The sequence below is a fragment of the Leuciscus leuciscus genome, assembly GCF_965113295.1.
Source record: "Leuciscus leuciscus genome assembly, chromosome: 2".
Lineage (NCBI taxonomy): Eukaryota > Metazoa > Chordata > Actinopteri > Cypriniformes > Leuciscidae > Leuciscus > Leuciscus leuciscus.
Window position 1 is genome coordinate 42,570,893 of NC_138726.1, and position 72,089 is coordinate 42,642,981.

At 40.2% G+C, this 72,089-nt stretch overlaps 2 protein-coding genes across 2 annotated transcripts; both read left to right on the top strand.

Moving 5' to 3' along the window:
• Positions 1-5,246: 5,246 nt before the first annotated feature.
• Positions 5,247-12,032, top strand: rerglb (RERG/RAS-like b). The gene is made up of 5 exons (XM_082151032.1): positions 5,247-5,432; positions 6,347-6,403; positions 7,653-7,726; positions 8,208-8,356; positions 9,245-12,032. Exons 1-5 carry the CDS (start codon positions 5,381-5,383, stop codon positions 9,522-9,524), a joined length of 612 nt encoding a protein of 203 aa, XP_082007158.1. The 5' UTR covers positions 5,247-5,380; the 3' UTR covers positions 9,525-12,032.
• Positions 12,033-15,313: 3,281 nt separating this feature from the next.
• Positions 15,314-31,287, top strand: stk33 (serine/threonine kinase 33). Its single transcript, XM_082150263.1, has 13 exons — positions 15,314-15,435; positions 23,898-24,014; positions 24,800-24,913; positions 25,025-25,129; positions 25,291-25,429; positions 26,417-26,502; positions 27,274-27,361; positions 27,637-27,712; positions 27,816-27,925; positions 28,002-28,087; positions 28,245-28,502; positions 29,296-29,394; positions 29,695-31,287. The coding sequence occupies exons 2-13, from the start codon at positions 23,898-23,900 to the stop codon at positions 29,905-29,907; spliced, it is 1,491 nt and encodes a 496-aa protein (XP_082006389.1). The 5' UTR covers positions 15,314-15,435; the 3' UTR covers positions 29,908-31,287.
• Positions 31,288-72,089: the final 40,802 nt, after the last annotated feature.

Sequence of the window (72,089 nt, forward strand, 5' to 3'; positions counted from 1 at the left end):
CTGCCTGCCAGAAGTAAGCTCATTTTATCACAAATTACTCATGCAAGTAATTACTTTTCCAAAAACAACAGTAACTTCTAGCTTTGATTGAAATAAACAAAATAAGAGATTAAAACTACATCTGGAGATTTTCTAAATAATTTAAATACCTTTGTCAACAGAACCTTTCTTACGGCACCATTTACAATGGAAGGAAATGGACATTTAGACACACAACCTTTAAACACTAAAGACCCTAAAGGTACACAAGGCTTTGTACAAAAGTATATTTATTATAAAATAGATTTTCCAAAATGTATTACTGGTTTTTATAAGAGTTGGATGGGTTTAAAAGACTCAAATATGTCTGAAACATTAGACAGCATAAAATAGCCCTATTTTGTTCCCTACAATTCTGTTTGAAGTAAATGGTCCATTTAGGCACTCGAACAGCCCTGACACACTTATGACTCATCCTGGCAAGTGGTACATAAACCCTAGGCCTTATTTGCAAAATGGTCTGTTTTAACAACAATATTTTAATTCAATTTTACTTGCAGGGAACTGATTAAAACATCATGTTAAATTTTAAAACATTACTTGAGAAAATATAGCTCTAAATGCATGCGAGTCACAGAACTGCAGTGTTGGTGTTGGCCTGAGCGGAGTGTGTGACTCATTGATGTTCTTCGTGTGAGCATGTGAACACTGTAATAAGTATGTGAGGGCTTTTACCCGTAGAGCAGAGACTCACTAGAACTCCCTGAGATTCTTGAGGCTGTATTGTTGCATGTGGAGTTCTGACAGATTAATAAAGTCTGGCCATCCAGCACAGAGGCCATAAGCCAAGAAGAGGGCCCTGGATAATTTCATTACAAGTGAAAAACATTCAGATGACATCTCTGCCGGCCACGCTAAATCAATATGAGGGTTTTCCACTTTGTGTTTTGTATGTGAAAGCAAAATGCATATGCCTTCTGCACCAAGGTAAGAGGACACAGTTTTTGTTCAATATTTGTAAGAGAAAGATTCTGTACATAACTTACTGCTTTCTTAAGACAGCCGTAATCCAATTTCTAGTCATTTTCTGTAGCGATATCATCACATAACACAGAATAATTTAACATGAATAGGGGGGTCATATAACGGGGCAATGTTTTTTGTTTGTTTGTTTTTTACATAAAAATCAATCAGTAACTGCACACAGATTTGAACACATTTACAATGCAGAACATATTTTATATATTATATTATGTTTTGTTAAATTCTGAATTAAAATCAGCATTTTCAAATAAATATTCTTCAAGGTTTTACTTTTATCCCTCTGCTGTCCACCTCATTAACTTGAATTATTATAATATCTGACACTTCATTATAAATACAAACCTATAAAAAATGCTCAAGCTTTACCAATTTTTTTTTTTTTTAATAATGTCTAAAATATATACCTGAACGCCTACTGAAGAAAAAAACTGTAGAAAAACTGACTTTAGGACCCAGGTGAACAGTTAATTTGCTCCATATAGAGCTATTAGTCCATCTAGTGTCAAGAGTCATGAAATATCATGTTATATTATTTTCTTTTTTACACAAGGGGTCAGCAGAGACACCCAATGTGAGACTTTTTGAGCTGTTTTAACAAGTTTTTACATGTAATGGAGAGTTATTTTGTTTTTCAATTAAATTCAGTTCAATTCACGTTTATTTGTATAGCGCTTTTCACAATACACATCAGTTCAAAGCAGCTTTACAGAAAGTGCACAAGTCCATATTACAATTTAGAGTGTTCTGTCTAAGTTAAGCATTTCAGAAATGTACATACACAAAGTCACAGTTAGATAAAATATTTTTTTATTTAAACAATGTAATAATTTGATGCAGAAACAATGACCTTATTGAAGTAATGAATACTTGTTTGTTAACAAACGATTATGACATTTAGAAAATATAGTATTGGTGCATATTTAAGTGAAAGGATGTGAAGAATGTGCTTAAATTATATTATTAAATTAATTATTGATCAAATCTAGTAATTTAGAGGTATATTAAATAATAAAAAAGAACAAAATATCTTTAAAAATGCATTAAAAATAGAAGAAAAAATAGAAAAATGAAATGATATAAGCTTTCTTAAAAAAAAGTATAATTATAAGTATATTTTTTATTATACTTTTATTATACTTATTTATTATACAAATATAGTAAATATTTGTTACAGGTTCAGGAGGAGAGGATGAGGGTTAAATAAAATAAAAAGTTTCTAAAAATAAACTGTTATTTTTTTATGCTAATTAAGCATCAATAATTCTGAGAATTGCATGGAAGACTTTACAATGTGTCATGTTTGGCATAAATTCTAAATGCAGGTGAAAATTGTGTTTCTTGCTGTAATCACTCAGGCCCTCATATTGGACAGTCTTCCTCCAACACTTCCTTAAAGAGATATTAAGTGATGAGCCATCTAAGAGTGATCATCTTTCTTCAGAGAAATCAGTTTTTTTTTTCTTCCCTTAACAAATTGAGTTTCCCTGAAAAGGTACTGTAATTCTTAACCCCAGCAGACACTTCCTGGCTCATCTTAACTGACAGCTTCCTGATGACACTTAAATCAGATCAGTGCCTGGTCTGGGTCTCGGAGAATTCCCCCAATACCTGCAGGATTACACCCCTGATTGCCTTCTTAAAGATGGGGGATAAGAGCAGAGCCCCCACAAGGCCGCACTAAACACAGACATGATGCAATAACTCTACTGGCAGCTTTTAAATCCCCCTTTCCTCTTCTTCTCATGAGATACAGCTGGCCTCATTTCCCCCCCTTCAGCATAGAGTACTCATTTATAATGACTCTTAAAGGAGGTCATGATTTCTTGTAGTTTAATGGGCATTTTTTGCCCACTCTTTTGTGAGTGCCTTTGGAAATACTTTGATTGTGATTAGACATGCAACTGCATTTGAAACATGTAGATAAATATAATCCATACAGTACGAGCAAGTAAATAAATGGCATGTTTCATAACATGTTGCTGTCTAAATAGAACCAATATTTAGGGTTTCACAAAAGAGAAAAGCCATATTAATATAGCCATATTACAGATGCGTCCTTTTAGAGCAATATTGTGTGGTTTGATGGAGCTTTATAATGTCAAGTCTTTATTATGTTTGATTCACATCTACATGCTGCTTGGCCAGTTTAAAGCATGTCTTTTATATATAAGTGATGTATAGCGTTCTGCTGTTTCATAATCATAATAGGCATTCTTCTGTTTCATAAATATGTTTGTTGATAAGGTATTTGCATGCTTTTTTAACTTGAGTGATATTCCGTTTTTAAGCTTCACTGATTCCGCACAAAATTAGTTAGCTGTATTTTCATGAAATTCCACTCTATCTAAAGTGAAATACTCAGTGTTGAAATGGACTAAACCTGACATGTGCCACATATTTGTGGTGCCAGGCACATGTTGAGCTTTTGTATTTCTAAAGTGTCTCTGAGTCCTCAGATGACAAAAAATCAAATGAAACATAACAGAATAATAATGGGACACCGCGGTGAACTCAGCTGAAGAATGAAAAGACTGAGACAGAAAAAAAGGTCTGCGGGAAAAAAGACTCCCTGACCAGTGTAGCAGCCCATGAAATTGAAGTTTGGATGGCTGAACGTCATTCAATTTTTGGAACTGGAAAAAAGAAGAAAAGAGGGAAAATTGATTGCTGCTCTCCACTTTAAAAAGAATTGATCCCTGCAATCAAAATATGGCTGACATTCTTGGCCGACGTATATGTCGGCATTAGTACTAGTACTATGTTGTAAAGGCTAACATGTTCACCCAGATAATTGATAGATAGCGTATTTGGTGCAAGACAGCTTTACCAACCACTTTAAATACCTGACCCAAAACTTCAATTTCAGTATAAGACTGTATAGGCTATTTACTGTATATACTTCACATGGGGACTTGCTTGAGAGAGCTCATACAAGCAACCAGAATGGGAATGTTCCGGAGTCTCGGCATGATATGATTCCTGATGATATTCCACTATTCTGTCAAACAAAAACGTATTATTCTAAGAAAGAAATAATTGATGACGGGCCGTTGAATTATTGAGAAATAATGCACACCGAAGTGGTAATGTGGAAGGTTACTCCTCGGGCGAGCATTATTATTCCACTTATACCACGGTTACCACACCGCAAAACATTGTTCAGATGTTTTATTTCAAGACATTCGTCAGGTTTTCGTCCATAAAACCCTCTTGTATGGAGAAATAGAAAAAGAGAGAGAGAGAGAGAGAGAGAGAGAGAGAGAGAGAGAGAGAGAGAGAGAGAGAGAGAGACATTAGTCTGCATGGCTTTCGCAACAGTGGTTGGCAGTAGCTTCTCTACTAATACCAAAGCTGTAAGTTTAACTGGTTCAACTGGTGACGTTACTTTGTGGGTTTTGGTTCAATTGCTGTTGTAATGTATGCTGTAAGGACCTTCAAAATAACCGATATATTTTGGTGAAGTGATATGGAACTGTAATGCAGTCAAGACCTGCCTGGAACTGTGTGTTTCTTGAAAAATAAGTGTTTCTTTGTCAACGGTTGTCAGCCAATCATATTCAAGCATTCAAAAGCCTGTGGTGATCTTTAAGATAAATTCTATTCAATTTTATTCTACAATACCCTCTGTGGTGGGTATTTTGCACAGACTCTTTCTGCAGGTTACATTGATACGCCATTAAGTGGCGACAATACTTTATTATTATTTTTATGTCTTTATTAGCCTTGAATAAAATCAGTTAAATTTGAACTGATTCACTCAAAACACAGATTCAGAAACGAAACAACATTATGTTGCTCTGAGAAGAGCAACAGTTACTGTGGCTTTGTTTGTGGCTATTTTCATTGACAGAGAAAACAGAAAATAGTGCCAGTTACCTTTGCATCTCTGAACAAAATGATTTAACAAAGATTCAAAAACCCTCTCATAAAGACAATTACTTGTCGCCACCTACTGGTGCTAGAGACTCAGTGAAAGAGTCACAAAATAATTCCCATCAGCCTCTCTGGACTGTGAGCAATATTTTTTAATATTGCTTAAATCTAAATCAGTTTCTAATAAAAATCAGATCACAGATCACTTTGGTTTAAATTCACTCTCCACTTAGCTGAACAACGTTTAAATATCAAAGGGATGGTGAATTGACCTTGTGGCAGCTCGGCACTCTGTGTAGTGGGAGGGGAGACAGAATTGAGGAACGTCTGCGAGTGTAACAGAAAAAGAGCAAGAGAGATAGAGAGAGTGAGGGAACGTAGCACCACTTTACTGAGCAGAGTAAATAGTAAGGAGTTGTGGCTGGGACTATCCAACCACTTGGACACAAAGAAGCACAGCCAACACAGGGTACCGTCTACAAAAATGAATGACATCAAACTGGCCCTGCTGGGCAGTGAGGGAGCAGGTAAATCTGGTAAGTGCTCATCTTATATTTTATATAGTCCATACATTTTATATGCATACGTGTCTTTCAGATGAACTAAAACTTTACAGCATCTCTTTTTACCCATGTGCCTGTTGCATGGTCCTCACATTTTGAGTTGGAAATCATCCATGTGTGAGCGGTGTTTTAGAGTGTGTCTCACAACGCAATTATTTCTGCCCTCTGCAAACACTGGAAGGACTTTGTATATTGGAACAGATCATAGTGAGATCATCGTTAACTTATAAAAGTCATCTGAGAGGGAAATTAAAATAAAAGGTTGTAAGATGCAAGTAATTGCTGAAATTGGCGAAAGATTTTTTTTTTTTTTCACTCTGAGGCATAAGAACATTTAGCCCTTCAGGCTGCATACCTGTACTAATGACTATTAAGTAGTTGGGAAACGATGATGCTACGTCCCCTGAGACCAAAACTAGTTTAGTGGGGGTCATGAGGGAACTTTAATCAGGGTTTGGATCCAAATGACCAGGGTGAAGGCAGAACAGAACAACAAGGAAGGTCTGTTGCAGATTTGAGGTTTGGTGAGGAATAAGTGTTAAAATCTGACTAAAGGATTGAAAGCAGCTTTCACGAAGCTGCCGCAGAGTGTGTATTTATGCATGGAAACTCAAGCCCTGACTTCAATGACTCAATGAGCCAGCATAGCTTCATGGCTCAAATATTTAATATAGACCAGGTAGTGTGCTCATGGAGAAAATGTAACGGTTTTTCCTGTGCCAAATATGCTCCAGCGTTCACTGTAGAGTTGGCCAAGTCTTTGATGAGGGGCTGGACTTTGACCTTGTGCCCTATTTCAAGCTGTCACACGAGTAATTTACATCACAGCTCTGGATGATCAATCTCAATGACTAGCTAATCAATCTTCCCCTCTCTCTTGTCCTCAGCGGTTTTAGTGAGATTTTTGACCAAGCGGTTCATAGGAGAATATGCGTCAAATGCCAGTAAGTACAGTCTCACATGCATATTTAATAATGCAGCCAGAACTTTACTCATGTTTTCATGGGGTTTATCTGCCTATTATTAAATGTTATAATTCACATACGTAAAGCTTTTTGTTCATTTAATACATGAACAATATAACTGTGAGCTTGCAAGAGGACTTCCATTATAAACAGCTGGAAGAAGAACAGAGGTTGATCACATTTTTACATTATTACATTTACCAAAAAATAAAATAATAATAATAAAAAAAATTATTGAAAGCTTATTGCATACTAAAAATTTTCTCTTCAAAAGAGAGAAAGCTCTAAGACTACATTGTAAAATAATTTTACAGAATTATACTGTAAAAAAAGAGATATAGTAAAAAGCTTTTAACTGCTTGATTTTGTTACCTTATCATATATGGAGAAAAACTGTAAATGGTTTAGCATCACATTATATGTATGTATTATTTATGGTTTTTGCAAGTAAAAACTATGAATTACCATATTCTGAAAAACAGTAGATTCACAGAAGCCCCATAAGACACATCAAAAATTATATTTTATTTAAATATTTTTGTTTAATCTTATTTTTGTTATGAGTACTGTGCACATTAGGGTGTTTATGTTACATTTGGTGTCATTTAGTTCATGTTTATTGCATTTTTAAGAGTCACACCCTGATGGTGTTGCTTATGTCTTTGTGTGTATATGACCATATGTGCTGTCTACAAACATGTTTATGGACAGACAACTTAAAACTAACTGAAGAAAGTTCTACAGGGTTAGTTAAAAAAAAAAATCTGTAATTATTTACTCATGTTGTTCCAAACCTGTGTGTCACGGAATGGTGGCTGTAGAAAGTATGCAACGAATGACAATAACTTTAATAACAAACTCGGGAGTAACATTCACATTCAGCGACATGAAGCCAAGTAAATAATAACATAATTTTGAATTAATGTTTCCCATTATTTACTTTAATTGTAAAAGGCCCTGTGCACACGCAATGCTGGTGTGTTTTCCTATTGTCCAATTCCCAAAAGTCTAATCCATCCAATCATGCCAAGAATTCCCAAAGCTCCCAATAATCACTCACCTCTGATCCAACTACATGTGCATCACATCACATGCACTCAGTCTCTACTTTTATTCCCTTGAATTTTATATGAGCATCTAACGGTCCACCTTTATTTCAGGGCTCAGATTTGATAATGCACACGTTTGTTGTAATACCAAGGATTTTGCCCAAAATTGTTTGTTGCAGACTCCTTATACCATAAAAGGTTCTCCATTGATGGAAGACAGTTGAACTTGGAAGTCTTTGATCCGTGCTCGCAGGTTTGTGTTTATACATTCATAACGTCTACCCTGAGCTCATGGCTAGCATTCATACAAACACTGCCATAGGGCAACATGCTCAGATATACCTGCTTCTTATGGGAAATGCATGTTGTGTTCTGCTGGGATTTATGATATTTCCCTGAAGCAGAGTATACAGTGCGGAGCCTTTGAAAACTGAGCCTCACAGCTTACAGCTGCTGCATCTGGGAACTTTTACTTCGGCAGTTATTGTTTTACTTTGATTTCCAAAACCAAAGTCCTGAGATGGGCACCTTTCTACCCTGTAACTAAATGCTTGTGCTATAAACAGCCAACATTAGCAGTCAGTCACTGCATCTAAAACAAAAACTTCTGGTAGAGAACTAGTCAACTGTAAACAAATGAAATTACATAGTCCGCTTTTCCATTTTGTCAGAGGGGACTTTAGATGAGCATGTTTTTTTGACTGGACCTCTGTGTGCCCCCCATCCCCTGGCAGAGTGGAGAAAGCAGATGTATCATGGAGGAACCGGTGGATTGGGCTGATGGCTTTGTGGTGGTGTACACCATCAGCGACCGTACGTCCTTCCTAAATGCCAAAAACATCCTGGCGCAGATCAAAGAAAGTCGTCGAGAAACCTGTAAAGGGTGAGTCAGTGTCTCTCCAGTGACTTTTTGACCTTTGTCTGATGCTGACTGGAATAGGAGGATGGAGCTTTAATGAATTAACGAGGACCATTTGCCGAATAGCGAGTAGAGGCTTCCTGCTTAGATCTGTGCACATCTGTAAAGGACAGACTGGGTCACATTATGACTAGACCACAGCGATTATACAATAACTCATAAAAAGCTGTCCATGTTGATGATATTTCCAATGGTTTTGATAACTGCAGTATGACCAGCAGGCCAAAGCTTTCCATTTTAGTCCATCACATTTATAGAGAAATTTAAAAGTCTGCTTGGTTTAGGTTTCACTGGCTATTTTTCATTTGAAAGTCCTTTGAAACAATAGGAAGTGAGCATGAGACTAGGCATCTGGAGCCCATTAGAACTCTGAAATGGGCAATGAGATCACTCATGGGTGGGTTTAGTTCCTCAAAATTTGTTTAAAAGTATTTACACTTCAAAACATGGCAACAAGTGGTTGTACTTGTACTGAGGTTTTAGCTTTGCAGCAAGTTTCCAACCCATTTCTTCATTGTTTGAGCTCACACATTGTGACCATTTGATATTTTATTTATAATTGTTCCACTTGCTATGCTGCCACATGAGGAAAAATGTCTAGGCTATGCCAATGCCATTTTTCCAGTTAGGACACACACTGTGAGAAATGAAACTCAGTGTGTGAACATGTTTAGAGTCAGTATGGATAGTATTATTTAATGCCACATGTATTGTAGCATTATAAGATTGTAGCAATTATAAATGTATCCCCAACCAATATTCAATTTACTTACAGTAATACATCATATGGCCATGTTTTCTTCATAAAGCGAATTTCTCTTGAAAGAAAATCATCTGATTTAATTTCAATAGAGACGTTCCCATCTGCCTGGTGGGTAACAAGCAGGACCTATGCCACAGCCGTCAAGTGAGTGAGGAGGAGGGCCGCTCCCTGGCCCAGGAGAACAAATGCCACTTCCAGGAGGTGTCTGCGGCTGAGAACTACCTGGATATCTCCAACCTCTTCACCAAACTCATCCGGCATGTGATGGAACAGCTTAAGCATAGAGGTGACCGCAGACGGTACAGTGGCTCCAAGTCCATGGCCAAGCTCATCAACAATGTCTTTGGCAAGAGGAGAAAGTCTGTTTGAGTGCAGAACATAAAAGAGCCCAGAAAAGAGCATTGCCTTGAATCAGCAACAGAGACGTGTCCTTGTTAAGCACAGTTTTCTTGAAAATGTACATAGAAGTATGCTCTGATAAGTAGTGTAATTCAAATACCACTATGAGAGATCCAGTGCAGCCAAGAACATCATATAGAACAGTGGTTCTCAACCTTTTTGACCCATTGTCACAAAAATATTTGATGGCCCCAAGACTTTTCCAGTTGTTCATGATTGACTAAATAAATACAACGTTCTCGTATTTCGAGATAACATCGCTATCTATACGACACTGATTGGCTGATTGGTTCCTGCTGTATCAGTGGCCAATAAGCTTGCGTGCTCAACCTTCAAATACTTGGGTAGCATATGCCTTAGCAGTGCAGCACGCTTTCAGAAACCCTCCAACTTCCCCAGCTCCACCTGTATAGATCTGCTATGGTATATTCATGTGCACCATATTGTACAGCAGCAGCATGTCTTACTCAAAGCAGCGTGTCATGTCTGTATTTGCAGTAGCAAGTCCCGTACTTGCTCTGCAGAGGCAATCACAGCAGCAGGGTAGCAGATCAGCCAAGACCAAACATACCAACATTGCCATATACCCATTACAATGCCAAACACTCAGAGAGTTGTCATGACAGAAAACATTTTTTTAAATATATTTTACTCCTATTTCAACCCAATAATGGTTTTTTAGAACTTGGCAGAAATTGCCCGTGGAGTTTTAAGATTTTAATAATTGAAAACATCAAATATCCTCAAGACCATTGGCATCCTGGTTGTTCAAAGTTGTTGAGGGCTGAACTAAAATAAGAAATATCTAGATTTTTTGTTGTTGTTGCTTAATCGCTAATCTTGGGGCCCCTTTGTTGAGAACTAACTGTTTTGTTTTTTCTTTAGTAGAAAGAAAAATCTTAGCCCTATGTTTCCATGTTGTTTTATTTTACTCTTATCAGTCTCGGAAGAGTCGAAACACTCAAAGCAACTTTAAAATTCAGATTGTTTGTGACACATGTATACCTCTTGATAATTATTTTCAATATCGTTGAGAGGGATGGGAAATGTTTGCAACTTCGTAAAGCTTTTGCTTTTCAAAGATAGCACACATTCTTTCCCTCGCTCTTTGAAAATGTTTTGATGGCATGATATCGAGTTTGTGTCAAGGAATGCACAACAAAGTCAGAGTAAATTTCATATATAGATGCTGTGATGAGGTGTAAAATTGCAGGTAAATTACCTTTCTAAATAAAACCTAGGCAGAGGAATGAAAATAAAACTCTCCTGCATTCCTTCCATAGAATTCTCAAGGCCTTTTGAGTAAAAAAATACAAAATAAAAAAAATAACAAGACTGCCTTTGTACAATAAAATTGCAAGAAATGGCTTGTTGTCCCTTAGGAATGACCTGTGTAAAAACACAATCCTCTTATAGGGTTAATAACAAAAAACCACTGCACTTCTTTTTGTCAGTAGTACTAATCACTTTGTTTAAAAGTTAACAGTCTAGAGTGGGAGAAATATGGGAACCTCTAAACTAACAACTCCTCTAAAGTATTTGGCCTGAGGTGTGTTGCCTTAAAAAAGGCCAAAATCAGTCTTGAATTTCTAGGGCTGTCCCATTCAAAATTGTTCCAGTGCACTGAAATGTTTGCTCAGTAAAAATTCTCAGAATGCATAAAACGCGTAGGCTATACCCTGCATATACCCGGTGTTTTCATGAATCTCAAGTCATCATGGCACTGTACTTTTAACAGTAACAAATAACAATGATGATAAACAGCACAAATCATACTAGAAGTGCATTGGTCCTGGAATGTAATACAGTGATGTTGTTGATAAATACCAGTGACATTTATGTGCGACACAGTTTTCGATCAGTGCCCCAATGTTTAGGGCTCAAGGCTCTTGCTAGTGCCTGAATTTGTGTTCACGATATACTGACTTCACAACACAGAAGTAGGGAAGTAGAGACTATAAAGAGACACAGCAATAGAAGCCATGCGAGACTTATCTACAAAAAAAAGAAAAAAAGACATCTCAGAAATATCGATCAATCAAGAACTCTCTTGTTCAAGGCTGCTTATCAGATGAAGGAAGTATTAAACTGAGGTTACTGCTGCTAAAGTTACAAATACTATTCTGATTATACTTTTCAGTTTATTGTTTAGGTACCAGTAGTTTTATGTGAAGTTCAATAATTTGTGTGATTAGTTTAAGCAGGCTGTGTTTGTCTATTTTTGTCATTTTGAAGAGCAGCTTTATAATGAAGAACTCCACTTCAGTACAAGACTTTCCCTACAGCTATGGCAAAAGTGGAATGTGTACCTTGATTTTTTTTTAAACATTGTAATATGTTCAGTAACCAACTAATAAAATGGTTTCTTTTTAAATTAGTGTTTTTTACTATTACTATCATTCTTTTATAATTAATCTTTTGTTTGCTTGTACACTGTCATAACCTGATATTTTTGCAATAAATATATTTTTATCCCAAGTGTTATAATTTATTTCACGTCTAAATTGATAATTTTTTACTTAAAATAATTTTTTTAATTTTTTTGTGGAACTTTTGTTTTGATTGCTGTTAGTTAATTGGCAATGTAGCATTTTTTTCTTACTCTGTCTCTTGGTTTAAATACCTTGGCCTACCCGTTGTTTCTACAGCACTCAGTTTTTTTCTGTTTAATATTACCAGTTGTTTTCTAACCATACTGACCTACACCTACTAAAATGTACATACTATGTAAATAGAAATGATGTGGCGGTAACTCAAGAGCTATGAAACTTAAAAAAAATTAATATATATGTTGTAACTTTAAAAAGCATTTCTTCAGAAGAGTAGGCCACTGCCACACTTTCAGAAAAAATAACCGGAATGACCCAGCAGTAACCTACTGTATGTAGTGCCTTGTAAAACTTGTTCATGTCATAATAAAAAGGAAGATGGGGAGAGAGACACACCATGTGTGCCACTGTCAAATGAAACAAAATTTCATGACCCTTACAGGATCTAATAATCCACTAGATGGAGACAAACACCTATTACTTCCTAACTAAGTTCAAAATGGACACAATTAAACCAAAAGTGAAAACTAAAAGAGAAACACATTTTGTGACTAATTAAAGTCAGCTTATTTTGACTGATGGAAGTTTTAGTTTAATTTGCATTCAGAAATAGTAGACTACTTTAAATATTCGCACACAATTTTGAAATATCACATTTCATTAAAAGCTAATTAAAGAATGTCCTGCAGTTCATTTCAAAGAATGGTCAAGTGAAACAGTTGGAATCGGTTCGTGATTCAGTTGGGAATCATTCTGATAGTTCACTGAAGCACTGAATCGTTTGGAGTGTTTTCTCACTATTGTAGAACCAGTGACATGCAGAGAGTTCCTCAGGGGCAGGGGCTCAAATGTAAAAAAGGGTAATATATATATATATATATATATATATATGAGAGAGAGAGAAAAAAGCTCTCTATATACATAAAAAAATAAAAATAAAAATAATAATAATAATAATTATATATATATATATATATATATATATATATATATATATATATATATATATATATGCTTTGCATCACAGAAATAAATTATATAAAAAATATATTAAAATAGAAAACCATTATTTTAAATTGTAATAATTGTTTTCTGTATTTTTGATCAAATAAATGCAGGCTTGATGCGCATAAGGGATTTCTTTAAAAAATTATAATAATTGTAATGTGTGTGCACATTTTTTTACCAGTAGAACTGTACTATTATACTATTGCTGCAAAATTATCAAAAATGTTAAAATAATAAAGTCACCATTTCGCGTGTTGTTGTCAGCCTACACTTCCAATAATAGGCCTGTAGGCCTGGGCTTCATTTAACAAACTATGATAGTTTAATCAAATGGTAAACGGTGTATCAATATAGACCAAATACAAGTGACTTGAATACTATACTTACCATTAATGCTACTTTTGGTGCTGGTTTTGTGCAGTGCTTTGTAGTCAGTTAACATCCATTAGTTCAACGACGCAGATTCAGATCACTTCATAAATGTAAATTCGTCTGTCCATGTATTTTTCAAACGATTTATTTATAAATGACCGGAAAATGTACCGCTCCACTTCACATTGTCCAATGAAATTTGAACTTGTTGTGCCAGATGAGGAGTGGTGACATGACAAACAAAATTCATTGAATTATGTAATATTTAAAAAATATGTGATATGTGGATTTCTAATTGAATCGACATATAACCTTTTATTATTTAAAAAAGAAAAAAAGAAAGAAAGAAAGAAAAAAAGAAAAAAAGAAAAAAAAGAGAGGGTTTTCACCGACGTCACGTTCTGGGCGGTAACCCGGATGCGCGGCCATGATGGAGGCACTCGGTGGTGTAACAACTGAACGGAGTACAATCAGAGTACAATGTACAAACTCCGGAGTATTGTGCACTTTGGATACTTTAAGTGAATGTAGCCATGTCTAAACAACAGAAAAGCTCATCAAAACCATAGACTATAAAAAATAGATCAAAACGCATCCAAGATGCAAAGGCATATAGTTGTGTGCGCCAGAAATATACTATTTTGGGGGGAATATTGCCAATTGATTTGTTGATGTGCAAAGATTGTGATGGGTATTGTACCATTGATAAGATTGGACTTGTCTGTCCAAGCAATAGTTGTTTTTACTATTTAACGTTACTATTAAAAATATTATTATCATTATACTAGAAAATATGTTATGAGCCGCTGCAATCAACATTTCACAATACCTGACAAGAAATGTGCCGAACAAATCCGGATGTTGTCCAGATTTTTTCCTCGTAGATCTTGGTTGAGCTTTGCCAACCACAAGCGCCTCCTTTCCTCTGATAACTTCTGGCATTCCTCTCCCTGGTTTTTAATAACTTTTGGAAGTCGATAATATTCCAAATGTTTTTCTCGGTCTGTCCTATTGAAACAGGGCAATAATTAACCATTTTCCTTGACGACGTTCAGGATATACTTCAGTGTCTGTGCTTTGTTGTGATGCGGAGTGCCTCCAATATGGCGACTTCCGGTCTGATGACGCGTCGTGAAAATCTTCTGTACTCACTGAAAGAACCATATTTGGCTCGAGAGCATCGGTTCCCGATCAGACTGTGGGATACTTACGTTTACACTAGAGCATTTTAATTTTAAAACACATAACTTTTGCTACGGTTATGCCTGTCGTCCACACACTACTCCGGAGTTTTAGACCCTCGAAAACGGAGACTTCGACCCCGTCAGTTAAGACCAAAGCAAGACCTATGAGCAAGACACACTACTTGACGCAAGTGACGCAACCCATAGCAACGCCTTATAGCAACGACACCTCAGACTGACAGATACGTAAAAATAAAGGTGAATTTAGGCTAGGCTACTTTAGTTTTGTACACATTGTCATGTTAATTATAATCAAATGCATTTTGTTTTATTGACCACAATATTATCATTGATATTTGTTTGAGAAGGGCACTTTTGATTAATTTTGAAATACTATAGGGCAGGGGCTCGAGCACTCTCGTGATATAGGCCGATATAAAATCAAAGATTCATACCATATTGTGCACCATTAGCTACTGGTAAAGAGCTAGAATCAACCTGGGTCTGGTTCGTGACATGACAATAGTAACCTACTTAGGGTTCATGTTTTCAGTTTTTGAATTGGTTCTTTACATACAGGAACTGCAGCGTGCAGGTGTCTCGTTCTCGTGATGTCCCTCGCACCACACCGTAGTTCTCCCTCCCTCTCGAGGGAGGAAAGTTTTGACAACCGCAAGTGTTAAATTCTCTTGCATCAAGGTTTTCGATGACCTGCAAGAGGCATAACAAATGAAAAGGCCATCGCAAACACAACAATCTATATGAAAGGTAAGTGTGTATTTACAAAAAGCGTGTTGTGTTAATGTCTCGTAAACTTTCATTGAAAGAGGAAGCGCGAGCTGGCCTGCCAAGCGCTCTATGTTGCTATGGCAACGTGGTCCGGAGCAGCAGACAGTGTAATATTCATCTCACTAATGTGCTCTTAAATAACTCTAACTCGACCATTTCTCGCAGAAAATACAATGAAGATGTTCATGTAGTCGTAATGCAAGTAGAACCATAATGTTTAAAGCCTTATATGTTATTAATCCTATTTTGCACCTCAATACGACTAAAACAACTTTTGAATTTTGCTTGGCTAACAACCGTCCATTACAGTTGAGAAAAAAGAAGATCCCATAAAACAGAAAGGAATTATTTTGTTCTGATAAAAAAGACACAAAGAGAACTAAGCAGTTGTAGGCCTATTTATAAACTGAAGAACCTGATTTTCGTATGCTCAGGATATAAGTTAGTCACCTATAACCACTCAATAGCCAAGCATAGTTGGTGTTTTGAAACATAAGGGAGCAATAAAACATCTATTATTATGCAGGTTCTATGCCAGATAATTATATTTAGCTGGAACAGGTCACAGGGAGTTAATTGCTACTTGCACGAGATTTAAATAATTATTGGCTTTAAGCTACTGAATATTGGTTGCCTTGGTTGTGCCAGGTCTCGTTTTGGCCTACAAAATAGGCTTTGTGCTTTAACAAGTCTGTTTCGGAGTGGGTTATAAACCAATATGCAGTGTAGTATAATTTTATCATTCTATGAGAAACATGGTCAAATTCTTGAGATAAAAAGTGTTGTTTTTTTTGTGTGGAAAAGATAAAATTATTGTTATGAGTCTGACATAGGTTAATGGCTGGGGCCGAAACCAGAAAAATGCTGCCAGTAGGCTATATGGAGGTAGGAAGGCATAAGGCACTCCTGAATCCATTGTTTGCATCACATCCTGTATACTAAGATGTAACAAATTTCTTTTCAAGCACATACACAAAATACTGTGTATCATGGCTGAGAAGCAAGAACCACAATATTTCAGAACTGGTCAATCATATTTCTAGGGTTAAGGCCCCAATATAGGCTACTCACGGCGAAGTGCTTTTTTTCGTTCTTAGTTTTGGGATAAAACGAAGTTCGAAATACACAAGTTACTGTTATCAAACATCTGACGATGCCCACACTGCTGAGAGCAGCGTTTAGATGAATATTTAAATATGTGCTGCATGCTCTTCTCTCTCAATATTAAAATAAACACACAACAAAATTGAGAAAACGTCAAGCATTTTAATAAAGCATTAGAAAAGCATCTTATCAAAGCAATGTGAATATGTTTGAAGTCACATCACGTTTATTATAATAGCTTAAAGGGTAACTCAGGGGTCCCCAACCATTTTTCATTTGAGAGCTACTTTTTAAAAATGAAAGTGGCCGAGAGCTACTCATGTAATACAATACTTAAATCTCTTAAATAATGTCTCATAACTCTCATATTAACAACTATCCAAACTGTTTTAGACCTAAAATAGTCTTTGTAGACCGAGACAGATGTCACCCTTAAATGTCAGAGAAAAGAACAGAATCAGAGATTAATTATTTTTTTAATAGAAAATTGTACTTTGCATAGTATACTGTAAAAACACATAATTATAGTTGATTTTAGTTGATCATAACGTCAATCAATGGATTGAAGATAATGAAATGACATGAAAATTTCATTTCATGATTATAGTGACCAAAATGAGCACGGTTATCACAGAATCCTGTTTAAAAAGTACTAACACTACACAATGACATCAATTCACCAAGTTTTATGTCGAAAACCAGCAAATAACAAATAAAATTGCTCTTTTTGTTTACATGCACATTAAAATAATAACATTAAAAATGATGGCCAGATTTTAAAGGAGTGTCTTGCAGCATGTTATCTACTAAAATGTACAAGTTTAAATAAAGTTTTGACAAAAAAGGTTTTATAAAAAGATAAATCTCACATATTTCAGCCTTTAAATCAAGTCAAAAAAAGATAAATTACTGACATTTACAATGCACATTAGCTTATCTTTTATTTATAATAGTAAAATTCGGTCCGATTTTCTCGTGGCGTCTGTTGTTGCTATGCAACCATCCACTGCGCTCTCCACAACGACAAAAAAGTTTTAGTAGCTAATGGATTTCCACCACTGAAATACGCTTGCTGTAGCTGATTGGTTTGTTCTTGTCACATGACCTGCTTGCGGCATTCTGAAAAGTTGAGATCTTTTCATCTCGGCTCGCTGCACCTGGAAAAAATTTGTGCGTCGCTTCAATTATGAAATAATGAACGAGCGCGCAAAAGTCGCAATATGTTAACGGCTACCTCCAATCAGGCCACGAGCTACTGGGATTTTTTCACATAGCGGCAAAATATGAATAAAACTACAGAGAGTGCGCGCTATTGACATCAACTCGATAAAACTCATCAGATGCATGTACTTTAGGTCGTCTTGCGACCCTGTGAGTCACTCTCCATTTTAGAGTCTGACAGCAGGTCTCAGGTGCACGCCCCCCGCTCAGCCCCGCCCTCGGTTCGTCCCCTCTATCTCCGCAGGGGTCTGCCCACTTTTCTAGCATCTTTCAAATATTGCCAGTGGGTGGTGTCAGGCTCTGACCAGGGGTACCCTTTAAAACAAAGCAGCTTTACCGTAATAAACATGAAAAACAGTGTGAGTGTTTTGTTTCATCAGAAGTACAACTTCATTTTCTACTATAAAGCAGCTCTCCAGGGTGTTCATGTTTTCACTCACAGACGTCTGATTTCGACCGACTGAACAGGCCAAATCGCATGAAGTTGAACCAGAAAAGATTTTCACGTGAAAGAAGGCAGAGCCTCCTTGCACACATACCTATTACTTAATCACCACAAACCAATGGTAGAACGAAGGGTGTTTGCTTTGTCAAGCTGTTTCGGACTCCCAAAACGAACTTCGTTTCGGCTTGATTTTGTTCGAAATGACGTCACATCAGTTCGTTCTTCTATTTCGATTAAAGTATATCGGGGCCTTTACTTTGATGTATTTTTCCTCTTACTGCCCTGCCCCTTATGTAATAAAAATACATATAGAATATTGCTATTGTAAAGTACTGAAGATTAAACAGTAGCCCATTTCAAACTGAGCACTTTTGGTTTTACACTGAAGTCTCACAATGCATAAAGCGTTTCCCTCAAGTCTCTTGGCTTATGTGCTTCTCTGGCTGATGTTGGTTTGACAGTGCCAGGCGTAACTTGAGTGCCCAGTGGTAGGCACTGCTTGAGTCTGCTCTGTAAGAGGAGACAGTCTTTCTCAGGTGGTTTTAGTTGCTGAGGCTCTCACTGATTTTCCTCCCCAGTAGGCAATGATACTTGGCCTGTAAGAATGAGGTTTCTCCTGACTGTGCACTGTCACATATTGATAGTAAGATCAAGAAGGATTTTCTGTCTGAGGCAGACACTACTTACTGTGCCTTGGCATCAGCAATCTACATATTATACTTTGGCACCTGTATGGTGAGGTCTCTAGCCAATTAAACTGATTCCTGTTAGTTTATAGGCGAACAATGCTTAGTTTTTTTTTACCTCCACCTCCCGGAAGGCGCGTCCTTGCGTCAAACAATCAAGAGGGGTGGGAGGGTGGGCACCCTGGAGGCTAACTAGGAAAGGCATAGGCAGGACAGGATACAGGCAGGTGATACAGGGAGCAAGGGAGGTCCTGGTAGTTCAGGGGGCCACCAGGGCGTCGCTGGTTTAGGAGTCCAGGGCGTCACTGGTTTAGGAGTCCAGGGCGGAACCGGTCGTTCGGGGGACCAGGACGGAACCGGTCGTTAGGGGCTGAGCGTCTCGGAGACAGCATCCGTGGACAGGTACATTCATGCGTGGCGGCGGCCCTCTTAGCTGAAGTTTCTGGTTCGGGCGTGGCGGCCCCGACGGGACGAGACTCTGAAATGGCGGCGGCCTCGACGGGACAAGACTAAGTAATCACAAGTAATATTTCACTGTAAAATAAGAAATTGTGTATTTAAAGAAAAATATTTGTACAGTACAATTGTAAAATTCTATATTCTAATTGTAAAATTCTCTTAATGTCATTTTCAAATGTTGAACCATTTAGCTTTTATTTTGCCGTAAATCCGACGGGAACCATTAAAGCTTCTCTTTTGTGGACAACAGCTGGTTTATAAGTGTGCCTCATTACAAGTTTGGGAAGATGGTTGGTGCATATTGCTTTCCCGCATGTTATAAGCGATATGTCAAGAGTCCCTTTGTGACCAACTTGAGGTAGAACCTAAACAATTGTTTTTGCATACAAGACAGTTATGCATGCTAACCACTGAATGCCATGGTAAAAGCTCACAGGGGTGTGCTTGCTTACTTCCTTAAGCACTGCAACAAAGGCATTGATTGATGAGCCCTTTCTAATGTGGAATGTTGGTGTCTAGCTGAGCTCCTCAGATATTTGCAGTTTGAAGAATTGTTAATGATTGCAACAGGTGAGTCATTCATGCAGATTGGGCTGTGCGTTGTCCTTTTTTTCTCAAGTTCACTTTTGTTTCATTGGAATTCAAAGCTATACTGTTGTTATAATGCAATCCTCTCCTGCAGTGGGTCCCTGTATATACTCGTCATTATCACTGATTAACCCAAAAATGGTGTTGTTGTCAGGAAATTTTATGCTTCTGCTCGAATTGTAGAGAAGCAGTGAATGGTTGAATAACGAGTATAATTAGGACTGAGGCAAAAGCCCTGTGGAGTGCTGATCTTAATTATTTTTATGGATGAGGTTATGTTTTCCATCTTGACCACCTGGGTTCTGCCTGTTAAAAGTCCAGTGCCCTGATAGATTTACACATATCCAAGAGTTTTATCCTGAGAGAATCACTTGTGTATGTTAAACAATATGTTTAACTATGGCAAACATAGTATGTTTGCCATAGTGATAATGGGAATCAGGGGACTTTTCCCTCATGGCTTCTGCTTTATCATGTTTTTTTTTATTTATAAAAAAAAAATCTATTGCAAAAATGTTTATCTTTCACAAAAGGTTAATAACCAGTCAGTAAGGATATTGTTTTTAAGTTTCATAATTGTTAAAACCCTAATACATTATTTTATTTAAAGATGAATAAATGTTCAGTAAGTGAGTCAGATATTGATTCAGTAATGGATCTGATGGATTCAGTCAGTTCATTATGTAAGTGATTCATCAGAATGATTCACACTGGTAACTTGTGAGAGTCTCTCTGAATGATTCTTTAAAAGACCTGGCTCATAAGAATCATTTGTTTGTTAATCACATTACACTGGTAGTACTGTATGCTATGTATTTGCATTCATTTCACAGAGAAATAAACTAAATAGAAATACATGCGTTCTTGCCATTATTTGTACCACACAGTCTTTTAACATCTAACCTCATCACATCATTCAAATCGCGAGCTCAACAACTAAATATAATTACTTTTGTTGTGAGTGGTTGGACTATATCAATTGGCAGTCCATTACAAACCTACACTTCATGTTAAACAAGAAAACATCATGTAGTATGGTGAGGTGAAGCACTCAGGTAAATTATGATTATGAGGTTAAATGACTCCAATAGTGTTATCAGTCTAGACAAGCAAGGCACTATATCACTTGGTAATGTAATTCCAAGCTTCATTAAGACTGTGACGTTTATCATTTTTCATCAAAGGCACCTGTCAATGAATAAATAAGCTGCAGATAAGAAGAGTAAAATCTTTAGTAAAGAGTAGATCAGGAGACCACAGCATCATGCAATATTTGATTTCAGTTTGCTTTGTGTATCTCAGGTAAATTGTAAACCAACAGTCAATGACCTTCAAATAACACAATTGCGATTGAAACTATGGCATCTTTCTAGCATATCTTAAATATATCAATAATATTTCATAAATGCTTTAATAACATACTACAAATGCTTGGCCTCTGCAAATAATCTTCTTTGTCAAGTATTCATGGCAATTTATTAAGAAATATTTAAGGTGTTTCATCTTCTTTTGTTTATTAAAAAAAATTCAAAATGTTTCAAAAACACATACTCCTGGGAATATTGCTTTAATTGGTAATAATTTTTTTTTATTTGCCCTGTTAGTCTTTTGTTATAGAACTATAGAAATCATTAATTTACACTCAAACATTCATTTTTTCACATAGTTTAAAATGTACAGCATAGCATCAATAAAAAAAAAAAAGAAAGAATTCAGATATTAGAAGTAAGAAGAAATTAAGTAAGAAGAGGAGAGAGAGACAGCATGAGGGGAAGGAAGTAGGAAGAAAATTGTATGTGGCAGAGAGAAAAGAGTACTCTATCCAGGCCCTGTATTATCTTTGTGTGTTCAGACATCATACTAGCGTCACATTTAATTTGGGCTCAAGCCAGAGACAGCACCTTCCATAGTCAACAGAAACAATGCACATTTGAGTCCATAAACAATCAGTAAACAAGCACTAGGGCCTAATGGGGTTTTTACTGTTACGGCCAAGAAATGAAAAATTCAAAAGGATCAATTGTGGACATTCTATCTGCCATAATTACTTTCCTTTGCGTGCTTCCAGAAATCTGGGAGGTCTGTGGAATGGTTCTTAGCTGATGTAGGCCTACATTCTGTGAGGCATCAAAAATATGGCTCTCTTAGAATGACTCTGACTCTGTGAGGCTTATTACCCTCTTGCCTATTTTTGTTTGCATGTTTGCATGTGTTTTTCGTTTTGTGCTCATTGAAAATTTGTGTTTGTGTAGATGTTTTGCTTCTGTAGCTGCAAAAACAGAATTCTGTAAGCCTAGCTTTAAAGATGAGAAAACTGGCCTGGCGAGAAATGCATGTACTCTGAGTCTGAAACGGTGTGTATGTTGCTGATGTTATCAGATACAAGGAAAATTCCTATAAAAAAAAATCTTAAATTGCAGAAGGAGTGTTAAATTTATTCTAATTTGTTCTCAGCAAGACCTCAAACCTCAATAAGACAAATCCGTTTCGACAGACTAGAAAAACTGTAATGTTAATCAATATTCAGCGCTAAGTATAAAGAGAGTGCTTTCAATATACTGTTCAGCCCTCTGATCTTAGCGCTTTTGAAATTGGGCTTTTATGTCATTTATGGCTCAATTTTGGCTTTGGCTTACTGTTAACCATGCTGTTGTTTTACCCGAGTGAAATGCAGATGCACCTTTTCATCAATGCCACTCAGTTTTTGAAGTTTAAGAGCTTTTTTTGAAGAGGGGTTCACAATTCCTCTCTACTAACAAAGCACAGGTTCAACAATATTTTGCCATCCACCTCAGAAACAACTCTTTTACACATCCTCTTGTATTTGCAGAAGCCAGCGCTGCAAGAAGTGACAGCTTCTGAGATGTCTCTATGTCCGGATCGTTTTTCCTCATTTCCCAGGCCTGTTCAGAGGGAACCTCATGCTATACTTTGACCTTTAGTACTCTTATCACACAACTCTAATTGAGCTGATAGGAGTGTCCAGAATGTGTCACAACCGTTTTGTTTAGCAGATAGATGGTCAGTAATAGGAGAGACAGTGCTGTTATGAGAGAACCTGTCAGCGGGTCTTGATAATGCCGCTGAGAGAGGAGAGGTTAAAGACACTGTTTCCTCATTAATATTTAATCTCTTGTCTGTGTGGCGGATCCACTTCGCCGCTCCCACTCATCACACCATAATTGCTTTACATTTAATTTGGCTCTGGAGAACATTTTTAAGCTGAGTAAATTGTGCTTAATGTTAGTGTGGAGACTTTAGACACTTTCTTTTAAAGTGACAAGTGAATTTGGAGAGCGACAGGTGAAGTCTAGCTAATAAGGGGTTACAGTTGAGACTTTGAAACTCTGGATTGCATGTACTGTTTGTGATGACAGACACTTACTTCTGAATGAATATTTAAAGAGATATCTTATTTTAAACTTTACAATTCATTGTTTAACATACAAGCTTTTGAACTTGTCACTAATAATTACATACAAGTACATACATGCACAGAAAAGTTTCTCAGGTGTTGATGGATCTGGACTATTCTACTTGAGGAAGCTCTTGCCTTAATTAGCATAATACACAGTTGTCTCCATATAGGCTAAGGGCTTTTAGTACAAGCTCTACTGTACAGACATTTTCTACACACAGAGCTGTACAGACAAGCTCTACTGTACAGACACAGGCTTGACACATTCCATGTTTCTAAGGACACATGTAGTGATTTTTGCGTGTATGGTTTCGTTTTTTTCTAATGTAAATTTAGAATAAATTCATTGATGAATCATGATTCCTGCGTGAAAATATTCACAAATATGGCTGCATGCATGGTTAGTGAATCAGACCCTAGTGTCTCTAATTCTGTGATCTCTTTTTGTGGGAGTTTCCATGTTTGCGATTATGTTGTTGCTCTATATATGCAAATTATTAAAAATTGATTCATCTTTTAGATGACACATACAAATGTGTCTGGAGCTGAAAAGAAAATGGCTTCTCAGTGGGCTCGTACAAACAGTGCGGAGAAGGAGGTGCCCCACACTCGCATTGAGGATGAATCCAGCATACAGGTAGAGCCCTTTTTGATCTAGATCAGGGGTGTTAAACTACAATTAAACACACAATTAAACACACCTGAACCAGCTAATCAAGGTCTTCAGTATGACTAGAAACTTCCAGGCAGGTGTTTTGGAGCTACACTCTGCAAGACAGTGGCCCTCCAGGAACGGAGTTTGACACGTGATCTAGATGCAGTGCATGATTATTTCTAACACACAATCCCAAACAAATTTTTGTTCTTGCTGTGCTGAAGTCAGTTTTTCAGCCATCAGAACTGTGACTTTATATCAGTGGCAAAAGGCCACTTCTGTCTTACACCAGAGCCATGGCCTTGCTCGCCATGGTCTGATCTCCCTCCAATCTGGTAGCGCCCTCATCAGGCCTGGAGGGAAATTACACCTCTTTATGCTGTTGATTGCCCTCGCCCTCTCAGGAGGTTTCCGACTGCTGTCTTTGCCAAATCCGCAGCAGGCAGTGCTCAGCCTTGCATGCGCAGAGATAATGATCAAGTTAATTAGACCTGAGATTGAATGAACTGCGGCAGCAACTTAATCATTTGTAACTTGATTAGAAATACTATATTCTCCCAAACTCCAGAGACTGGCAAACTTGAAAATTAAGTTCCACTTTAAGGATTCAGGTCTCAACTTAATGGAGTATAGAGAAGCTGAAAAACAAACCAACCCTCATTCTGTCCCCATTAGTCAGAGCTGGAGCGTTGTTTACTGTCACTATAGGAGAAGGAGTGTGTATGTAATACTTCACCTAATGTAGCCCTCTTTATTTGGATGCCTAGAAAATCTATTCCTTTGGGAGGAAATTAGGTCAAGGCAACTTTGGCGTTGTTTGCGAAGCCACTCACATTGAGACGCAGAGGAAGTGGGCAATTAAGAGGGTGAACAAAGAGAAGGTAAGTGTTTGGTCATTGTGTTTCACCTGTTGACAGAGGTAATGGATGGAGAGCTGCTTACATGGTTGTCAAGGATGGGTTAAGTGTCCCAAATGCTTTTTATCCATGCAGGCAGGCACTTCTGGTGTGAAACATCTGGAAAGAGAAGTCAGCATCATGAAACAAGTGAAACATGAACATATTATACATCTGGAGGAAGTCTTTGAGACACTAAAGGTAAGAGCGAAAACATGAAACATCTATTTTGTTCTCTTTCCTTTAAAGTTTCGCTCAGCTATGCTGTTGTGAACCACATTATACTACTGTGTATGCAACTGGATTGTTTTTGACAATGCTTTCTAGTCAGAAATGTACATATGTATGTTTGTGTGCTTCAGAGGATGTACCTTGTGACTGAACTTTGTGAAGGAGGCGATCTAAAGGATTTCCTGCAGAAAAAAAAGCACTTCACTGAGGAAGAGACCAGACACATCATCAAAAGCTTGCTTGAAGCTATTGTATATCTGCACAAAAAAGGTGACACTCACAAACCCAGCACATTCCTCCTGACATTCGTCAGCAGACACTTCTCATGAGTTTTCTAAGGAAACTATAAAATGTATTGATGCTTCCTTACCCTGGAAATATATCATTAAAATGTTATTTATTTATTTCAGTGGCATTACCTTTAAAGAAATGCGTTTAAAGAAAATGAAAACCCTAACGTTTGAAAAATTGCTCACATCTGTGTTAAGTCATATGCAACGGCCTGGATTCCTTTGTTCCCCCATATTCGATAATCACTCTGAAGATTGCATCCACATTAAGTTCCTCTGTCATTACGGAGAATCAGGCTTGTTTTAATAATGAGATAATGAACAACTGTCAGACAAAATATCAGCCCATTTTAATTGAGTCTGAGGGGTTTATTAGAAGATGCTTGGTGTTTTTTCTCTTTCTCTCTCCTTCTTGTGAAATCTGCAGTTAGAGGTAATTTAGGACGTTGCTTGGCAATGAGACACCATTACATGGGGCTAATGAGTCATTAACAACGAGCAGGGGAGGAATACTGATTAATAGGTGTGTTTTTCAACAGTCCCCGAGTGCTGGTGTGTCTCACGTCTAGAGGAGCTAATGATGCCACTTGCAATGTGTATATAGGACTGGAGTGTTTTATGAGATTGCAGTATATTAGCCTCACATGCTGATTATAATTTGATTATTTTCACATTTCTATTGAAGTACGTACAGTTAATGTGTGAAGCAGTTATGAAGAATCATGATGCGGATGGAAGTGGGAAGAAGAGGTGGGCCCTATATGCTGGGTTCACATGAGAACTACATTGTGTGACAGAATTAATTGTAATTTAAAAGGGAATGGTGCAAAACATTTCATTTGAATTGGTCATTAAAGCATTTTTAAAACTGTTACTATTCCAGTGTGTTGCATTTTTGCCATACTCATCTTTATGAATAATACAAACCCATTTCTCCCTTGCTCTGTTTCCTCTTTCTCTCTGTCAGACATTGTTCATCGTGACCTCAAACTGGAAAACATTCTTGTGAAGAGTTGTCACCAAGGCAACGATAACGACATGGTCAATATCAAGGTGAGAAAGACGGTAAAAACTTCTGTACAGGTATGTGGTATGACATTCAAACTCGGCGGGACCTCTGGACATTCTCGTCTGTTGTTTAGTTCTCCCACCGTCCTCCTTGCCCAAACCTTTTAACTGCTTTTTAAATACTGTCTCATTACACCAGACCTCCTGCCTAACTCCTTTCATATCACATTCTCAAAGAAAATGAATCACAAGTGGCTTTTCTGAGACAAATTGCCAGCCAGGGCACAGCGTGGAGCAGAATAGAGCGTTGATGGGAGCCGACTGAAGCCGCTACCTGGAGCGGAGGGTTGAATCAGGGCAGCGCTGTGTTATAAATCAGAGTAGAACAGGGGCCTAAAGACAGCGCTGTCCTGGCACTGTATTAAAAGCTTTTATCTGGCAGAAGGTGGTCATCTCTCCTGGATATTAATCCTGCCCGCCCCTGACGCACCAATGAAACGATATACACTCCTCATATATATTATTCATATGGCTCAGGTGCTCATAGTCTGTGTGACTGGCTGCTCTATGGAAGTCCATTTGGGCCGTAAATATTTTAATTGAGATCTAGAAGTGAATGCGAGTGAGATACGGTGATCAATTGCAGCATGTCTGCAGTTCATTACCTTCACTATTCCACTAGATCAGAATCTAGTGATGAAAGGTATCAAGGAAAGAAAGAAACATTTGAGTGTGTTCGTGCTTATGTTAAATAATGTTTCATTTTTGATGGCTAAGATTGTGAGTAACATAAAGTCTTGTCTTCTCTGGTCTCAGGTCACAGATTTTGGTCTTTCTGTGAAGATGGGCGGTGTGGGCAGTGAAAACATGCTAGAGGCCACTTGTGGGACACCTATGTACATGGGTAATTCACACACTCAAATGCATACATTCACATTTTATTTTTAATGATGAGGAATCAGGCTTTAACCTATGATTTTCTAAATTACTATGGGGGTTGGGGTTGGGGGGTTAATAAATTGAATGAAGGGCTGATTAAAATAAGCAGTAAAGAGAAGATGACCTAATTTAAGTGATGTGAAGCTGATAACATTCGAGAAGGAGTAGACGCATCAGATATCACACATTAATCCGGCCTCAAACATCTTTCATTATTAACACACTGACTTGCCCTTTCAGCGCCTGAGGTGGTTAATGGTCACCAATACAGCCAGCAGTGTGACTTGTGGAGCATCGGCGTCATCATGTACATGCTGTAAGAAGATCTCCTCTGTTGTTTTCCTTCTCTTGCACACACACAGACTCACATGCAATCAGGCGCTCTGACTTGCACTTTGTGTGTGTTTTTGTGTTTTCAGGTTGTGTGGAGAGCCTCCATTCATATACAGCCCTAAGGAAAGACTTTCTGAGATGATTATGAAAGAGCTCACTTTCTCTGGCCTTGTGTGGAACACCATTAGTGATGCCGGTTAGAACCGCCTCTGCCGTACCATTATGATTGCAGTTCAGCCAGTGTGGTAACTATTTTATATTCTATCTTACAGCCAAAAATGTAATACGGTGTTTGTTGAAAGTTGACCCAGCTCACCGCATCACAGCCAATGAGCTGCTAGATAACCCTTGGATTTCGGTAAGAGAACTCAATTACTCTTTTCTCCTGTTCAAATGAGGTCATGCATATTATAGATTCAGAAGTCAGCTAATTAGCACTCTTCAATTTGATGGATGACTAAATGTGGAACCTGTCAGAAAGAAAGACCTGAAAGAAAGAAAATCTGTATTCAAAGGGGGACACCTCAACCACGGTTACACAGACAAACGTCTTAGTGATGATGCGTCAGGAGATGATGCGTAAGTTACAGAATGCTCCAGTGGACGAAGAGAGTGTGGCAATAAACGAGGCACTGGACAACTTCTCTCTCACTTCTTCTGAGGACAAAGGGTCAGGGCCGAGAACTTCTGAAGAACTCTCAGTAACCCCAGCACATCCTGATGACATCAAAGACAGCAACAGTAGCAGCAAACCCTCCATCCCAAACAAGAAGGTAAAAAACCAGTGTAAAGCTAATTGTAAAACAGGGTATTGTACTTTATACGTAGTGCATACATATTCTAAAGTGAAGCATTTCTGCATGTTCATGCATTCAAAAATAAAATAAAATAAAATATAATTATTTTGTTTTTTGTGTACCCTAATCATGAAAAGACCAGTCAGGCCAAATTTCCAAGAGCAATCTGGAAGAATCTCAATACCTCATCACAGCAGTCATAGGGATGCAGTTTCTAAAAATAGTAAAGGCTATGACGCAAATAATACTGTGTGTATCACTGCAGCCATTTGGAATATGATCTGTTATTGTTTACTTGTTAAGGACAATACAGTATCTAGTAATAGGATGCCACTTAATGAACTTACAACATCACAGCAATTCATCACATAGTCAACTATATTCATAGTAGGCAATGTCACATTTATTATAAAGCTAGATTAGGAAAGAAGCTAGAGCAGAGGTCAAATGCAGAGAACAACTGCCTTTAGCTATGACAATATTCACAAGAGAACACAGCTTCCTGTATTGCTTAAATACACTGTTTTGCCTGATTTGAGCTAAAGAAAGTTTATGGTGTAATTTTTTCATGGTTACATGTTATTTTATTGCAAACTTGGCAAACAGTTTCATAGAGTCTGGTCTATCCCAATTTAAGTACTGTAGAAGTTGCACTTGCATGATCAGAAATACTAATATAGCTGCCATGTGGACCAACTTGCTTGAAATACTTTAAAGTTCTCTCTTCTGTCCAGTGGTTTTTCATGTGTTGTATATTTCATTCCAATAGCCTCTGAAGAAAAAACTATCAGCCTCATCCTCTAATGGTGTTAAGAAGAGTGTGTCTGGTGCAAAGGCCTGCAACACTCCAAATACATCCACTGCACAGGTCAGTCATTCACTTCACTGAGCTTCCAATTGCTTCGCAGTTGACTTTCTAAAATATTTGTGCTTAGTCAAAGAGGGATATTTTGTCTCTTAAAAGGTATGTGATTGAAATCCTGGCTATTTCATTGATAACCTCCATGGTTGCATTTAAAAAACAAAACAATTTGCCTGTTCTCTAAACGGACACTAGATGGTGCCAAGATAACCCTTCTCCAGCAGCTGTCAGACAGCATGCAGCACTGTCCAGTAGTGTGGTTTGTTGCGCTTTTGTGAGATGAATGAGAGTGTCTTATCTCCGCAGTCCCACACAGGTAACAAACCCCCTGCTCAGCCAAGCACAAAAAGCTACAGCAAGGCCTCCTCCATCTCGGGATCCTGTCTCAAAACATCATTGGTAGAAGCTGCAGCATCCAACCCAAGCAAGCGCGAAAGCTTGTCCCCACGTCCCTCCACCTCTTCTATCCACCATTCCACCAATCCAGCTGTTGGTTTCCGGGCTAAAAAACGCAGCTAGACATCACGGTTTCATCCAGTGCCAAAGATGAGGAATTCCTGGGGGTCACTGCGGCGTGGTAGGCCCGCTGGATACACGAATGACTCTTTAAGCCAAAACAATGAATCAAAAGTAAAACTGTACTTCCTCCAATGTGAATGTGTTTTTAATCTCCTTAGTAGGATGTATGTTATTAGATATTTTGCTTGAGGATGAGCTGCTATGTTTTTTTGCTGCTTTATTTTTTATGGACCTGGAACAGATGAAGTCATCGCTACAAGAGCCCTGCATGGCACGAGATCGATTTGCCTGTTCATGGCATCTAACATAAGATGCATAAGTCATCTTGAAGCACATTGAAATGCTATTAGGGAATAAATTATCTATAGAGAATAAAGGAAGTTTAGGACTGTGAAGAATAAAACAGGGTTTAATAACTTTAGCTCTGTGTTTTGCAATGGTAAATAGGCAATAACAGAGTAATTTATTGCAATATTCAAGCAGAACATAGTATTCACCACTTTTAAAGCAAATGCCACAATAGTAACAGCTATCCTGATGGACTTCAGGTTTTCTGTCGATTCATTTTACGAAGATCTGCTGTTTCCTCCGCAGTTGTGTTGATCACACTGGTCATCATTTGCCAAATCACATCAGGTAGCTGTTGTATATTGTTATCCATTAAAATTAAACTATCCAACAGTAACTATTGTTGCATTTTTATCCTAATTTTCAGTGACTCGCGCACACAATATACATTTTTCCTAGTGGTATTAGATGTGCAGAACGCTTGCATCACAAATAAATAAGTCACTTTAATGTTATAGCCATGTGCTATGACTGTGAGCGGTGGGGCGCCAAGTGGTTAGACACCATGAAGAGAGCAGGATTGGGAGTCAAAGTGCAGGGTCTCTAATCTTGTTGAGAGCAGCAGGGTATACTGTGAGTACTGCAGCACTCCAGCACTGGTCTCTCTGCTGAAGAGAGAATAATCCCCAAGATAGATGCAATATTAAAATAGTCAAGCAGAACTCACTCAGACTGTATTACAATCCTCCTATTTGCATGTGGATGTGTGCGAGTGTGTGTTTGTGTTCATGGGAATTCCAGGGACAAGATTGAAGGTTCCATTCATATAACCCTTTTAAATGCATTATTACTTTGCACTCATTTGTTATGTTTTCAATTTGTCCTTTTATAGTAAAAGACGATGTGATGGACCGCATTAATCAGGGTGCAAAAAGGTATGAAAGGCTTGCCTTATTATGAATAAAGGGCCTTGTTAAGAATGAGGCCTTGACTGCGTTGTTGCTTTTGTAAGGTCAGTACATAATTTATGCATCAATATGTTTATTTTCATTAAAATATTTTTTTATTAAGCACATTCATGAAGTGCCATCCTTGTACTAGAAGATTTAACAGAATGTTGCTATGAAACAAAAATAATGATCTGCTATGACAGCTATGTAAATAACAACAGACGATCAGGTGTGAGATATTACCCGGATAACGAATTCAGTAGTTGATATGAAGATAAATATCTTTTAGGTCTTGAAAATAATATTAAACAATATAACTCATTTGGACAAGCACTGGAACGTTTCAGCGTTTATATCACTCCTCATGTTTGCATACATGGAATTGCAATTCTAATCCTGCTTTTTTTTTTTTTACTTCATTTGGGACAAAATGGCCATATTGTGTTTGAAATATTAGTTATTTAATACTGTTCATAAGTTTGGGGTTGGTAAGATTTTAATGTCTTCTTTTTTTTCTTATGCTGAGGCTGCATTACAATTCAAACTAACTGTTTTCTATTTGAATATATTTTAATATGTAATTTATTCCTGTGATGGCAAAGCTGACTTTTCAGCATCATTACTCCAGTTGTCACATGATCCTTCAGAAATCATTCTGATATGCTGAATTGTTGCTCAAGCTCAGGTGCGCTGCTTAAAATTTTTGTGAAAAAAACCCCAAAACTTACTGACCCCAAACTTTTCAACGTCATTAACTTATTGTTTATAGAACTGTATTAAACCAATATCACACTTGCAATCTAACGGTCTAACTTTGTGTACCTTTGGCCGAACTGCCTTGGTATTCAGTACATAAGAATAATTTTGTTTGTGATGTTGTTTTAAATTAATATCAAGTAACTGATATTTCAGACACAATTTTACCAGCTTAAAAAAAATAAATAAAAAAAAAAGGTCAGAAAGAAGCCAAAGCAGGATCAAATAGTAGCAATTACAAACTGCGTGATGCAAACAGTGAAACAGTCCAATTCCAAATATCACCACTTTTGGCTCGTTCAATCGAAGTGGACCAGAGCTATCGTATAATACGGAAGACTTATATAACTCTGAATGTTGTGAGCGGAGAGATACCGCTGGATGGAGCTGTAGAAAACACGAAGCACTGTCACGCTAGGAACAGAGATGAGTGTTGGATCACAATAGCCCCGTATTGAGTTTCTTGTGTGTCTGGCCATGGTCACTTTTGATAGATTGAGCCATTAAATAATTATAGTGTATGACAGTGTTTATTACCCGTACACAATGAATCATATCCACAACCTGATCCGAGCAAAAGGACAACAACAAGATGGACTTCAGCTAAACTGATCCATTGATGGCAAAAAGGGGGAAGATAACAATGATTTATATGTTTTAAGAAAATCTCAACCCCCTCAAGGCTGGGGAGTGAATTTGCATAAGGTCTGTTTAGAGAACCTCCTGTACGGCTAATGCCTTGTCAGTAGCAGGGATGGGATTTCAACATATGGCCCTCATTTTCTTGTGCCAGACTTTTAATTCATTATATCAGTGAGGGAGAGAGAGAGAGATAGAGAGAGAAATCTTCAAATTGAATTGTGCTGGTGGAATGTGACCTGCAGTAAATTACAGGAGTGCATCTGTAGGCCTCAGGGAGAAAGTGTAAGAGAGCAGAAATTTAGTAGAATAAAAAAAAAAAAACGAGAGAAAAACTTGCTTGGAGTTCGGCTGGAGAAATGGCCCTGATATCTTCACATTCCTCTTTGCCTGTACATCCACACTTCAGTTTGTTGTAAAATTGATTTTTTCTTCTTTTTTGGGGGAAATCTTTATCTCACAAACTTTTCTTCTGAAAAGCTAGTGTGCACGCAGCAGTCAGGGTAGCATGGCAGCTGAGAAAGGGGCGTTTGTTTGGGACAAGCTGTAGAGGCACAGAAAATTAGAAAGGCGGCCAGTTGGAACAAGGTGCTTGCCTTCCTCCTACTCTGCAGTAGTGTAGCCTGACAGATGGGCACCGGGGAGGAGGAGGAGGAGGAGAGGGAGAATTAAAAATTGGTCGCCTCTTTTAGATCCTGGAGTCACAGGCACAGAAGGATGCGGAGATGCGGCCCACTGTGTGACTCCAGGAGTTTGCAGGTGTGCAGGAGATGCTAATGTCACTTGAGGTTGAGGAATAGAGGAAGAAGGGATTGTAAGTGCCCCCCTCCAGTCTCCCACCCACACCGGACCCAGCATCTCCCCGTATAGGGAGTCGCATCTCAATAACCTTAATGGCGCTTCTCTTAATTAAGCAGCTCATCTGCAGAGACCTGATACCTGCAGTCGAGTTCCTCCTAATGCACAGCATCCGCACCATGTCGCCCATGACATTGTAGTAATGAGCTAATGCGGCTACAATGTCACACCAACGTTGCAGGGACGTTATCTGTGGGAGCTCATCTCTCATGCTGATGTCCCTGATCCCCTTCAATGCAAAGCGTTAGGTGCTGACACAACCACAGATGCGTTTCTTAAGAGGAGTAAACATTCCAAACAGATGGCATTTTCAAAGCAAGCTTCATCAATCTTTGTTGACACTATCCCTCTTCTTTTTTTTTTTTTTTTAAAACTGCTCTTATTTGGGATATTTGCAATTATAATTCATAAGCTCATTTGAATATCAAATTAATTAGTGAACACACTAGAGTAAATGCTTTTTTTTTAAGTCCTTGTTAAAAGTGAAAAGTTCTCAACTACGGTCGGATGGCGTGTTAATTTACAGTGATATCTAATCCCACGTCGCCAGACATAAAAGGCATTACTATACATATTTTAATGGGGAGGTGGTTGTTTTCCAAGCAATTTTCTGCTACAGTACATTCTTAATTTATTCATATTTAATTTATTGGTCTCTGCATACCCACTCAGCAAAACTAATCAACAGCATGTAACAGGCCTCTTAAAGATACAGCGCTCCTTGGCAGGCGGAGGAACGCGAGTGGCCCTCGGCTTCGAGAAGGAGCTCTGAACGCTGAGGACACACGCATGAACTCCCCCAAGGAGACTGTTTGATTCCCACAGACAACCTTTTGATAATTGAAAGCGAGAGAGTGAGAGAAAAAAGGAGTGAGAAATGTGGCCAGCCTTGAATCACCTGAAATATTTCAATTTTGCGGGTGCTGACCATCAGCCCCTGCTGCCAGAATGTCATCCACAGAGGACTGCTCGCCTCCCCCCTCCTCTTCCTCATCCCTCGTTCCCTCTCCGCAAACTCCTCTGCCCTTGAATCTGATTCGTTTTTTTTCCCTCTATCACTTGCTGCTTTGGCAATCATTTAACACAGTGTGACTTGAGTTCTTATCACCTGTGTGCACTGTATGCTCCAAATACCTATCGACCCATTGACACAGTGTAAGGAGGGACTTGGGCAACCTTACACATGGAAATGATTTCAATTAATTACCATTTCCCCGGAGAAGGCAGAGAAGAGGAGCGAGCGAGACAAAAGGTCCGAAGAACGGGAACATTCTTGTGCCGTGATGTGCGCCATGTGTAATGAGCGCTGTAAAGGTCATTTGACACGTTTCTGTTGCTATGAATCAATTTCTTTTCGAGTACTTAATTCTTGTTTTGCAGGCATTGTGTGGAGAGGGTGCACTGACCAGAGTTAGGGGGCACTTTGGGCATAATAGCTGAGAGCACCCGCAGGGTTACTGAAGAGGATGGAAAGGGATGCTCAAAAGAAATCAAGCATCAGATCTTCTATCAAATCACTGCTTGTCATCCTTACAGTAATTGGGGCATTTATTAGAGGCCTGTGATAAATCCAGCCCGATTACAAGAGCTACTTCAGCGAAATGCCAAGTCGAAAAGTGTCCTGAGAGGCCATGACCAATCCTTGTGTGGGTGATCAAGTAAGTTATATTTAAGTATGAAACGCTGAGAAAAGACTACCATTGAAAAGTTGAGGGATGTACAGTTTTTTTTTATGCTTTTGAAAGTATTTTCTTATGCTCACCAAGGCTGCATTTATTTGATCAAATTTGATTTTATTTAATATATTTTAAAATGTGCTTTATTCCTGTGATAGCAAAGCTGATTTTTCAGCATCATCACAGTCTTCAGTGTTACATGATCCTTCAGAAATCATTCTAATATGTTGATTTGGTGCTCAAGAATTATTATTTTTTTTTTTTTACATCATTTTGTTTAGTTTTTTTTCAGGGTTCATTCAGTGAAGAATTTGTTTAGACTGATTCAAACTGGTACAGTAACTGAGTTTAAAAGAACCACCTCATTTGTTTGCGAATTGGATTGTTACTTTATACATGCATCCCATGAGGAGCGCTGCCAGTGAAAAGTAGAGCAGGAAGCAGAAATATGTAAGTTATGCCCAACAACAAGCCTATTAATTGAATTTGAAAACGTATACATACACCGGTGACCTGTGTTGTCCAATTTAGAGACAAATGACTCTGAGTTTTTTATTTTTTATTAATTGGTTTTCATTATGGAAACTTGCTTTAGAATACAGGCTCTGCTGTGAATTGTATGTATCAGGTTGGACAATGACAGTAGAATTCATTGTGGCCACTTTGGGACTATTGTGTAAGAAGATTCACTGCCCATTACCCAGAGAGCAGATATTCAGAAAAATCCCACATCCACCTAGTCTGGCTATCACCAGACAAAGCTCAATCTTTTAAGATTGAATAAGTCTGCTCTGTATTTTCTACTGCACAAGAGGCGTGATCAACGGGCATAGTTCAAATGACTCTGTACGCAATTAAATAGTCCTTAAACCAATCAGACCAACGATCCAGGTGACATACTTTGCAGCGAAAACTCCAGGCAGGAAACGTGCCAACAAACGTGTTGGTTTGGAGCATTGATCAGCGGTTTGCAGAAGCAGCAATGGCATCAAGAGATGTTTTGAAAAAACATGAAAGTGAGTGGTATTTACACCCACTCGAGCGATTTGTTTGCTAAACTAAAGAAGTCATTGAGCATCGTCGAGAGGTTAAAAGGAATTGGATTGGATTAAACCCGCCAATAGCGCGCCAGGTGGATAAGCCAGTTTGTGATTGGTCCCCGTAAATTTGTAACGGAAGCAGGATAGAAGAATGTACAGGTTTCCAGCCTGAGCTGCAGGGCGAAATCAAATCGCCGGCAGATCGGTCTGGGTTTACCCAGTCTAACATCCACCTGCACTGACTAAAACCACAGACACACTTTTCCACATGCCAGTAGCAATACAAAGTCATTTATTTCAAAGTCATGTGTGAGGAGATTTTAATGTGCAAAATACTGTTTTTGAGTGTGATATGGTTAAACTACTTCAATGCAGTGCAATAGCATTACATAAATAGGAATATTCATGCTAACAGGTCCATTTCCCACATGGGGAAAATATTGTTGTTTTCTTTGTTTTGTTTTTCCGCTGGGTTGATTATGAGAGTTAAGTGTGACATATTGTAATTGACATACAGCAATGTGTTTTAAAATAAGAACAATAAGCTGTGTGAATATCTAATGTAACTGCGTACCAATCATACCAACATGATGACTGTCAGCCACGTCTGTGTAGATTATCAGCATGTGTACTAGTTGCACCAGGGGGTCTTTCTGTGTTTTACATAGAGGTAAACAGTTCCCCCAAATCAGCTGATGCTGTTTGCGTGCAGTTGCAGTGTTGTTTTAAGTTCTCTGTTGTTTTCAATTTGTCAAATACTCTAGAGCGAAATATATTATAGTAAACCATAGTGAGAAAAATAAAAAACACATTTGTTGCGATCAAAGAAGAGAATATTTAATATGTTTAGGTTTGAAAGTGCAGATAATATTCGAGTTAGATCTTAGGGCTGTTTTAAAACTTTGCAGTAAAACAAAAAGGAACAAAAGGAGTTGACACTTAAAAAGGCTGCAATATTCTTTGAGTAAGCCTGAAGTTATAGCAATACCATACTCCTCCTCATTTCCCATTCTCTTTGAAAGATTTAAACACCCTCACAACAAATCCACCAGTTTGCATTAGCACCAAACTAATCTCTGATCTCTCGCTTTTTTCTCTTCGTTTTGGGGTGGGGGGAATATAGCTCTATTAAATATGGATATAATGTCAAGAAAGATGTAATTGGGTTAGAATTAAGGATGGTGCCTTGTTCAGATTACCCCAGTGAATACACAAGCTGAAAGCAACAGCAACATGCTCATGCTGTTAATTAATTGAAATAAAACAGAAAACACTGAATAAGTGCAAAATGCAACTGTTGGAAGAAACATTAAATCCCCAAAATGAGGGATTAAAGGCAAAAAAATAAATAAATAAATAAATAGTCGGAGATGTCAGGTTCTTTAAGGATACCATATATCGGACTTTAAAAAAAATTCCAGTGTTGACTTTTGATAAATCCAAAACATCACTCATGCTCGGCTACATCTCATAGGTTGTAAACCCTTTTGTACACAAGTTTTATAGTCAAATAAATCCACATTTATTCACTAATGTGTGCCCTGTGACCTGTTGCCAGAAAGATTCTTCATTTCCTCCCCGGATCACACGTGGGATATGGAGCCTAACACCCAGGCCCTTCTCACACCACTCTGGACCTGCTGAGATTGGTCTCTCTCCCCGTTGCATTATTACCCATTATCACTCGGCCAGCCCTGGATAGGGTGACTGATAGAGAGATGACAGAGAAGACCTGAGCAGCAATAACGCATTATTAGCTTTTTCACAGCTACCTGGGCTGGATTTAGACTGGATATCCACAGGTTCTCCGAGGGCAGTCCATTGTCACAACAGCTGCTTTTCCACCACTGGAGTAACGACCACCACACAACAGGCAAAGTGTTTATTTAGAGAATGCTTTATTTGGCTTTTAGTCTGTGACTCAGACCACTGTGGAATTAAAAATAGGGATGTTTTGTGTCCTGCCGTGTACATTAAGCGCTCCCTAAACTCAGACATGCTCTTGTCCGCATTCCATATACAGCAATCCATTATGAAACCTTTCATAATTAGTGTTATATCACAATATGGCCAAAGCAATTCCTCAAGGGACGATGCCTTTGAGGCCTGTCTCCACAACAGTGACATTTCGCTTACATGCACAGTGTCCCTCTTCAATCTTTTTATGTAAAACATTTTTATGCCACTCACCTATGGATGGATGAACTTTGCAGGAATCAATGATATAGATAAGCCATAGATCATACCAGTCAACAAGACTGACATAAAAATGAATTCATTGTATAGGTGAAGTCAACAATTGAATGTAATCATAATGAGGAAAAGTGAGTTATTCCTAATCAATAGCACAATTATGCTAATAGACTCAACTGCAAAGGCTGGGGCTAAATGACCATTTGTGAAATACAGCTTGAGCGACCTTTTTCCTTTTTCTATTACTCAATCCACTTTATAAAGTGAGAAGTCACTGAAAAGTACAGATGGTCCACGCTAGGCCCTATAGACCTCACAGCAGCGCCAACTTTGATTTTTAACGGGAATGAAAGCAAGGCGGTGAGGAAAATACATCTCTTCAGTGGGTTGTACTGTTATTTAATGTATTTTTGGATTGCTCTGCTGAAGAAACACTTCAAAAAAATCTCTCCAAGAAACTTCAGTAGACATAAAACTACAGACAATATGAGCTGTGGAAAATGATAAGTGATCTAGGAGCTTTATACAGCTTTTTACAGCGGTTGCCGTTGAACACATGGTAAGTCTATCCCTCACAGCCTCGCTTTCATTCATGTCATGGCTCTATATAAGGTCTATAGAACACAGAATAAACAGGCCTATATGAGACCATGGATCACAAAACCAGTCACATGTCGCATAGATATCTTTGTGGCAATAGCCAACAATACATTGTATGGGTCAAAATTATCAAATTTTCTATTATGCCAAAAATCATTAGGATATTAAGTAAAGATCACGTTCCATGAAAATATTTAGTAAATTTCCTATGGTAAATATGTAAAAAACATTTATTTTTGTGAGTGAATGCAGCACAATCGCGAACATAAATGAAACAACTTTAAAGGTGATTTTCTCAATGTTTCGATTTTTTTGCACCCTCAGATTCCAGATTTTCAAATAGTTGTATCTCTGCCAAATATGATCCTATACATATCCACCATACATCAATGGAAAGCTTCTTTATTCAGCTTTCAGATGATGTATAAATAAAAATTTCAAAAAATTGACTCATGTGACTGGTTTTGTGGTCCAGGGTCACACATAAATCTTTTTTTTATTTTTTTTTATTCAGAAATATTACTTATAATTACTCCTAATATGAAGGAAACGAAGCCAAATACTGCCAATGCAAAAGTGTGTTTAGTATCAAAAACAGCTGGTTATAATGCTGCATATATGCCAAATTGAAAAGAAACAGTAGCCTATGTGTATATGTGTGTGATTTTGGGGAGGTGGGGATATTGAAACCTCTGCCTCCTCCATTCTTTGAGTCGAACCATATTGGAAAAGGATTGTCTGGTAGAGAATACAATATTTGTACCATAGCTGGAGAGACAATGGCATTTGACTGTGTCCTTTGTGGAAACCCGTGATATTGGCAGGATTGCTGGAGGGTTTAGTTGAGAATTGGAAACTCTAGGATACATTTCAGCCTTTGATTGCATCATTCCATAGCTTAATGACTGAATGTGTTTATGACAACTCTCTTGGATTTATATTTCAGTTTTATTGTCACTCAACAAATATGCAAATATTAAAATAGAGCTAATAAGCCTTAAAATAGAGACTATTTACTTGTTACAGGTAAATATTTTAAGACTCCCCAAGTCAAACCGGCTCCACTGTGTAAATCAGTGCCTCTAGTTTCTATATGCTTTCAAATCATCTTCCTCATAATGACCATAATATTTTTGGACAGGTCATGTAGTCATCTTAGAAGTCAGATTAGTAACTGGTATTCAGTTGTTGTTAGCATCTACGAGAACACTATAGGTATGGAAGATCCTGAAGACACAAGAGGACAAAAGATAACTTAAATAGTAAAAATATTATATTACATATTAATTTATGAATGTAGTGGTAGTGTATTGCCATTCAAAAGTTTGAGGTCTGTAAGATTTTAATGTTCTCAACATTTATCTGATGAAAAACACAGTAACACATACTATTGAGAATTGTTATATTTAATATATTTCAAATTTTAATTTATTTCTTTATAGACAAAACTGAATTTTCAGCATCATTACTCCAGTCTTCAGTGTCACATTATCCTTCAGAAATCATTCTAATATGCTGATTTTGTTTTTCAAGAAACATTGAGTTGTGCTGGTAATAGTTTTTATTTCCAGGATTCTGTAATGAATAGAAAGTTCAAAAGATCAGCACTTATTTGAAATAAAAAATATATTGTAACATTATAAACCACTTTTGATCAGTCAACCTCCAACTTTTGAATGGTAGCCTACACTCTTAAAAATAAAGGTGACGGGAAGAACCAAAAGGGGGGTTTTCACAGCAATGCCATAAAGAACCTTTTTTCGGGACTGCAAAGAACCCTTCTCAAAGGTTCCTTTTATGTTACTATTATAAGTTTAAATATATTTTCGGTCCGTTGCAGTCTAGTTAACATAGGAAGCACAAATCTATTTGTGGCGGTCAGTGTAGATATTGTGGCAGGCCACCACAAATAAATCAATGTATGGGAAACACAAATTTACTCCAACAATGTGAGGTCACATGAGATAGATGGCGAAGAACCTTTTGGTGCTACAAAGAACCTTTTGAGCAATGGAAAGGCCCCTTGGATGTTAAAGTTTCTTCATGTAACCATATACCCCAACAAAGAACCTTTTAAGAAACTTTATTTTTAAGAGTGTAGTGTATATAAAAAACTATATTCTTACCTTTATGAGCTATCTCAAGCACAAGGTATAAACAACAGTGTCAGTTTCATCTCTTTTCAAGGACTTTTAGTTTTGACGAAGCCCACTCTTTCTGCTTTCTTCTGTGCTGTTCTATGAGCATCCACCATTCTGCTTTGATCCTGTAGCCTCAACCTCTTTTGAACTAACTACCCACCACTAAAAAGTGGAAATATTTTCATTCAACACATACATGGCACCTGTGTTTAGAGGCTGAACTCTTGGAAAGCTTGTTGAATAAGGCAAGCTAGTGATAGAAAGAGCATGAAAAGTACACTATTGCTCACCATTTTTTGGTTTCATGAACTTGAAGTGAGAATAAAAATAATCATTTTCAGCTCAGTAACCCTCTCGTAAAAACCATGACATTTTGAATCATTCAGTCTAACCGATTCTTGCAGAAAGATGGCCTTTTATATGTATCAGCAACTGGGGTCAGCCAGTGTAATTTGTGGATGGGCAGAAGAGCAGAAGATGAAGACCGACGGCTGGGTATAAATGGTCTCAATGGAATTGATTTCACTTTTAAGCATGCAGGAAATGACAAAACTTACAGTAAAGCAATTAATGCATCTCATGTGAGCTCATTATCTAGGTGCTCATTAAATCTGTGCATCTTCAGTCACCTCTACCTTCACCTTTTCCTTCTAGTTGCCCATTCTTGAACCTTTCCTCACATTCTGGACCTAAACCCATTTGGAAAGCAGAGAATGAAGACATTTTCCTCAGAAAGGTTGTGCACATTTACAGTCTGCCTTTGATTAAAATCTGAGAGCAGCTCTGCCGTCCATCTCTAACAGACCTCTTCTTTCAGGCGATTTTTTGTTCTTTTTTTTGCCCCTGTCTGAATTACTTTAGTTGATTATGTGTAATTGAGGCAAATCTGAGAAGCAAGGCCAGCTCCTTCTCCTCAGCGCAGGCGAGATGAAAAGGGTCCATCCAGGCACCCAACGTGGGGGGTCAGCTGAAATCAGATCATGGGGCTTTTCTTGCGTCTGGCAGCCGACACTTTTAAATGTTAATGGACAGGGCGAACAAAGCCGAAATGGGTCTGAAAACGCTAATTGTCCCTAATTCATGTAAATAGGTTTTTTAATGGAGGAATTAAGCAATTCAAATACGCAATAGCGGGCAGTCAGGCCTTTCATTTGGTGAGGTGGCACAGGTGTAGTGGATTGAAATTCATCTTTCGCTGAAGGCGAGCTCATTTGTCACTTGGCCGTAACCGCTGACTGTTTGATGGAAAACGAGAGAAAGGACAGAGCGGAGCATCACAGCCGTACAAGACATGTGAGGACACGTGACGGCGCCACAACATGGAGGACGCTCGACAATCTTTTGCTTATGCTTTATAGCTGTATCAGCTGGCTATGCACTGCCAATCTCATACACAAAGGTGCGATACAAGTGAGAGCCATAGAGCTGCGAATTCAATTGGCACCTCTCTCCACATCTGCAACACAAACAGATCTCGCAAACCAGAAGACTTAGTAGATGTGGAAGGGCGAAAAGGGCGCTATATTTCTTCCTTTCTGCGTATATTTCTATATAAACTAGCATTTAAAGTTCAAAAAGAGCAAATTCTCAATCATAGGGAGAGAGAGGATGTCTTATGTCACAGCTCACCTCTAACCTCAAGCTTTCATTAGATAGGATTTCATTAAAAGATAAAGATACCTATTATGAGAAGTGAAAGGTACGTTCACATATATAATCCTCACATGCAGATGCAGCCTTCATTCTCCCAATAGATTGAGATGTCACAAACAAGAGAATGGGAGCAGCTGCTAACTTATTGCTATGATCAATTTAAATAGATGAGCAAGCGCAAGGTCATGTTCCATAGTGCTGTAACAAGGCCAGACAGAGCATTTTGTGACATTGGACTCACGCCATTAAGGGTATGAATCAACAGTGAAACACTCTGTGATAGACTTATTAGACAATATGAGGTAGATATTGAGGCTTTCAGACTGTAAAAACCCAAGGCCTGGCTGAGAGAGCAGGAACCGAGGCCTATTAGTGAACGAGGAAAGAAACACCTTGTTTAAAAGGACAAGTCAGATCGCAAGATTTCAAACACTTTAGTCTGTACTCACCAGGAATGATAATGAAAAAGCTGGGATGGGCCTTTCTGGCTGTCTCAAACAGAATGGCATTGTCTAACTAAAAAAAGGGAGGCAAATCAAAGAGCGGTTCATTTTCGCGCTGACCTTCAGAGCTCCTGGCGAACAGACAAGGGCACAAACAGATTGAGAATTAATTGGTGCACTTAACATTTTGTGATTATAAGGACCCCAGATCAATACTCTATGCAAATAGCAGTATTGATGTGGCCGAAGAAACCCTGTTAATTGTGTTTGGCGACCAAACAGGGCCCATGTGTTTTTCTATTCCATTATGGAACAGGAGGCACGGACGACACGGCTCTTCGCTCCCTCTCGTCAGCCTTTTTTTCCCGAGCATCTTCGGAGAAGTTGCAGAGTTTGATAGTCTTGTTTGCGTTCAGCATGGCCTTTTAGCAGCGGCCTTTGAAGAGGCCTGACGCACATGGCTGTTGATGCAGCTGCTGTGATCTTTTCCACAGTCCCTTTCCCCATCTCAGGTCATGGCACATCACACAAATGGCCCTCATCATCGCCTTTATTATTTGCTCCAGGGAAGGGTTGCCGGGGGTGGAGACAGGAGAGCGCTGGTGTGGCGGGCCCGAGCCACGCGCCACATGGCGGAATCGAAAAACACTCCTCGCAGACAGCCATTCTAATGAATTAGTTTCAGCTTTATTGCGATGGACTGGATTTCCACTCCCTGTTATTACAGTGCGTCAAAGATGCACTTTCATTTCAGATAAGTACCAGTAATCCTGTTTGCAGGGCCGGGGATAGATGAAGTTCAATACAATTAAAGCAGAAACGGAAACGGGTGGAACAATGCAGTTACTGAAAGTGAGATTGAAACGATGCTATTAATATTATCATCATTATTATTGTAATTAGTAGTGCTTGATTATTGGGTGAACGCAAAGATGATGGCGGAGATGAATCATGTCTGTTTTCTCACATAGAGATCTGCTGTCTTGAAAACTCGCATAAATAATATTAAACATAAATAATGTTGTGTGGCTTCCGGGAAATCTATCATAGTATAAAACACACTGTGATAGAACACTAGTGCTAATTACATGGGATTAATTAGCGTTCACTATACGGCCCTCATACAGCCTCTTTCACAAGCCCGGTAAGTTGTTTCACCGTTTACTGTGAACAAAACTCAAGCCCCCTGTGACATTATGGCAGAGTAGTGATAAAATTTGCAAATATTAATCCTGCGATCTTTCTATGTTAGCTAGGCTTTTAACAAAGCAGAATTATTAATATTAAAATAGTTGTGTTCAATAATTGATAGACCATCCGAGTACATTCATTACTGGGGAGAATATAAGCTCTTGTCAAAAGAGTACAGGTAAAGCCTTACAAACAGTGAAAACGACATGTTATTAGCCGTTTGTTAGCATGCTAATTGCCTTTAATTCCCTTTGGTTCTGGGCCGTGCTCATTTAAAGCATTAGCTCTAATCCCCTTGTGATGGAGGAGTGGCTGGGTGAGGAAGGACAGTCTCGTGGAGATGGAGAGAGTGGACAGGACCTGCCTGAGACATGTTTGTCAGACCATTAACCGCAATATGGCTCATGCTATATTGGTGGTGAGGGTGATTTAAACAGCAGACAGTTACAGGAGACACTCTGGACTCCAGACAGGGCCAGATGGCTCTTAAGGTCACGCACATCAGCCTATACCATGAGACAAGGTGAAATTCAGCATTCTTAGGAATTAGCATAGTGCTGTTGTGACAGTCTTTATGCAAGTAAAGACATCTGGCAGTGAAGCTTGAAGTGAACGTATAGGCATATTTACAGTAAGTTGCATATATTAACAAAACAAGTGCATGAAATCAAGAACACTAATCACAGCCTGGCCTGCATACATACACAATGACTACATGTGCATGAGATACATGTGCACATGAAGGACACGCACAAACAAGGATGAAAGGAAATAATAGAGCCATAAAATATAGAGGCAATATGAAATGGAAAGCATTTTCCAAAAAGACTTTGTCAAGATTGAAGTCTCTAGTTAATAGTACAGGAGGACTCCTGAAATTTGAATCCATTTCCAGCTAAAAGCATCGGTCCACGAATTGAGGGCATTAGAGAAAAAATAGAAAGCTACATGTCATTTCTATAGGTGCTGAGACATGAGTAGGAGAGAATAGCCAATCTGTACCGTGTAATGGATATGTCAAGAGTTGCTAAATCATTGGTGTTCAGGGCAGAGAGACAAGAAAGCCAAACATAATGTCATCCCGGAGAAAGAGGAAGAAAATTAGAGAAGCATGGGTGAAAACAAGGACATTACAGAGCGGAAACAATAGGAACAATTAAATCATAACGTGCACACAAAAGAATGTGAATAATATGACAATAAATAGAATCAAGTAAATGTTTTTTTGTTTTTTTTTCATGTGTCCTATCACTAAAATGTGACTTGCCTGGCATCTTCTTTGTGTGCATTATGGAAATGAAGCAATGGTACTTTGCTCAACAATAACACATTGACTTTGAATCCTCTTACTTAAGGTTTGATTGCTTCTTGACGGTGGCTTTAAATGAATTGTGTTGAGGAGTGATAAAGAGCTTATTGTTGGAAGAAAAGCCCAGAGCAATGAAGAAAAGCTACACATGGAGTGTCCAGACGATACAGGCTATTACGGTGAGGGAATGGTGTCCTTGACTGCCAGGACGGCTTAGAATTTTATTTCATCTTGTTTTGCTACTGCAGACTATGATGTGTGACTCTGGCGCTGGAGAGAGAGGGCAAAGCATAGAGCCGTTTAAGATCTCATTTACGTGTCTCCGTGAGCTTGTGTATGCGGATGTGTTCGTACTTGCATGTGTGGGATGGCAGCTATGGAAGAAAATGTGAATGTGCTGTTCAATCTATTACAGTGGATCATTTTATGTGGGCTTTCTCAGATGGACCGGCCCACATTCAGGCCAGAAAGGAGCAGAGAAAGCTAGCTGTTGTTGCTTATGCCAGTGGTTCTCTAACTCTGTTCAGCAAGTTAATTGGGTGATAAAAAAGAAAGAAATTGCATTTCATTTGTTAACATTAGTTACATGAACGAACATTGAACAATACTTCTACAGCATGATGTTAATTTCAACATTTACTAATACAAAAGTTGTATCTGTTAACATTAATGTACTTTGAATTAACATGTCCAATGAAAACTGTATCACTAACATTAACAAAGATTAACAAATGTTGTATTTTTTTTCCGCTCATTGTTAGTTTGTCAACTAATGCATTAACTATTGTTGATAAATGGGATCTTGTTGTAAAGTGTTACCAAAAAAATTGAATAATGGTTAATAATAATTTATCAAGTAAGATGTTTACATACATTTTTTAACAGATAAAGTTTCTGTTGTCTCATTTCAATAACTGACATGCATTAATAAACACGAGTGTTCGGTCCAACATTTTAGTGAACAGTTGGCTCATTTTAGTTTTATTATATAAAATTAGCTGCCAGTCACTGAAATAAAAATCTCAGTGAAATAAAAACAAAACAACATTGTGGCAGATTGGTTCTAAAGATTGATAAAAAGTAAGGTTATGATATAAACAAAAGACAATTTGTACACTTGAATCAGGTAATTGGATTTCACCAAATTCCGGATGTTAGGTGGTTTTCAGCCATCTGAAATGAGTTGCCAGTTCCTACATTAGTTTGCTTGGCCGCTTGATTTTGTTGGGAAAAAGTTCATTTAGAGGTTACCTTTGCTGCTGGTCAGTGACATGTAGGCATACACAATCAGCCAAGCTCAGCTGGGGAACAAAATAAATGATAGAGCTTTTTCTGTTTTATCCGCTCCTTCTGCAAACTTTCGTAGGCTCTGAAACTGAGTGTGAAGAAAACAGCTTGATCCATCAGTTTAAACGATTACGCTGCACTAAACAAAGGCTGCTAATTGGTCTTTAAGGGACAAAACTACACTCAGCAACAGCCAAAGTGAACAGAGAGACAGAACTGTACACGGTAAAGCCTCACAGTACGACTCGGCGCTTTATTAAGGGCAACATTCCAATGAATTATGCAGAGCTTCAATATGAGTGGGCATGAGAAAAGGAGCCAGACAGCTCCTCTGAATCACAGATGCCAAGAGCCATTACTTTATGTATAAAGTATATGTCTAATAATTATCTCATGTCTATATCTCATGCCTCTCCACACAGCGAAAAATAATGATGCCGCACTGAGGGGTCGCATCTGCAGTCGGAGGAGAGAGATCTACAGTTAAGATTAGTTCAGGAGATTCAGATCATGAAAAAACAGCCTGTGGACCAGAAGCAAGTGGATGTTCTAAACGTCTCCAAAGCCTCTGTCCAACACGTCCTCTTTGTATCTTACCCTGAAATTTAAATTGTGTCATTATTTGCTTACTCTCATGTTGTTTCAAACTTGAATGCCTTTATGTTTATCTGTTATTTTAAAGGATTTTCATAGTAACAGTTCATAGTGTCCAATAGTGTTTTGGTGTTATGCACAATATATAATTAGATTTTAAAAAATAAATATTTACACAAATTTGTTATTCACTTGATAATCTCTAAACGGACTACAAAAATGGCGTACCAGTTGTGACATCATTACTGAACCAATGTTTTTTTTTTGGACCTGGATAGTTCAAATTGTTTGTATTCTCAGTTTGTGTTTGACAGAAAAAAATAACAGCTTCCAGGTTTGGAATAACATGATGGAGAGTTAATAATGAAATAATTTTGATTTGGGGGCGAATTTTTTAACAGGCTGAGGTTGTGGTGGTTGGAGCATGGGGGTCCTTATAGGCAAGGCCAAACATGGCAAAAAAAAAAAAAAAACCTTTCATGAAACACTGCGAACAAATGGGATTTAACACACAAGAGGCACTGATGGCCTATTAATTCTGCTTTGGCCTGTTTCCAGACTGAGGCAGCCTTGCTCCTAATTCATGGCTAATTTCTATCAGAGGTATCAGGAGACCTTTTTTTTCTCCCTCTCCACCCAGGCAGGATGCATCCGCATAACTTTAATGGATTCATTTGAGGACTTGGGCACGGAGACATTGATTGGCCTGCCTCAGAGTGTCCTGCCGCTAGTCGCTTGACATAGGCAGCAAATGAAATGTGACCTCGGGTAAACAGGGCTGAGCCACCAGGCCCCTGCGTAATCCATTAGCACAAAACCTTTTCCAATCTCATTTAATTAATGAAGTGATTTGAAAAAGGGCTGCAATTACCAATGCTTGCAAATGAAAAAAAGAGACAATAACAGCAGAAAATATCAAACGAGGCATAAATGCACAGCAGTGCCTGACACATAACAGTACGTACTTTAATCAAGTATTGAATCAACGCTGAATGTCAAATCCTAGTTTCTGAAGCAGTCGTAAATGCAATATAAGTGCTAGTGAACCACCACAGTTAATGGATTTCGACATTTAGGAAGAAAATTCATTTTATCAACAGGTAAAAGATAGTTCTCTTACGAGAGGTTCTCTCGTATTGCGTAAGTTAGCTTACGCTACGGGTAAAGTAATCTTTTCTCGAGATATGAAGCCAAAAAATTATCCTTAATTTTTATTCATTGTCAACGCAGTGCAGCAGCTAGCAGACCTAGAGCAGGCTATCTAGCGCGCTCATTGGCTGCTCCGCGGCAACTGCAGCAGCCTACCAGTGAGCCTGGCGTGACGTCACGCCCAATGAGGTGTGTCACAGCCCGCCAGAATGGGAGTGGCTTAGCGTATAAAAGGAAGGCTCGGAGGCTGATACCCTGATTTTCGTCTCTTCAGCGAAGCTCTCTGCATCGCTGGATCTCTGAGAGAAGCTGCCGCCATCGAAGCAAGCAACAGAGCAAGCAGAGGACAGCGCCTGAGGAAGCCGGACGATTCTTCGCCGCCTTCAGCCATCCGTGCCTGCTACGCTATCCGGCGTCATATCCTTTTACTGCTGTGTGTGTTCGCCGCTGCGACACATACTCTCGCTTCTAAAAGAGAAATTTCCTACGAGGCGTTGTTTCAAATGCCTCGCACCACTCCCCGCTCTCTCTCTCCCTCTGTTCGAGCCGCGCAACTGCGCCGTTCACAAGGGATGTCAGAGATGCGGACGATTACGGGGCTCGCTCTCTCCCTCTGTTCGAGTCGCGCAAACTGCGCCGCTCACAAGGGATTGCAGAAGCGTACGGTCACGGGGCTAGTTTTTCTTTACGTTACAAGAAAGCTACCCCGCCCCCCGCGCCCGTCTCCCGGCGAAAGGAGAAAAGAGTGTTTCACATCCATTTCACACATATTTCTCAGTCCCCTCCTAAGTTCAGGCTACTGGAAATATCAATACTGCAGTAAACGAGCCTGTTACAGTACACGCACGCCTGCAAAACATGATGACACTCTCTGGCTACTCGCCCCTCTTCCCGCGCTCTCTCCCTCTGCTCGAGCCGCGCAGACCGTGCCGCTCACAAGGGATCGCAGAAGCGGACGGTCACGGGGCTAGTTTTTCTTTACGTTACAAGAAAGCTACCGCCCCCGCGCCCGTCACTCACCGGCGAAAGGAGAAACGAGAGTGTGTGAGTCCCGCCGAGGCTTGACTGACCGCCATGTCTCACATAGTTCTCAGTCCCCTCCCAAGTTCAGGCGACTGGTAATATCAATACTGCAGTAAACGAGCCTGTTATAGTACACGCACGCCTGCAAAACATGATGACGCCCTCTGGCTACTCGCCCCGCTTCCCGCGCTCTCTCCCTTTGCTTGTGCCGCGCAAACTGCGCCGTTCTCAAGGGATGTCAGAGCGGACGGTCACGAGCAATGTTCAGCACCCCGCGTGCCTCACTCACCGGCGAAAGGAGGAGAGAGAGTGTTTGTAGCCCCGCTGAGGCCGGGCCAATCTCCAATTCTCACACATTTCTCAGTTCAGGCGGCTGGAAATATTAATATTGCAGTAAATTGCATGCGGAAGCGTGGGAAGCTATCCCGGGCGTGTCAGAATGGGTGCTGAACATTGTGAAACGGGGCTATTCGCTGAAGTTCGCTCGTCGTCCCCCGCGCTTTCGAGCACGGACCGAGACGAGAGTGAATACAGAAGCAGCCCATCTGCTTCATACAGAAATAGCGAAACTATTGTGCAAGGGGGCGATAGAACGAGTGCATCCTTCTCTGACCGAGACGGGCTTTTACAGCCGTTATTTCCTCGTTCCCAAGAAGGACGGAGCTCTCAGACCCATATTAGATCTAAGATATTTGAACAAAGCTCTCATGAGACGGCCGTTCAAAATGCTCACAACCAGACAAATCCTCCCGCAAATCCGCCCGAGGGACTGGTTTATTTCTCTCGATCTGAAAGACACATACTTTCAGATTCAGTTTATACCCCGTCACAGGCCATTCTTGAGATTCGCCTTCGACGGTCAGGTATATCAATACACCGTCCTCCCGTTCGGCCTGTCTTTAGCACCCCGTACGTTCACAAAGTGCATGGACTCGGCCCTCGCTCCCCTGAGAACACAGGGCATGCGAATTCTGAACTATTTGGATGACTGGTTGATTCTAGCGCAGTCAGAGGAAGAACTCATATCCCACAGACTAGTGCTTCTCAGCCATCTGAAAAGCTTGGGTCTCTCGGTCAACTGGACCAAGAGCTCATTAATACCCAGTCAGTCAATCTCTTTTTTGGGAATCGAGCTGGACTCGGTGGCTATGACGGCCAGACTGTCGACACAGCGCGCGTGCCGTATTCGACATCTCGCCGCGTCTTTTCAGAAAGGCAGGTGTTTCCCCCTGAAAACATTTCAGATGATGTTGGGCCACATGGCTTCAGCTGCAGCGGTGCTTCAGCTGGGCTTACTGCTCATGCACCCGCTTCAGCGCTGGCTGAGAGCGAGAGCGCCCCGCAGAGCGTGGATTGCCGGCGGCTCGCAAGTCAGTGTGAATCAGGGCTGCGTCTCAGCCCTGCAGCCCTGGCTGGCGGCCGGATGGTACCAACGGGGAGTTACAATGGGAGTTATCTCGCACCGGAAAACGATCTCGACAGACGCCTCCAACCTAGGTTGGGGGGCGCTTCTCGAGGGCAGACCGGCCTATAGCCTCTGGTCAGACCGGGAGAAATGCCTTCACATAAACTGTCGGGAGATGCTAGCGGTCGAGAATGCACTGAAACATTTTCTCCCATACTACTAGTTCGCACAGACAACATGTCAGTGGTGTCCTACGTGAACCGTCAGGGCGGGATCAGATCCAAAATCCTCTGCGCACTGGCGGAACGCCTCCTCGTTTGGGCTCAGGGCTCACTGCGCTCGCTGAGAGCCGCGCATGTGCCCGGTCACCTGAACGACGGCCCAGACAGACTGTCCAGAGACAACGTTCCCCCCGGGGAATGGTCTCTGCACCACCAGACGGTCCAGATTCTATGGCGCCTTTTCGGCAGAGCGAAAGTCGACCTATTTGCGTCAGACGACAACGCCCACTGCCCGATATTCTTCTCGAAGAGCGAGGACACGCTGGCCCAAGCCTGGCCCAGCGTCCCGCTGTACGCTTTTCCCCCGATCTCGCTCAGGTGATCAGGAGGATCAGAGAAACGCGCCACTCAGTGCTCCTCATAGCCCCGCACTGGGAGAACCAGACATGGTTCCCGGAATTAATGCGGCTGGCAGACTCAGCCCCATGGCCGATCCCGGTGAGAAGAGACCTTCTCTCTCAAGCCCGTGGTTCGATCTGGCATCCCCATCCAGAGCGCTGGTCTCTGCATGCGTGGATAATCAACGGATACTCGTTGATTTGCCAAAAGGGGTCGTGAACACGATCACGCAGTCTAGAGCCCCCTCTACGAGACGGCTCTACGCGTCAAAATGGTCTGTGTTTAACAAGTGGTGCACGGGGAAAAATCTAAACCCACAAACGTGTGGGGTTTCGTGGGTTTTGTGCTTCCTTCAGGAGCTGCTGGACGTGGGCAGGTCCCCTTCCACGCTCAAAGTTTATGTTGCGGCTATTGCAGCGTTCGCCGACTTGGCGCGCGGCCGCGCATTAGGAAGGAATGAATTCATCATCCGCTTCCTCAGAGGAGCCAGGAGGATGAATCCCCCGCGGCCCCCCTCTGTTCCGATTTGGGATTTGTCTTTGGTCCTAGAGGCCCTGAAAGCTTATCCCTTCGAACCTTTGGACACTGTGGATCTGAAATACCTCACGTTCAAAACCGTTTTTCTGATAGCTCTGTCTTCAGTTAAACGCGTGGGTGACTTGCACGCGTTATCAGTTAACGCGGCGTGTCTTGAGTTTGGACCTAATGACTTAATAGTCATTCTCAAACCGAGGCATGGTTACGTCCCCAAGGTGATGGTCACTCCTTTCAGAGCGCAGGTCATTTCCCTCTCAGCCCTACCGGCATCCGGCAGCGAGGTTGATAGTAACCTCCTCTGCCCTGTCAGGGCTCTGAGGAATTACGTCACGCGCTCCGCCGCTTTCAGGCGCTCGGATCAGCTTTTCGTTTCGTTTGGAGGGCGCACCAAGGGTCTCGCCGCCTCGAAACACAGTCTGTCCAGATGGATAGTGGACGCTATTGCGGCAGCTTATGCGTCCAGAAACCTGCAGTGCCCCTTGGGCATCTGGGCTCATTCCACCAGAGGCATGGCCTCATCGTGGGCTTGGTCCAGCGGGATTTCCATTCTTGACATTTGTACAGCGGCAGGTTGGGCCTCCCCCTCTACATTTGTTAGGTTTTATAACCTGGAAGTTCCCGCCCTGCTAAACTTCTATCAATCTAAGTCGTGTGTATGCCCTGCCCAGACTTTTGTGCGTGGGCTACTTACTCGATTTAGCTCTCCTGGTTGAGCTGCACTAGAAAGGGTTGTGTCAGTATCTGTATAGACCGGCCAAGCCGCTCTACACCCCCTAATGTGTGCTTATGAACATGTGCTGGCCCACTCTGTCGGCCACCTGTTTCCCACTTATCAGTGTTCCCTGGTCTTCCCCTGGGACTCATGCAGTGGATGCTGGGCGCGCACGGCGTTGACAAGGGGTTCCCGTAGCGTAAGCTAACTTACGCAATACGAGAGAACCTCTCGTAAGAGAACGTAATCGGTTACTAACGTAACCTCGGTTCTCTCTAGAAGAGGGAACGAGTCTTGCGTAACCCGCCGTGCTCGCGCCACGAGCTCATTTCGCTTCAGTCGACGAAAACCAGGGTATCAGCCTCCGAGCCTTCTTTTTATACGCTAAGCCACTCCCATCCTGGCGGGCTATGACGCGTGAGGGCGCGACGCCCTCATTGGGCGTGACGTCACGCCAGGCTCACTGGTAGGCTGCTGCAGTTGCCGCGGAGCAGCCAATGAGCGCGCCAGATAGCCTGCTCTAGGACTGCTAGCTGCTGCACTGCGTTGACAATGAATAAAAATTAAGGATAATTTTTTGGCTTCATATCTCGAGAAAAGATGACTTTACCCGTAGCGTAAGCTAACTTACGCAATACTCGTTCACTCTTCTAGAGAGAACCGAGGTTACGTTAGTAACCGATTACGTTCCCTTTCGAAAGGGAACTCGCACAGCGTGAAGAACAATATGGGGAACGCCTCCACATGAACCGGTGTCTGAAACGCTTATCTAATCACAGCAATCCTATTGGCCAGCGACAGCCTATGACATCATCACTAGTGTGAACCGGAAGTATATAAGGGGAGCCTGGAGAACATGTCAACAACTTTTTCATCTTCAGGGACTGTTTTGTTTGTACGCTTCTACCTGAAAACTTTAAAAAGGTAATCATGGCTTGTGAAAAATGCTTCAGGAAATGTGTGCATCCGTGTCTAAAATATTGATACTTGATGACACACAACTTGTGTGTTTATTGTTTGGGCTCAGAGCATACACGATCAGTTCCTGAAGGATTTGCTTGTGCCACTGTGAGTTTTGCCCTTGAGAAAACTCCACTCTCGTCTGCTCTCTTCTCGAGGGAAGAGGGACAGACATCTGTACCAGGCGATTCAGGTCCTGCTCGCGCTGAGGCAGAGCAGAGACTGGATCGTAGGGTTTTTCAGAGGGAGCTCGCTGAGGAGGGTGAGAGAGTTGTTAATCTCTCATGCCCTTCAGAGACTCGCGAGAGTGAGCAGCAGGATGAGGATGTGTTGTCACTAACATCTTCTGATCCAGCAGAGAGTGCTCTGCTGTGTATAAAAACAACCAGCCCAAGAGAGCAGGAGATGGCTGATGAGGGTGAAGAGGATATACAAACCAAACCCCCACAGCCACCCTGCACCGCGGAAGTTAAGCTGTTGAGTGTTATGGAACGCGCTTCATGAGGCTTCTGCTGTCGTTGGAGCGCGTGAGGGAAGAGACCGCTCGTGACAGACTTGATGAATGGTTTCTTTCCAGCCATTAAGCTCCAGCTCTCATGAGCCTTCCATTCCTGCTGGATCTACACAATGAGATCGGAAAGGCATGGAAGAGCCCATATTCAGCGCGCATTCATCGCCATCAGCGAACATGTTGAGGGGATGCGCAAACACGGGTATGTGTCGATGCCCCAATTGACGAGATGTTCGCGAACTATCTCACGGCTGGAGAGGCATCGACACTAAGTGCTCCGGCCATGCCTCTTAAGCCACTAAAATATGACAGCACGATTAAATGGCAGGTCATACGCGGTGGCGGGTCTGGCTGGTGATGCCTTGCACACAATGACAGTGTTGCAAGCATACCAGGCTGATCTGTTGACAGATTTGAAGCATTTAAATCTCTCACCCCAAGCACTTCTTGCGTCAGCCTGAGGCTGGACCTATTATGAGTTATTCCTTCAATTTGGAACCCTTCTGTAGGGCTGGCGTCGGGTTTGGTAGTAAGTGCGCTCTTTTGTGCTCTTATGGTGATAGGCCTCCATTTTGTGAATGTCGTTTAGGCCATCGCTCTATGGGTAGCGGGTTGAGCTCTGTAGGTCTTCTCCCTTTACGTGAGTTTTTAGTAAGGTTGAATAATAGGCTACAGTTCCCTGTTAGGAAGTATTAAGGGGGTGTTAAATATGGTTTTCATAGGATGGTGAAATTAGGGCCCTGAAGTTCCCATATATAGGTAGTCTATGCTTACCCTTCCCATAGGCCTCCTCTTATGTTAGAGTCGTCAGGCTTATATAATGGGTAGTGCTAATCTGTAGTAGTGAACAGGTTGGCTGTATGGAAAATTCTCTGGTGAGGCCACCGTTCATCCGAGCACCTAATAGACATTTTTTTGTGTGAGATGGCTTTCTTCCTATCGGGAGTTATTCTACTGAGGCCACCACTCTGTTAAGCTCCAGATAGAACTACAAAGTCAAGCATTGGCCCTCTTCGGGCCACCTTGATAGCCACCTTCAGTTAGCCAGTTCTCCTCTCACTTTAGAGATTCGTTGAGATTATAGCTCTGAACTTCAGTCACTTTATATTTGTGTGTCGGCCCTTACGGCAGAGTCCTGCAACGGGTCGGGTACCCGCGGGTATCCGCGGGTACCCGCATAAAAGTGGCTAAAACGGGTGGTTTGTGACATTCCTAAAATTCACGGGCGGGGACGCGGGCGGATAATGAACTCCTTGCGGGCGGGTAGCGGATGAAAAAATTTGCAATATTTTGTATGTCTAAATTACCAGCATTACACATACGCAAATATGTGTTTTAGTCAGGCCATCCTTAAAAATATTCTTGTTTGCCGTAACCCGACCGACCCTGTCAATTTAGGACCGACCCAATTACATTTTTTTCTCCCCTTTTAGTCCGACCAAGTTGCGACATTAAATTTATCTGTACTGTAGGCTAATAGGCCTATGTGTTGTAGCCCAGTCATTAAAAAACGATTTAGTTTCATATTCATGTTTAAATAAAATAATATACTTTTTTTTTAAATTTCATGTTGATTATATGAAAAGTGAAAAGCATGAATAAGATAAGATTATCCCGAATATCGTGAGACAAATGGAGTGGGCAGACATGATTTTGACCACTTCATTAAGTTTGTTAAGCCTTTCTTTAAAGTGAATTTCGTTTTGTATTAATTGTATCTTCATTTTAATCAATGTTTCATCTACCAAATTCATGGATTTAATAAATAAGTAAATATAGCAGGCAGGCAATATAATCAGGACACGGCCGGAGGCGCCCGCGCGTGAACTGATCGTCTCTTAAATGAACCGAAACTCATCGTATAAGCTACTTGCCTCACAGACCTGAGAAATAGAAAGCATGAAATGTGTACTTTTAAACAAAACAATTCAAAACGAATGAAAACAGACTGTTCTCTGCTTATAATCCGTAGAAATGTGCATTTCTTTCTGGCGCACGCATTCACTACTGTGAAGATCGCGAGTCAGCATCGTCATCTTTGACACAGAAAACACTTGCTTATTAATAAACAATTGAAATGTCTCATTGATATATTTGACAGGCCTATTAATAATCATTACTTTTCCCAGTTCTTTGTGACAGCTTTTAGGTGCGTTATTGGCAGCGCACCCTTATGTTACATGAACGCGTCACCTGTGTGGTTTATCGCGGGCACGATTCGGGTAACGGGCCAAATATTAACGGGTCTGGGCGGGTGCGGATTTAATTTTGATATTATCACGGGTGACGGGTTGGATCTGGTGCTGAACTTTGCGGGTACGGGCGGGGGCGGGTCTTCAAAAATGGACCCGTGCAGGACTCTGCCTTACGGGGCTGCCTCGATTTCCGGCTTAGGCATAGTAACTAGGAAACTGGTGGCGGTTTGCTAAGCATTCTCGCCTTAGAGCTAGAGCCCATCAGGATAATTTATTCCTGTAAATCTAGTTGTTCCTAGTACTGGCCTCCTCTTACTACAAGAGTCGTCTAGCCAAGGCCCGCCTTATGCACTAGGCGTAAACATGCTAGTGGTGTTACAGGGTAGATAGCAGCATAGGCTATCTTCAAAAAGCCTCTCATGCAGATATCTCATGGGCATTTTTCTCTCTAGAAAGTAAGAAGCAGTCTGCTCAGGCCTCCGCCCTTTAGAACTGAGTATTGTAGCTAGTTTATCCAGTTAGGCCTTAAAATTGAAAAAGGATTTTTGTCCGCTGAGCCCCTTGAATAAAATAATTCAAGTCAAAAGGTTGAACGTCGTTGGCCACTTATTGTGGCCTCCATTTCCTTGGGTTTAGTAGAAAATGTAAAATCTGTCTTGTGAAAAATACAAGATAATAGGCCTCGACCCTGATACATTCCTCAGGGTCATGCTGATAGTACTCCCCTTGTTAGGGTCTTTATTTAGAGTACTTTGCTACCCGTAGCTCGTATGATATCACCCTTCACCACCCAGGCTCAGGAAGAGACAGATTAGTTACTCCCTCCCACTTGGGTTGGTTGAGTATGCTCCCTTAGAGCCGAAGCACTGCCTGGGCTAACGCCCGTGACATTCAAAGCTGAAAGTACTTTGTACAAGAAGCCTGTCAGAACAGAACACATAACGTATCGCTACTGTGATATCCTCGATAGTCCGGCAGCATAAGATTGTACTCCCCTTGCTTTAAAGAGTCGTAAGTCCCGTAGCACACTGCCTGTTGGCAATGTAAACCTTAGAGCTGGAGGCGCTCCCCTTATTAGGGTCCCTTTCAGAGTGCCCAGCCTCCACTGGGCTCTGAAACACTGTGTAGATCCAGGATCGAGTAGAGTCCCCTCGTTTGCAAGGGTTAGAAAGCGCTCTACTCTCCAGGATGTCTGTCTCTGTGAGCCGGTCTGTGAGTGCTTACTGCCACTATCTGCAGTCCTCCCTATCGGATGCCTCCTTTAGTGAGGCAAGTAATACTAGAGACTCTGTTTAAAAAGCACTGCTCGGGCTGACGTCCGTGAAAGTCGAAGCTGTAGGCCTTACAGTAGGCCTCCTCGATAATCCGGTAGCGTAAGATTGTACTCCCCTTGCTTTGAAGGGTCAATAGCACTTTTGCTGAGTACACTGCCTGTTGGTAATGTGAAATAAGTATAACCAGGGCCACAGAGATGTCTGTGAGAGCACCTGACTTCTGTGACTAACTCTGCAAACAGTCCCGCTATCAAGTAGTTAGGCCTTGACAGAGCCGCTTGAAGGCGGATCCCCAACGAGTTGGATTCTTAGCATTGCAAAGGCAAAACCTAGCCCAGAGCCTGGTCAATACTTATCAGGTTTTGAGTATAGTGTTCCAGAATCTATCTGAGGATCGTTCTGTATGAATACTTAGCTCCCTAAGTCTAGTCGGAAGGTCGAAGGACTCTCACAGGGCCTCCCTGTTAGATCAGCCCTAGAGCTGCTCCCCTATTAGGGTCCCTTTCAGAGTGCCCAGCCTCCACATGGCTTTGAAGCACTGTGTAGATCCAGGATTGGGTCGAGTTACTCCCCTTGTTCGTAAGGGTTAGAAAGCGCTGTGCTGAGTTCTACTCTCCAGGATGCCTGTCTCTATTGTCTGGTCTGTGAGCGATCACTGCCACTATCTGCAGTCCTCCCTATCGGATGCCTCCACAAGTGAGGCAAAATATGTTAGAGACTCTGTTTAGGAAACAGACAGGTTGTTGGCAAGACTGGGTCATTAAATTAGACCAGGTCAGCCTCCCTGGAATGTGGGGTTGACTTCATGTCCCCCTCAGAAAGTGACTGGACGGGACTCCTTAGGACCCCCTGGCCATATTCCCTTAAAGGAACCCGTTCCATGGAAGTTGTTGGTTCCAAAGCCTTTGAGCAGCCTTGGTAGGCCTTCATTGTATCGGAGGCCTCTTTGAGGCTTATAGCTTGGGCAGTAGCCGTAGGGAATACTGTCACTGACAGCCTGTATGTGACCCGAAGGGGGAGTGTTTTTGGCATTTCAGTGAAACTGCTGTTTTTTGACGTTTTTTGTCACAGCCATAATTTGGCATGCACTCCCCTCAGCATGGCAGCGTGGGTAGATCGTTCCCCATAGCGTTCTGACGCAGTGCGAGTTCCCTTTCGATAGGGAACGTCTCAGGTTATGACTGTAACCTACTGTATGTTCCCTGAGAACTGGGAACGAGACACTACGTCTTTTCGCCATGCCTTTGGGATGCCTGCTGAACAGTCCCTTCAGACGATAAGTAGTTGACATGTTCTCAAGGCTCCTCTTATATACTTCCGGGTCGCGCTAGTGATGATGTCATAGGCTGTCGCTGGCCAATAGGATTGCCGCGTTTCAGACACCGGTTCACGCAGAGGCATTCCCCATAGCGTTCTGACGCAGTGTCTCGTTTCCTGTTCTCAGGGAACATAGGTTACAGTCATAACCTGAGACATTTTGTGTTCAGCTCTAGACAGGCTTCTTGTACAAGGTACTTTAAAAAAAATAGTCTGAATATTAAAATCAGTTAATAAGAGCCATCATGCAAAAAAGTCCACAAAACAACCTTGAACAACATCAGATTCACCAACTCCCCCCCCCTTTTTTTTTTTTCTCAGTGTGTTGACAAAAAACAGTCAAAACAGCTCTGCAGGTGCATGTGTTCCACCACTTATTCCTCCAAATTGCATTCATTTATTTATTTTCAATTAATAATTTATGATGCAACACACAGAGCTATGCAAATGAACACTTTAATTTTAATGAGTTTTTAATGACCAAACTAAGAATTAGCAGCCGTTGTGATGTGCATGTAATTTGCTCTGAGTGGAATTGGAGCACTTCGGCGCATTTTAAAATTCCGCCAATAACTACAAACACAGAGCTGCATCCTTCGACTTATGAAGAGGAAATACAGCAGCAAGGCCGTCAAACAGCAAAACATCTTTTTGTTGCATGACAAGTAGCGGTACAGAGCACAGACATAACCCAATAAAAAGACAGGCCCTTCCTGTGAAATGACTTCGCATATAACAACTCCAGACAATAGGAAAGTCCGTCCTCAGTGTTGAACATGTTGTAACGATTCCCATCGCTCAGGGAAAAGAGAGGGAGAGGGAGAAAAAGAGGCCTGGTGCTGTTGGACCCAAATGGCATTTGATAATGGCTTTTTTCAGCAAACCCAAAAGACATTGTTAAGATTTACATTTTCAAATATGTGCTGACCTTTTTTCCCTCCTCTCCTCAGTTGGCTTGTCATCAGGCTGTAATTGAATCGATATATTTCCTGATCAGGCCTGAGATTGAATAAGGTCACAGGAAGCCATGTGTGGACATTAAAAATCATTATTCTACTCAAATTGAGCAGCGATGGCATAGACCATTCAGGGTTCAAAATGAAATTCTATTAGAGTCTATTACACTTTTACAATTATAGAGACATTCCAATATTACACTGGGAAATGAAGTCATAATAAAAAGCCCAGGGGTGTATTACAAAGAAATGACCGTACTATTTTTCTACTTTGAATCCTTATTAAATTGATGAAGAGAACTTGGTGCCTTTCCGGTCACTGATAAGTGACCTTGTTCATGAAAAATAGAAGAGTCCATTTTAACAGCCACCTTCTTTTTTCACCCAAAGAGGTCCAATTGTGTTTTCCCCCCTCGAGTTCCTCTCGTCGGGTCCCGAATTGACAAACTTCTTTTCAGACGCAAGAGGAATGTCAGCATTTATATTGATTCTCCTTACAGGCACAATTTAGTTCTATTATTTGCTGCCAGGAACAATTATGTCTTCAATTACGTTTAATTATACATTTAATTTCGGTAAAGAAATGCCAGAGCCATATTGCTTCATGGACTTCTCTTAGTTGCTTAAAGGCTAATTGAATAGGAAAAGCACATTCAGTATAATGGAAGACAATGAGAAAATCCTGTTAGAGTGGCTCTACAGAAGAAAATTAAATAACAAATGTCAACCGCCAACTTTAGTTTCAACTTAAAATTCATGTCTATAGCTATCAAAGCTGACTTATTTAGATAAAATTCTACTTTAATTAGTTAGCTTATTGAAATTAATCATACTTTATCAGTAATCAACTTATCAGCTTGAGTAAAGAGAAAATTACTCCAGACTGCAATGCTGCATGTTTGTAAAAAGAGGATCAGTTCCTTCTATTTGCTGGCTTCGAATGTGAAATTGTAACATAAAACTGCTCAATTCCTACAAATAAGGGAAAGTGAAGGCTCTCTCCACCTCCCTTGTTTTCACAGTGGTGCACCACTGTAAGTAATGTTCGTCTGGTCAATTAGTTGCGATGGTCACAAAGTCTGCAGTGTTCTCACGCTCCTTAAACCCAATTAAATGATGGAGAACAGAGAAACACAAGCCACGTCAAATGACATGGCTCCGCAACCATTATCGCCACCACAAATGGGGCTTTCATCTTAGGTGGAAAACAGCCATAGAGAATGTTTCGGTAGTCAGCCTTTTCGGGTTTAACTCGGGAGAAAGCAAGGAATGCTAATGAAAAGAACATTTACACCTTCCTCCTCCACCCACCACTTCTTGAGGTTTCTCTACTTTCTTTTATCTAGGAGCATAAAAACCTCAGACTGGAACGTTTATGAAATACATAATGACAATCTGAATCAGTGGGTGGCTCCAATCTACAAGGATTAGTGGTTTTGATGTATTTCAATACGGGAAGGCGTACTTGTCGCCTTATTAAGAGCTTCAGAAGTCATCCCTGAAGAAATGAGAGGGGAGGGCTTGGTTCACTCTTCCATGGCTCTCACCAAGCAAATTAGGCCCTGCGATAATCTATTCAGGATGAAAAAAGACAAGTAGAAGACACTCACACTGTCAAGCCTTTCTGAGGGAAAAAAGAGGTCATGTCTCCTCACTTGTTTTTTTTACCTCAAGGGCCTTCTATCTCTGCTCTGTCCTGCCACATCCACAGTATGATTTATTTGTACAACAAACAACACTTGCTGCGCTATAGGGAGGGGAGAATATACGGACTGTAGCTTTTGCACTAATATTTGAGGGAACCTCATTCACCATTTTCAAATAATAATATACAATACTAGCTGTCATTACATTACAGTGCCTTTTGAACGAACATTCATTTACATGAGTTAAGACAACAGTCTTTCAAGTTTCAGTAAATGTTCAGTACTGTATTGTGTGGTTACAACAAAATCGTTCAAATCAGTCACTTGGTAACAATAGCACATCATCACTCACGGCTGGAGTGTTTAGGAGCTTCTCAACCATGCTTCTACCATATGACTCTCAACTTCACAGAGGGGCAAACAGCGATGCATGTTCTTTTCCCTTTACAGAGTTCCTGCATTGGTGCAAACGAAATGAAAAACAGATTAATAACCAGCCAGCGCCAGGAGGAGGTTTGTCTGGTGGCGGTTGAGTTATTGGGCTTTTTCACACCTAATGAAACAACATTTAGCACCGCGGTTGAGTACATACACTCAAGTCACCAAACAGGACAATCTAGCAGCTGTGGCTGAAAAACACTTAATTTTAAGCAAAACCAAATAATTAGAAACCAATACGAATTATTATTACTCAAGAACATTTTTTTTCTTCTTTTTTTTTTTCCTCACAAATTACAAACCTGGTTAAGTTTAAGTAATTTTTGAACCTTTTCTTCCATATTGTGACATTCATCCGAGTGAAACAGATTATTAAAAGAGAAAAGGGGCGAGACTTGATTCTATCCTTCCACGGTTGATGGAGGCAGATCTGAATGTGTACTTGAATTATGGAGAAGTCCTACATACTTCACCAGAGAAAAATCTGTCGGTTTCACTGGAAGATTGAGTTAAACATTTCATTTAAATTTACAGGTCATTTTTTTAGTTTTTTTTACAAAATGAAATGTAGGCTATACATGGAAGAATAGTTCACAATAAGATATATAACGTATTTAGAAAGTAGTAAGGTGAATTTACATTTCATGCCGACTTTAAGACACCGACAACTCCAAGCAGAGCAGTGTAGCACCAGAGAGTAAAAACCAAAGGCTGAAGAATAAAGAGCTGGATTATATTTACAAAGTGAACACATGATCCGTGTCAAACAACGCAGTCATCGGAGCATGCAATTAAGACTACATCAGTGTCTCATTCATTATTTGATAATCAAATCTAATCAGTTTAACCTTCACTAAAGGGCCTTTATCACAAGACACATCACACTTCTTTTGAAAATCATATTTAGTCAAGGAAAGGAATCATTTCCTGTCCTTTTGTTCAATTAAATTTTCAGTGCAAAACATGTCATTTCAGGTGTAGATTGTTCAGTAAGATGTTCTGTCTTCAGATCACCTGTTCTCTGGAAATGTGACGCCTTAAATAGAAGGATAATCAGGTGGGCGCCCCGATGCACAAGCTCTCCGTTTATAATGATGTTTCCAGAAATCTATCTATTGCTCCTGAACTGTAATTAAACTTTCACAGAATCGCCTGCTTCAACAGTTTCTCCAAACCCATGTCAAGTACTTATCACATCATTGATTTGTCTTGTGTTGCCTCAAGCCTCGTGACCGGTGAGCTCACATATCCTTAAGCCCATCCTGCACTTGCTCGCAATGAGTCGTTTCATTTTAGTATAGAGCTCTGAAAACGTAGAAATATTAGACACAGTGATAAACTGTGTTTATTTTAACAGTGATAAACTAAATAATTCTGTTGTTAATGTTTATAGCAGTGTTCAAATCGGTGTCAGTGAATTATTCACTGTCTAACTCACAAGAACAGTCACTAGTTTCATTCCTGAATAAATCAGAGTTTTTGAAAGATTTAGTTGAATGAATTATTCAGAGACTCTCTTACTCAATGACTTACACTTACTCTGTGACTACCCAGACAGCAACATAAGGGGCTTTCGCACCGGGTAGTTATAGGAACTTGGTTCTAGGAACTAGCCACCAGGGTGGTTCCCATGGGATGTTTTCCTGGTTGGATTCGCACCGCCAGTAGGAACTCTGAAGTGAAGTAAGCCACGCTTGTTGTTGTGACTTTTATTTTGACGGTGCAGTGGACCTTTATTTTGATGGCGCTGAGAACTCCAGAGCCTGAGCACACAGCACTCCTAGTTTATGATCTGTTTAATAGTCCTGTCTAATATGTAATTAGATAGAACTGTTATGCAAAGAAAGTAGACAGTATAGGAAAAGGTATTAGCGTATGCTGTGTGGTTGATGTCCAATGTTGCTAACTGAGCAGAAATACATAATCGTTTTTGGCTTGGTCCCCTCAAAGTTGCGTTGGATTTTCTCCTTAGTGTAAAGGTTGAGGTTGAACATCTATCACTGTTTTCCATGTTCGTAGAGTTAGGCCCGAGCGGCAACCTTCCAATCTCTCTCTTGAAGCCAACACGGATGTGACTTAGGGCCCTATCTTGCACCCAGCGCAATTGACTTTGTACACCGACGCATGTATCATTCCTATTTTGCACCCGCGCAAAGCGGACTTTTCCCTCCTCAGACGCACGTCGGTAAGTTAGGAAATACACTTGCGCTCCCCAGGGCGGTTCAGCGCAAAGAGGAGGCGTGTTCCGGCGCAAACGTTCCTTCATGCTATTTTGCAGGTTTAGAAAACAATTGCGCCACTAACCAGGAAAAAATAGTTTGAAGTCAGTGGCGCGTTGCGCATGTTATTCATATGCTATTTCAAGGGCGCATGCTTGGCCATAATCAATGTAGCGTGTGCACAACGCGCACTTTGATTCTCTCATCTACACAGAAGCAGCAGTTTTCATTTTTGCAAATCATACATTATTACGATAGATAGATAGATAGATAGATAGATAGATAGATAGACAGACAATTTATTATAAAAGCATACATCTAGCTTACACATTTACCCAAATTATCATACGCCTGTTTAACCGAAGTTAATTTGGGGGGGTTTCTCCATCCCCAATGTCCCTGACGAGAACGTCGGTCTCCTCGGCTGTGAACCGCTGCCGGCACGCGCCTGGCAAATCCGCCGTTATAATAGGAATCCGCTTTAGAACAAGCGCGCCTGCTCTTAAAGGGAATGTGAGATGTCGCTCTGATTGGTTTATTTCACGTTACGCCCAAACCACACCTATGAATAATGAAGCTACTTCAGACCAACCCCTTTTAGATTTGCGCCGGTCGCAAGAGGCATTTATCCCGCCGGGAAAATAGCAACAGCGCCGAGACCCGCCCACAAAGTTACTTGCGCTTTGCGCTTGACACTTGCGTTTCAGATCGTTAAAATAGGGCCCTTAAACTGCAATTCATCAACTGGCCGCTAGAGACAAGCTCCAAAAGGGAGTCAATTCCATATCTCCCCCCATGTTAAAATGCCCAACTTTACAGCAGAAAAAAAAATTTTTACAGCCTGGTACAAAAAATGGTTTTGGTCTATATAACAAATTTTGCCCTTCATGAAAAGGAGGGTTGTGATTTTTTTTTTATAACTCATCCATTTAAATTATATAAAGCCTTAAAGTTCTGCATAATTAAGGGCGTTGCCACTTGAGTGACAGGTGGATTGCTGCTGCTGTCACTACTAGCCGTCTGCTGCCTGTTAGCGTCACGTCACCTCAGCTAATTCCAGCTTCTGAACTTGGCATCTCTGCCGTGTTTGTGTTTTTTTCGGGATTATTTAATACAGTTTAATACACGCATTTAACTTTCGCCCACGCCTTTGGATTCCGTCGTTGTGGAGTATCGAGAGAACAACCAGCGCTGTTTTTCAGTTGTTTTCCTCTGTGAACATGTACTAATTGATGTCTGACAATTTCGTTGCTTTTTGGAGTTTTCAGATTTAAAAGCTTCTATAGATATAGAGGCTACACTTATTCTGCAATACCGTTGCTCTCACGGAACAGATAGACTATACTTAACTTTTTAGTATATATAAAAAAATGTAAAAAAAACTGCGCGCATAGTGAAATCCTGCAGGTGTCAGTGCTTTCTCCATCCATGTAATAAATGTAAATCCTTGAATGAGTGTGGATTTCTAGCGCATTTACTTAAACTTCTAAGGTAATATCTTTGGTTTGACCCATTTGAGAGGCCCAAAATTTAAAATGGACTGACTAAAGCTCTCTACGAACTTGACATGCGATGCCGCGCTGACTGCCATGTGTGTGCATGAATCACTGTCACACGCTCTGAGCAATATTTTAAGTTACTGCATAATACATTTTTAACTAGCAGAATAATCCAGCATCACAAGAGACATAGTCTCACTTTTAGCTATTTCTTTGAACTATTATAGTATTTCGAAGGGTAAAAACATGAACTTTAACTGTTGGATTTACATCAAGTCAGCTGTCACTTTAGTGCGAGGCCCTGAGCTAACTTGATCACGTTGAGCTAGGAGGGCGTAGTTTCAGCAACCAGGCACCTCAGCTCCACCCACGTCCCGCCTCTTTGCCCATTTTCTGTTATCCGGGAGTGACGTGCGGTGATGTGCTGCCAAGATGGCAATGCCCGGCTCCGCCCACTTTTGGCTTCAAAAATGCTCTTCAGAATCCTACGGGTGACGTCAAAGACACTACGTCCATATTTTCTTTACAGTCTATGGTTAGGCCATGTCCACACTAATTTTTTTTGTTTGAAAATACAACTTCTCTCCGTTTTGGCCTTCCATCCACACTGAGACGGCATTTTAATTAATGAAAACAAAGCTTTTGAAAACGCACTCCAAAGTGGATAAATTAGAAAACGCTGTTTTCACGTTTCAGAGGTATTTAAAAACGATGACGTCATGTGATGCATATAGTACCAATAGATATTTGTTTATACCAGTATTGTGCCTGTTACGTGCTATTCACTTTCACACTGTTGCTAAAATATTCTACTTTGCACACTCTTCATAATACAGTCCTGCAAAGATGACATGAATTTACTCACATTTGCTGTCCTGCGGCAATACATGAGAGCAGTTGTGTTTTAGACCAAACATATGGTGACTGAGTGGGACCTGGATGCATCAGTGAATGGTGAGATATTTTTCTAAATAAAATGATCCTGTCAGAAGAATTGCGCGATAACTTAACCGTCTGTATCATCTCAGTGAGCTTTTTTAAGGTTTTACGCATGTGCAGTAAGGTGAATTTAGCGTTTTCAGACGTTTTTCTTACACTTCTCATCCAAACTGAAACGGAAAATGCCTGAAAACGCTAGTGTGGACAGAGAGTGTTTTTAAACAAAAACGCAATTTTTAAATGTATCCGGATTAATTAATTATTAATGTAGCCTTGGTTTGTGGAGTAAATATATAGGCCATAATCTGTGTGTGTACACAGCTTTTTTTTTTTTAAATGGTAGGAGCTGGTGTTTCGCGTGCGTTCAGCCAATCAGCGTATACTAACGTCACTGGTAGTTCCTATAGTGCTGGTTTAGACCCTATTTTAAAGTAGGAGCTAAATTAGTTCCTCCAAAAGGAGTTCCTAGACCTAAAATCGTTCCTAGTTCTTGCAGTGCGAACACCGTGAAATCCGGATTCTAGGAACTATGAAAAGGTTCCTCAGGTCGGAGCCCCTATAGTGTCGGCTCAGATCCGGCCCACAACTGGTACAAGTGGAATCTACATGTACCAGATGTGGGCCGGATCTGGGCCGACACTATGATGCTGTCTGGGTATGTAAGCTGCAGAAAGAGTCACAAAAAAAAAACTATAAAAATATGAATATATATTAATATTTACATTAATACATTTTTTTTTTTTTTTTTTACAGACATTTTGTATACTTGTGTGATAAACAGTTTTGGTCACTATTTGATGTCAAATCAAGTTTTGAAGCAAAACCAGTTAAGAACCACTGCACTATACAATAGTATGGTCCTACTTGCACTGCTCCGAGCGGGATTCGAAACAAGATCCTGGGCATGGGAGGCTGGCACGTTAGCATCAGTTGCCAGTGCGCCTCTTGAGGCCAGGGGAGTGAGGTTTACTTGCACAGCTCTTACTAGCTGGCCTCCATTACAAGTAGCTTTTTTGGAACAGTCCAGTGATACCGGCCCCCTTTTCCCCACTCCAGGTTCCAGTTCTTGCAAGTGCATGCACTGCTTTTCTTTCCTCTTTCATTTGAGTTTGACCCCTACTTTTCGTACTTCCGAGTGGGCTTCATTAAATGCTTCTCTGCTCGTTTCTCCACACACATACTCTCACTCTCTCTCTCTCTCTCTCTCTCTCTCTCTCTCTCACTTAATGGGGAGAAACATTACAAAAGGGAAAGATTCCAGTGAGCAATTCTCAGTGGAGAAGGTGACCCCAACTTTGGGGACAGAAAGAACCTGAGAATAATAGCAAATGAAGCCAGGGACGCATTAATGGGCAGACGCTGGCGCCGAGTTCCGAGGGGCTTCCTAATCTGACTGACATGTATATTAATACTCAGCACTTTTATTGAATCAGGGGGTGAAAAAGAGAGAAGGAGAAATATGAATATTCATCCTCATTTATATTTCAAGGCATTTCCAGTCCTACGGGAGGCCAGCGCTGGTTTTGACCAATTTCCATCCCCATTACAGAAATGACAGCTTTCACTCCTGGGCCCTGACAGAGGTCTGGCCCGGTGCACAGGAGGTCCGGCGAGGAGGGAGCCGGCGCCTGTTCCCAGCTGTCCACAAACACTCATTAACAGAGGAAAATATCCAATGGAATCTCTGTGAGAATTTTTAATCACACAAAGGCCCTGCTAATTAGGCAGCTGATGGGGCATGGAGAGCACAAGGACGAATTCTTTAAACAAAGGACTGGAAACTTTAGGAGCTTTAATTACTCGGGCAAAGAGTTCATTCCTGAACTGGAGAGCACATCATTCCACTAATGAGACCAAGTGGCAGCACATATTAGTGAGAAGTAATGTGGAAAGTTCAATTATATTGTGCTTTTGGAGCTCCCCCCGACACCCCCACGCACCCTCCTGCTCCTCGTGTCGTACGCGCACACATGTTAGACAAAGATCCAGCTGGGGAAAAGTGGAAAGGGGGTGGACACGTAATGGCTGGCACTGGGTCTCCATTCTTCACATGTAGCTTGGCAGGCTTGATCGTCTTAATTGCCCATTAGAATGTTCTCCTGTTTGAAAATGAATATCATTACAGTCCCTAGTTTGGTCTCCACTAGAGACAAAGACTTATTGCAATTTGTCATTCAATACTTGCTGTATGCATGTGGAATTCCAAACACACAATGGATGACTAATTTGTAGTAACTGGGCCCCAGAAAGTTATGAAAGCGAGAGAGATAATTAAGGTGCCCTCGTTATTGAAAAATAAAATTATCTTTTTTTTTTATTCCTCTCTGAGAGCAAATATCTATTATGAAACTAAATAAATTTACAGTGCTCTGTCTCCTGGATACAGCAAACATTGGAAAACAAATCACCGGTTTCTATGCAAACGGCTCCTTATAAAACGTCACTAATGAAACCTCAAAGCTACACACACTATGACTATTACTACTGGGAAATGTGGGTTAATGACACGTGTGCACTCTCTTTCGTCCTGCAAATACATTAAACACGTGGTGTCATACGGTGAGGGCAAACCACAAATTAGGACTGCTACATGAACCATTAAACTAATACCGAACTTTTTCCATTTACGTGCCTGGTAAGGATATGGGAAATAGTAAAGAGTTTGACACACAGCAAAGCTTTAATATTGTTAATTTACAAAAACTTCCAAAGAGAACCATGGTAATACCATGTTGTATTATTATTATTACATGTACAATGGTACTACCATTTTACCATGTATCTTGGTCAGTAAGTTTTTTTAAATATAAATTAATACTTTTATTCAGCAAGGAGGCATTAAATTGATCAGAACTTAGTGATAAAGATCACTGACAGTAAAGACATTTATAATTTTACAAAATATTTCTATTTCCAATAAAAGCTGTTTTTTCCCCCAACTTTCTATTTATTATAAGAATCCTGAAAAAATGTATAACAGTTACCACAAAAACAAAAAAAAACTAAAACAAAATCACAACTTTCATAGCATTGGTTATAATAAGAAATCATCATATTACAATGATTTCTGTGACACTGAATACGAGTAATGGCTATGGAAATTTCCGCTTTGCCATTACATGTTTAAATTACATTTTAAAATATATTAAAATATAAAACCGTTCTAAAATTTTAATAATATTTCACAATATTACTTTTTTTACTGTGTTTTTGATCAAATAAATGCATCCTTGGGGAGTATAAAAGAGACTTTTGAATAGTAGTGTATTTAAATACAGGGAGCGGCAATTTGAACGAACAATCTCCATAATATTAATGAAGTGATTACAACCATTTAAATCATTGCATAAACATGCAAATAATACAACAATGACATAAGTACTTCACCAAACAGAGCACGGTGCTAGAAATGCTGAGGTCATGGGTTTAATTCCCGTGAAATAATGAACTGATAAAATGTACACCTTGCCTGTGATTTAAGTTGCTTTGGACCTAAATGTATAATAGTGAACCAATTATTGGTTATTTTCTATAATCCAATCTTAAAATCAAGTGTTTCAGTATTTGCAGCAAAACATTTACAATTAAAATCCAATAACATCCAGCTTCACCTGTGTAAAAGATCACCTTCCAAATGTCCAATGCACCCAGTGCATTAGAAAAGCCCTACATAGCAATTATGCCATACAGCAAGTAAATTCTCCGTGAAATAAATGGCTAATGGAAAATAGAGGGGCGCCAGCACAGCGAACTGGGCTGTAGCTGAATGAGAGCTAGTGGGCTGGCCTTGCCTGTGGGTTTAATCTCAGTCATAGCACAAACGAGGGTGTACGACTAACAGATCTCTTCTCTCATTGTCAGGTTTCTCTTCTTTTTCCAGAGCAAAGTCTTTTGTGGAGTAATTTCCTCGCTTTCTATGTTGGAGTAGTTCTCTTCCCTAGCTGACCTCTTCTCTAATGATGTCATGTCCCTATGAAGGCAGGTCTGACTGTTAATGCCAGCTGGCAAACAACAGTCATTTTCAAGTTCTTTCTCGGGGTCAGACAAGCGGTGTCAAGATTCGGTCTCATTTCCACGGATCTGCTGTACTTTTCTAATAGCTCTCGGCAGTGCAGACAAATGAGAACTTTGGTGTCATTATTGCATTTGTTTCAAATATATTCAACTCTATTTGAAATAATCATCTAACCATTTTTGTTGTCTGTCAGAACTAAATCTTTCTATATGTCCGTGTAAAAAATGTCGTCCACTCACTCCCCTTGCAGCTTCCAGAGCCCAGTGAGAATAGTTTGACCAGAGAAGACCGAGTGGGGCAGCCATATTGATTTTCCTCCCAGAGGTACTGTCTACCTCATGTGTTTGTTTCTTTTCACCCCTTGCACTTGCTTAATCTACAAGGAGTCAGATCGATAGAGATGCTTCTTTACTCACTTGTTCTAGCTTTATAAAAACACATTTCTGTTTTAAACCCCCTTGAGTGCTCTGGTGAATCGAGTGTTCGTCATTCTTCCAATGATTCAATTAATTTGAATTTGAATGACTGACGTGTGTAATTGCGCACAGTTCCTAAAGAGAGTAAGTCCTGATACTGTATATTTGTTGAGGGCTGTCAAAATCTAGAGGAAACATCTGAGAATATCAGTCTTTATATGATTTTACCATGGCTGGGCAAAATTCTGAATTCAGTATGCGATTTCTCAAAATCGTTGTTGAACACTTTTGTTGAAAGCAAACACACCCCTCCTTTCATTGTTCCGCCCCCAAAATGCACGAACACACAATGCAAGAGTATATATATACACACACACACACACACTCACCTAAAGGATTTTTAGGAACACCTGTTCAATTTCTCATTAATGCAATTATCTAATCAACCAATCACATGGCAGTTGCTTCAATGCATTTAGGGGTGTGGTCCTGGTCAAGACAATCTCCTGAACTCCAAACTGAATGTCAGAATGGGAAAGAAAGGTGATTTAAGCAATTTTGAGCGTGGCATGGTTGTTGGTGCCAGACGGGCCGGTCTGAGTATTTCACAATCTGCTCAGTTACTGGGATTTTCACGCACAACCATTTTTAGGGTTTACAAAGAATGGTGTGAAAAGGGAAAAACATCCAGTATGCGGCAGTCCTGTGGGCGAAAATGCCTTGTTGATGCTAG

Coding starts and splice junctions, on each gene's coding strand:
- rerglb (XM_082151032.1), top strand. CDS start 5,381: ATGAATGACATCAAACTGGCCCTGCTGGGCAGTGAGGGAGCAGGTAAA. Junction 6,404..7,652: donor AGAATATGCGTCAAATGCCA/GTAAGTACAGTC, acceptor TGTTTGTTGCAG/ACTCCTTATACCATAAAAGG. Junction 7,727..8,207: donor TCTTTGATCCGTGCTCGCAG/GTTTGTGTTTAT, acceptor ATCCCCTGGCAG/AGTGGAGAAAGCAGATGTAT.
- stk33 (XM_082150263.1), top strand. CDS start 23,898: ATGACACATACAAATGTGTCTGGAGCTGAAAAGAAAATGGCTTCTCAG. Junction 25,430..26,416: donor TGTATATCTGCACAAAAAAG/GTGACACTCACA, acceptor TCTCTCTGTCAG/ACATTGTTCATCGTGACCTC. Junction 29,395..29,694: donor CAAATACATCCACTGCACAG/GTCAGTCATTCA, acceptor TTATCTCCGCAG/TCCCACACAGGTAACAAACC.